Genomic DNA, 70,348 nt, shown 5'->3' with positions numbered 1-70,348 from the left:
TACTTTGGGAGGAATCCAAGATAGCACAATACTTTGTTCTCGAGATACGGAGAGTACTATGAAGCATAAACTAATTACCCATACATCTCGATTTCCCTAGTGAATATAGCATGGACCATGTGAACTTTGCACTAGACTACAAGCTTCAGGAAACTACTCATTACAAGGGTTCCATGCTCATTCACAAAGTTCAAAAAGCAGTCCTCTATCAAGGTAACTTGAGTCCACTCTTTTATAAGAGATGAGATCACAGATGGATAAACATCCTTGGTGGCTATGAGAAACCCAGTAACCAACAGACAACGTCTATGCCGATCGTAACCATTCAATCACTCAGATGCCATTCGATGGAAAACTACATAATGTTCCATATGTGCAGTTCTCTTTCTCTAAGGATAACATTGTATTATCGGAGTCCATGGAGTGAGCGATGAATATAACAGCTGACTCTGTCGGCTCAACGTTCTCGATGATCATTCCTTAGGGAGCCTTTGGATCCAAGTTGCAATAGTGATCTGGGTTGAATCTGATGCAACCTATTGGGTAAAAACACATATAAGGTACCAAAGGCATGTCAGCATTGGAGAACCATTGACACAGAAGGATGTTAACGAGGCTTGGAGGACAACATAAGTTGCAAGTAATCACAAAACTAGGGACTAGTTCACTACCAAGCAGGTTGAGTACAATTTGCCTTCGTGGTGCAGTTGCATAGCAAGTTGGGTTGACTTGTATCATAGCAAAACTAGCCTTCTTAAACTATATTTGATGTCGAGGCTTCCATTCTTAGGCCAATCAATATCTCGAAAACCATAATCCAAAAATCCATGGTTTGACACCTTTCCAATTACTTTCGAATTGCAAGGGCACAATTTGGCTTCTAGAACACCTTGACTGCTCACGCATTGCTGATCTAAGAGGGCAAAAGCAAGGCACATAGGGGTGCAATCAGTCTTCTCAAGGGTATGGAGGGTTGTCTAACAGCAATACACCTACAAGTTGTAATTTCTTGGTAGGAATGACAAACACAACCATCTAATGCAAATGATGATCGCAGTCACAGCGAAATTGCAGATTCTGTACCCTTTTGTTTTCTATTCATATCTCACAAACTACTGCTCCAATATGCACAAATTTTTGTGGGCATGTAGATCCATGGGTCTTCTAACTACTCACCAAAATTCAACTCAACCGGACACCGTTTGACCATCCAAACAATTCATCTACCAAAACTGCTCCATTCTGAAATGACAGCAAACCGAGCCGACAAGATATCTTTCAAATCCGATGTTTTACTCAACCAATACTCCAACAACATGAGGCATCGACCTGTCCTAAGTGAGGAATGAGGTCACCAAAGTTTGGGGTCAATCCAACTCAGTTTGAGTCACTAATTGTCTGGCTTGAAGATAATCGGTTTAGTGCCACAAAATCTGGACAGATTTCTCGTTCTTCCTTTATAACCGCGGTAGCTTTCTTGCTGAGGATGGAGGCTAGGGTTTTCCCCACATGTCTCTTAGGAAACAACTTCAAATGTTGATTTATACACCAACTCGACGATGCACAAACATTGGACTTGTGGGCTATTTTCACAGGGCACAAAGCATTACTCCATAGGAAGGGCATCCCTATATAGATAAGGAACCATTTCTGAATATTCTCTGGCACCTCATCCAATAGAGCCTTGAACAAATCCGTTTGTGGTACCTAGGGGAACAATGAGGCTAATCGAAACTAGGGATATGCTTTCTGTAGTTCTTTACTTAGCTGATACAACATCTTGCACTATATACGTGATTGTCCAAGATGGAATTGACTTGATAGCACATTTGGAGAAGAAGTAGCACTTGCATTGCAGGGCCAGGTTGGTTGTTTCCTTGATCAACATCATTCTGTGAGATCTGGTCTTCATAGTTACCAACTAGTCGTTACCTAACTAAAGACTAACTTTCCTACTGGTAACTAATCAGTTGTCCCTCAACACTAAAAAGGTTCCAAATCTTCACTCTTGATAATAAAAATTATGGTCGAAGCATACATGTGGTCGCCATTGAAGTCAGTAGAAAGGGGTCACACCAAGGAAGGTCGGTTCGTCTATGTGATCCTTATGCACCTAAAGATTGAGAACTTGGATAGGAACTCATATATACTAGGTGACCTATTACAGCACATAATATCCTAGTCCATTTATCATCTGACTGATAACTTGTTCAACCTTAAGTGTTGTGTATCTTTTTTGATCCAACTAGAATGACCTAAGTTGCTCACTAGATGACCAACTTCATTACAGGGATAGCTAAGGAGGGTCACTTGCCTACCATCTCTTGTAGTCTGTTACGTTCATGTTAGTGACCTGTTCTTCAAAGGTTAACCGTTGGAAGACTCCAGAAGGAAATCCCATTGTATCCGGTTCGACGTATAGATCTTTTGACAAGATAAGGAGAGATAACCAAGGAGGAGCTCATGTGAAAATAACACATCGGTGCAGTTCTGCAATGGATCATGACTAGAAACCTCAATATCAGCGTGTGCCGAGCAGCACAGCCTTGTGTGTGCACCCACAGGAGGCTCTCGGTTTCGTCGTGGCACCATAGATCGCTAATCGTGGCACCACTACTAAACAATAACCTACAAGAAATCTCACATGACATAAATTGGGTTGCATAGGAGCAAGCACTATGCGAAGGAGGGATAGCAAACAAAGGTAGTCACAAGGTTAGGAGTCAACGAGTAGGGGATCCGAAGATCAAAACACCACGCAAGAGAACATAGCCTAATTATCGAGGACAACTGAGCAGGGGACTCTTGCATAATTTCCATATACGCCTTGTGTCCACCAAGGTGATTACCAGGTAAAGATGAACATGATATTTGGTCTTCCCGAGCAGCAACATGAGATCAAGACTGATAACATCTAGAGACTTGGAAGAGTTAGAGACAAAACAAACGAGATTCGAGGGACAGAGCCAAGGCACTGACTAAGGATTCAATTGAGAAAGCAACGACATGATCTGCAAGGAAAGGGTTCCAAAGCCAGGGTAGATAGCGATTAGCGTTGCACCAGATCATCAATAGGAGAAGGAGCAATGAGGCTCGACAAGGATTTTTGAGCAAGGTCCTCCCACATAGGAGCGGGACAACCATGACACATGCAAGCATTCAAGGGAACTAAACTTGGGCCTAAGGTCAAGCAAAGGCATGGATAAAAGTCTTTGTAGTGCAACGTTCAATGGCTAGCAACCTCGTGTACAGGCTTAGGCTCCTAAGAGAGAACTTAATTAGAGACGACGACCATGAGATTATCAAAACTTGGACGCTGCTCCAGGATAGCGCTCTTCAACACCTGTATGCTTACCAAGGACAAAAGAGTGATAGCTACGGCACTACCTAGATAATGAGCATCCACATCTACATCATGGTCTTAAGCAAGCATTTTGAAACACTCAATCTAATTAGCTTAAGCGACTATCACTAAGCACAAAGCTCGCACATACAAGCAGTCACCTACAACAACACTACTACACAACTCATGCAAAACATGGTGGTAAGGCACTGTTATCTTTTATTTCCTTTTTACTGAGTGGGTGAACATATCTTCAGAACAAGTTTTACTTATACTTAGTAAATTAGTTTTCAAAGAGGTGAACTTTTTGCTAACTATTAACTTGTCATCTATTTCCTTTGGAAGCAAACATACGAGGCAAAGCTAATCACATACTATATTCAAGCACAGCTATCCAAGTGACATGGTGCAAGGCATTTTGTCTAGCTTCACACAGAGAAGATAGTAACATCACATGGATCACAAGTTACATAGTATTAGAATAAGGTGAGGGAAGCATATTTATGCACAAGCACAATCATGATGCATGCTCATCCTATTCGTCCTCACAAAATTGCTAGCCTAAGGTGGCAATCACGTTCTATGTCGGTGGCATAACACGTACTCTCTTGATATATAGCTAGTCATCAGCTACATTCAATCTACGCATTCATGGTTAGCATACCTGCAGGCAAATTCATTGCAGCCCATCCCCATAAGAGATAAATAAGCACACAATGAAAGCGGTAAACTAAGATACTCCCCATATACACATCCCCAGATATATATACTTCGGTATCCATAGCTACCCGGCAGATATACCCACAATTAAGTACCTTCATATATACATGTGTGTAACATGTAAATATTCCAGTAACCACAGCTAACTCTCCCCTAGACCGATAGTTGGACGGTCATGCTCTCACAACTCACACTTACCTGGGCGTAGAGGCAATTGATCCATATATTACCATTCAAGCGAATGGCATCCATACAATAGCACACTGTATGGACAACAAAAGAAAAATTGCAATAAAGTACATCCCTCAAATTTAGTACTTAGATAGCCACCTAATAGTCCTTAACTGGGCATAAAGGAGGATGTCGCTAGCATAGTTTTACAAATAAGTTTTGACAAATTTGCCTATAGCTAAAGTTTTAGTTAAAATAGGCTTTTTAAAACCAAAACTTGGCTTTTAAAACTATGTACATGACAGTATTATGCTTAACCTCGCTCTGATACTAGCTGTGACAGAACCGCCCAATTTATACAAGATCAAGTACGGTTGTCCCCGCTTAATACATAGACACGCGTATACTCTCACTTATATAAACCCGGTAGTCCGCCTAGTGTCACGTAGGACCTCGGTAAATCAACATCACAACCAAGATTGCGTGATTAAGCAAATACACATCACATACGTAGAGTTGTAGTGGAAATAATATTACAAATGGTTTCATAAATAATAGTATAAGTTTGGGTTTCAAAACCGATTAGTGAAAACAACATTTGCTTTCAAAGGATTACATTAATATGAGTTCCAGATACATTGCTAGCATAAGTGACATCCTCAGACAAAAGCATGTAGATGAGAAGTAAATATAGAATCACCGAGCCAACTGGCGGTTAACCACCATCTTCAGTAGGCCAAAACCTCACCTGCAACATGGTGGGATAAACCCTGAGTACTCGAATGTACTCAGCTAGACTTACCCGTCTTAAACCAAAATAAAGCGACACCAAGGATTATGCAAGGCTTTCTTTAGTGGGCTAGCTGACTTGTTTGCGAAAAGCATAAGCTATCATGAAGGAACCATTTTAAGTACTTTGCATCATCTTTATTATGACCTATCCATCTAGGTAAGCACCTGTACTATAGCAATCACTTAATTAACCAATAATATCTAGTTACCAACTTAGATTTAGCATATCTTATACCATCTAGATAACCATTAGTGTTCCATAATAATTACTACGATGTCGTAGCTCGAGTCAAGTGCTCACTATCCAGGAGCGATGGCGATTCAAATCGATTCCTAACCAGCTGGTGATTTATTCCTCACACAAACCATGCTTCCCCTACCAGGGTAGCTTAGATCACCAAGGACACTATTCAGGTAGCCGCGGGACAATCTAGAGCCGCAGTACCTAGGAACCACCCGACTGCCAGGAATCAGGGCGCACCTGCCCTTGGGCTCACTCTTTGTGTCCCTGTCATACCCCCATCAGCACCAATACGTGCACCCATGTAGATCTTGGCCCGAATAGTGTCACTAGCTTCGCGGTTGAAAGGTACTTTATTCGGCTAGCTAAATGTGAGGCATGCGTTCAACATAACAAGAGGGACGAGCAATGATCGGTCCTTAATCGACACAGATGGAAACTAACAGCACCCCAGAACCCTGTCTGATTGCCTACAACTTTTTCTACCCGGTCTCCAATTATCCATCACACATGGTTAATTCCAAGATATCATTCTTTCCATAGCTAAATTCTTCCAGTAACCACCTATAAATATAGGTGACCGGATATCACCGATCGCTACCGGTCTAAGCAAGGCTAAGCAGTTATTCGATTCTGACCTAACAGGGTAAAAGGTAATAAGGTAGGCAAGGATAGTAATAAATGCATCAACGGTTTCAATCAACTTCTATTACTTAATGCAACAATATATAAACTCATATATATAGAAAGAATTGCTTTTATAAATTAGGAGACTTATAATGCTCCGGGGCTTGCCTGGAATCCAACACAAGTCAGTTCAGTTAGTTTGCACCGACTTGGTGACATCTCCGGTCCTAGCACTTGCTTAGTCCTTCCATCTTCGGGATAGATCCACCAAACCCAATCTTTGAGTTCGGCTCCACATCACATCCTTCACGTGGTTCATCTAGCGTACCTAAATGAGATGCAAGATGCATGCGTATGAATGTGATGAATGGTAACACAAGATTATGCAAAACATAGACACCAATAGCTATTTAACTAACATCACACAACTAACCCTAGAGAGCAAGTACATCAAGCATGACACAAGTTTAACAAGGTCACAAGTATCATAACTTGACCATCAACAAGGGCATAAGCCACACTCTTAGCAACACATGGAGTAAACAACCATAACTAGCATATGTCTATTTCTGGACTGGAAACAACAGCTTCATGTTAGGATCATAACTAGAGTTATACAAATCCAATAGCCATGGAACAAAACATTCTAGAAAGCTTATGAAATTTTGTACAATTCATCTTTAATCATCTTAGCATGATTCTCAAGTTAACTAAGTCATATATGCCCATTTACAGAAACTGATCCACAATTGACAGAGAGCAGCCATTTCTGACATCCAACTTTAAACAGGCATAACTCACAAACTACTTGGCCAAATGACACCGAATTTTAAAAGCAGCTATATAAATGAATTATCTACAACTTTCTTATTATCATCTAGGTGTGATTCAAATCCTAACTAGATCAAACACTAGCATCTTTTAGATCTGCTCAGAATACAATCAAAACCTGACAGAAGACTTAAAAGTCATGTAACTCCTAAACTATCAGGCCTATGGTCTTACAATTTGAACACAAGCAATATTATGAAATTTTCTACAACTTTTGTATTCACTACAACCATAGAAAACATCATTTACACCACGAAAATGATTGCACAAGCAAAACGCAAATGCAGCCCAACAGCAGTGGTACAGAAAACTGATAGAAACTTCAGAGAAGCATAACTGGAGTTCTAGACCTCCAACAAACATGAACCATAACTTTTTGAAAATATTAGGAAGTTACCTACAACTTTCTTATTCTCATATTAAGATTATTCTACAGTTATAAGGGTCAATTAATCAAATAATTGCATCTCTGTCCAAAACATAGACAGAAACTGACATACCACTTTAAACAGCTATAAATAGAGTTATACATGTCCAATAAATGTGGTTCTAGACTTTTTTGAAAGCTTAGCAAATTATAAACAACTTTGTTGTAAACACCTAAAGCTAATTCTACTAGTAAGAAGGCCCCACAGTAAGAACAAGGAAACCCTGTCTGGGTTTAGGCAGAAACAGCCACGGAGATTTAAGCAAGTATAACTCAAGATCTACTTAGCCAAAAATCATGATATTGAACTTTTTGGAAAGATTAAGAAAAGTACCACAACTCATGTATTTTCACCAAGTCATGATTCATAACTTAACTGAGCCAATTAATTCAAAGATGCAGAACTGTTTAGAGTAGAAGCAAAGCAATACAGGGCATTTGTTATTTTTATAACTCTTAAACTATAAATCATAAACTCCTGAAATTTTTACCAGACAACAATAATGACCTTAGTAGCACTCCACAAAAATTTCACATTTATTTGAGCATAAAAACTGCAGTTATGAAAAAGACAAGACATGGCAAGTATCAAGAACCTAGCTGCATAGATCTATTTTTACAGCAAGATATTTAAACTAAAAAATGCATTTAGATACGTCTATACCAGTGTTATCCTAAATGTTGAACGGTCGGTTATCATTTGTTTCGCGCTTAAATGGTTTAGATGATGTTTAAACGGATTAAAACGGTCTAAACGGTTTTACACAGTATTACCAAAATATGCATATTTGTTGATTAAAATCAACTATTCTAGCATTTATACATATTTTTGCAAGTAAAAATCAATTATTTAGTATGTACATATATTTATGCATGTAAAAAGAATCAAATAAACATTCTGCATGTAACAAATCAAGTCTATATATTTATGAATATAATAAACTTAAGTATACGAATTTGTACATGCAAAACTTAACTAGATTTGCTCGGTATTTGCCTAAACAACTGTTTAGCCCATTTAATACCGTTCATCTCTGTTCCGTTTTAGACTACTTAGACCGTTTTTTGTCATTTAGAGGCCAACCGTTAAATTTTTGTTTACCCCTAAACAAAACAGCTCACCACCGTTTACCGTTTTGTGGCCGTTTAAATGTTAATATAGGCGAACACTGGTCTAGATTCAGAGTAAAAACAATGTATCTAGACAAAATTTAAACGTCTTGTAAGTTAGAGTAGAGGAAATAGTAATTAAAATAAAGTGTACTTTTGTGGCTCTTGTGAAGCAACCTGGAGCTCATGGCATTGCAATCGATTGGCGCCACCAGTGAGTCGGCAGTGACATTTTTTCTATTTTTGAAATTTTTGTTCTATTAGTGACCGAGGCAATTAAGCACTCAAGCGGCTTACATTTTTTATTTCAAACTCTTTCAATTAATATTGGAAATTCTCTCTTGATTTTTTAAACTAACTCTTTTGATCGCACCAACATGCACGACGCGGCAAAACTGTTCTACATTGCTAGCCTGGTGGTTGGCTTCAGCTTGGTGTGAGCCATGTCCCACCTAGCCACGCCAAGTCAACCGTGTGGGATAGAGGCATATACATGACTTGCACAATTCCCTTCCTTCCTTTTCTCTTTTTTCCCCTCTTCTAACCCGAGGCTTTTCCAGTTAGATATACATATTTGAAGCAAAATCCACCAGATCCTTTAATAGTTCTCGGTTCCTTCATATTTAAGATTGGTTTCTTCTCTCCATTGATGTGTTAGTCGCAATTCAATTAATTTGGTTCACTAGCGTTGGACTTATGACATCTGTGCCTTTGTTAATCTAGTTGCAAAAGAGGCGGACGGCTTATGAGGTCCATCTCTGTTAAGGCATTAAAAGAGGCGGCCATCTTAATCCGCTCGTCTTTGTTAATACTCTCTTAAAAGAGGCAGTTGCCTCGCCTGCCTCTGATAATGAATTAATAGAGCCAGGATGCTTAAGATGATCACCTCCATTAATCGAGTGTTAACAAAGACAAGCCTTTCACCTAGGCACCCCTCTATATTTCTAGAGGTAGCATGCCTTTTTATTCACCTCTGTTAATCTAGAGGCCTCCTCCTGAAATTGAATAGTAGTGCACGAGGCAGGAGCAGAGAAAAAAAGAGAGAAACACACAACAATATCTTCAATTTAAGGAATTGGTCAACTATAGCTACATGGTAATCATGCCAATGGATGTAGTATTTGCGCATGGAGGGAGGGCATTACAAGTAGCAAAACTATATTTAAAAGATATCTTAAGTAAAAAAATGAAAATACTATATAATGAAAAAGACTAGATATATCATGTTATTTGTGTGGATCATCTTGCTAGTTACTTATTATTCGAGGGAAGATATGAGGGTGACTCTTACTCCCATGAGGTAATATATGAATATTAATATATATCAACCCTTGGTTCTAGACAAAATGGATGGTATGTTTTATGTTGGAATAACCACACAAACACACTTGTTAGTGACAGCGGAAGCGCTCAATTTCACCACAATGCGAAATCAGCCTAGGTCGTCACCTATTCATGGAAGGAAACCACAAATATATATGGAGGAAATGGCAGCGGTCACAATTGCTTCCAATCAGCTGTGTTCATATCAACCGCAGTTGCAACTGATCATAACAGCACCAACAACAAGCACAATTAATTGCGGCAAATCACTTGCAATTGCAGTCGCAACCAGTTGCAGTCAAACTTGCATCAATAATAAGATACTAAATTTAACATGAAAAAACACAAATCAAGGTAAAAACCACGGGACCAAGCCAGGCAAATCTGGTTTTTATCTCGTGTGGACGCCGGCCCTTTTCAGATTCCTTTTGTCGCACTTCCAAAGCTAAATCATGCGCATTCGCGGAATCTCTGGATCGGATCCATTCCATCGATCGTGCATCCGTTTCCCAATCAAGAAGCAATGATGCAGACTGGAGAGAAGAGGATTCGTGTGATTAGTATCATAGTGTGGCACCATATTTTGCATGATTATTACATACTCATGCTAGCCAGCTCGATGGTTAAGTTCTTGGCTTTCTTGCACTGTGCACTTGGGAAAAAGATAGAACGAACAACTTCTCGATTTACCACACATTCGGCTGGGGAATTCATTCCAGATGGGCACTGTTGCGTTTCACCTCTTGGTACTCAAGGATCACACTTGAGAAATCAATTAGCGTCAGTTCGGTTTGCATGGATTAGTGCTGAACTATTTTCGACTTATTAACACTATACAAATTAGTAAATTAGTGAACCATTCCAACTCGTTCCTAGAGAACCGAACGAGACCTAAGAGCCATATCAATCACTACTTCACTAATTAATTTGTTCCAACGTGGTGCACTAGGGGCAACGGCGACTTGACGACTTCCGCTCACTGAATTTGACTGTTTCAAGAGAGGATGTCAGGAAGTAGAGATAGTGTCGAGGTCATGGTTTTTTCTTTTTTCTTTTCTTTCGGTTGTGTGTTCTTCTTTTCGTTAAGGTGAGAGTCTAAATGCTCTTATATTCTTTTGGCTATGAGACCCAATTAATAAAAGTGCATTATAAAAAGGACCTGCCTTTTTTAGATTAAGGAATTTTATTCCGGCCTAAGATCAAGTTTTCCACCCAAAAAAAAAAAAAAGGGACCAGGCTTCGAATGGTACTAGTACTAGGACCCGCTAGCCGAGTTCCAGCATCCAACTTCTAGTCTCCAACTCGATGGCGCTCAAGGCCACGGGCGAGGTGAAAGTGAAACTGAGGTAGTCGCCGTCCGGTGGAGTGGAATATTCCGCCGTAGACATCACTGGAGTCGGTGGTGCACGCAGCACGCCTGCATGCCCCGGCTGTCGGCTCAAAACCCTGTGCTGGCATGCCAAACACCTCTCGGCTCTGCTAGTGCTGCCGCCGTCTTCTACATGGTGCGATCCAAAGTTAGTACCTGCATGCATACAGAGACAAAAGGAAGAAAATGCCTACAGAGTGACGAAAATGGCAGGAATTCTGGACTGGTTGGAGTCAATAAATATCCGTAGTCCTGATCGGATAGAATCGCCACATGGACCAGGGGCAGTGCCTAGCCTACATCTCGGTAGCCATTGTTGCCTCGGGTGTTGTTGCAAGTATATCCTTTGCTGGTCGACGCATGCATATGTATAGCTGGCCCCGTAAGGTGCATACGTATGCTGCATGTATATCCTCATCACCTGACGCATACTTCGCAGTTTGTGTCGATCGAGGTTGACCCCATCCTGATTCCTGATTCCGCTTTCCAGATGATCCCTAAATATCTATCTAATCTACTTTTCATTTCCTAATTTCATTCAAGAGATCATGAGAAAAAGAGTTGGATTTCCACCGAACAATATAATATACTGATGGTTCTATGAAACCAAAATCATCTTTTTTTTGGCTATTGGGCTTCCATTTCCTACAAAACAAAAGAAGATTTAGTTACGATTGGAAACCTTCTGTTATGTTTGCAAGCTTGGTGACAAGATGACATCGATCAGTCATCAGACATTCAGATATGTTTTCGCCGTCGCAGCATTATTGTGCAGCCCATAGTCTGCAGGCAGTGAGATGACGACAGAATTATTTTCGTCTTGACGCTAAGATGCACAAGTACGCATATGTACATGTGCATGCATGTTCTCGAACGAGACAAGATTTGTGCAAAAAGCGAAGAATATATACCGTGCTGGGGGATGGCGGCGTATAAGGTGTCCACGTACATAGACGTGCGTTGAATGGCGGCCGTATAGGAGACCCATAGCAAGTAAAATACTCCTACCTGTGCCAGTTCACGGCCGGCCTTGCCCTGTACTGTACCGTACGTGCGTGCACACGGATCCTCGATGGGTATTTTAGCCTTAAAGACCAGAACTCACCAATTCCTTCAACACAGGCTGCTAAGATCGATTCGGATCAAACGGATCTCTACAAAATTATTGGCGTAGGTGTCACGCTAAGATTGATAAAGGACAAAGAAAAATGTTTGATGGTGTCATGATCTATTTCTGGTGGAGCATATGGAAAGAAAGGAATATAAGAACTTTTCAGTACAAGAGGCTGCAACCAAGGGAAGCGGCCATCTTATGCAAGGAAGAAGTGGAGCAATACCGGTTGACAACAAGATCTTATGGGCAAACCAATCAGTCACAGCAGTAGTAGACTCGTCTCTTTTCTTCTAATTTATTTTCCTTCTGTTTCACTAAGTGGTGTTTGTTCGTCTGTGTTTTTCAATTCGAGTAGTGTACAGACTAGGCTGGCCTGCGGGTCAAAGTGGTGGCGAGCATAGGCTCGTCCTTGTAATCCTATATTTTTGTAAATTTCGTTTTTCCTTTTTTTTCCGTCTAATAAAAATCTGGAAAAAAAACCTTTGCCGCCTTTCGGAAAAAAACAGGCTGCTGCTGATCATTCAGGAGTGTCATGAGAAATCACTTTGATTGAGATTTTAGAGTATCGAGTGCAATCGCCGATTAATTGCGCCCAGAATGATCTGCTGCTCCATCAGGAGTTAGTGCTGGTCGGTATCTTCAGTCTTCAGAAGTTTCGAAGGGTTTCGCACGGATCCAACTCGCAAACGATCAAGCGAACAGGGTGATAAGGAAGCTTTCCTAACGAAAAGGGCTTTGCTTAGACCATTATTATAATTACGTCATTTGCATTCGTAAATAAAACAGGCAACATTTACCACAAACTAAAAGGATATTGTTGACACTAAAATGGGCCATCACACGAGCAGGTCCATATACAGCTCATAGGGTGGTGCACCTTGCAACGCCCCTGCAAAAACCGTTCTAACAGACTATATGTTGTCCGTTCATCCGCCGGCGCTTGTTCGCGAGGGACCTCGTCGAAAACGGTGCACGCCGGTGTGTCCTAGATTCGACAGACCCGGTAATTGGCTTCAAATGAAAATTTTGTATTGACAAATGCAACTGAATTGAATGCCCTCAATAGGGCTGGCCTGTTCGCTGGTTGGTTTCTGAGCTGGTTTGGGCTGGCTGGTGCTGGTTTGTTGTGAGAAGAAAACACTGTTGGCTGGCTGGTTTGGGCTGGCTGAAACCAACAAGCGAACAGGCTGAAGGGTGCAGAGGTCTTGCCACATTAATTAGGAACTGAAACTCTTACAGGTTCCATATCAAAATAACTCTAAGCTCAGTTTAGGCTGTGAACACCCGCCTGCATGCCGGCTTCCACGGGTGTGGATCTTCCAAAACCCGTAATTCTCTCATCCGTACTCAAATTGGGTTTTCTATCTGTATTTCATAATGGTGGAGTCTAATTGCATCTTTTGACAAAGTTATAAAACTGGCCTAGTTGGTTTAGAAAAAACAGCCATGCCGGTTTTTGGGTACACCCGGCCGGGATTGACCAATAGGTGCGAACACATACTGAATCAAGAACACAAAAACACACGAATGCTTGGTCAGTATAAGTTCTATGAGCTAGTGGACCGGCCGGGCGCTGGATCCATCCTGATGCGAAACTCTGTCCTGTGCGGTGAGAAATGAGAACACCGGCATCTTCTCATCATCTGATAGTGCTGGAAGGAAGCCACACTGCTCACTGCCCCGGCGCACCACGTCTGCACTCCGGCCGGGGCACTCGTTTTCAGTGGGTGGTCAAGATAAGAACGCAATCAATGAATCAATATGGGTGCAGGCATCACCCCTGGACTGGATGGACTGACACCAGAGAGATGCCCTCCTCCCTCCAACTCTTCCTATATATACATGCAACCATCCATATGTATCTGTCCATCCACATAAACATACAACACTGTTGTCATTTAGTTGTTCTTGCTAGGCACTAGGCAGTTACTTACATTGAGCACCTGTCTCCTGCGTGCTCTGAAGGCCAGACTTTCAGGTTGTTCAATTTTGCTTTGTTCTAGCTAGTAGTTGAGAAGAAGGAGAAGGTTTCGTAAGTGCTAGCAGACAGGAAAGAGCCAAAGAGTGAGATAAGGTTCGAACAGATGGAGGATGTGGTGAAGTTCATCTTTGGAATTTCTGGTGAGAGTGTTGCAGCTCCTCATGTGTCCTCACTTTGATGATTGCTCATGCTGCTGTGGTTCTTTTACTTACTGTGTTTGTGTTCTGGGTTTCAGGAAATGTCATTGCTCTCTTCCTCTTCCTATCCCCAGTGTAAGTACTCGATGTAGCACAATATCTATTCCTCGGTATTTGTTAGCAACAGGAGTGGGCAAAATCATAGTAAAAACATTCCAATATAGACTGATTATTGCAGTTCATACAGAAAAACTACTAGCACGCACAACTTTACTTTTTCCTATACAAATATAAATAAGATGTACCCAAGAACAAGCTACTCCATGAATAATTGGGGGTGTGTATGCGTATCCTATTTTGCTTCATTTATTTTATTATATTTTAAGCTGGAAACATCCAGCATCTGCGACGTCGATGTCTTTAGCTTTGTCCCTTTGTGATATTCCATTCATGCACTCGAAACACGTTGCAGTTCAGCTGTTAATTCTCCATCTGAGTCATACTGCATGCTTAAAGCTTTAAACTGACGATCTGCTGAAAATTTTGTTTTTGGCTCACAGGCCTACCTTCTGGAGGATCATCAGGAGGAGGTCGACGGAGGATTTCTCAGGAGTGCCGTACAACATGACACTCCTCAACTGCCTCTTGTCAGCTTGGTAAAAACTGCTGCTCGATCTCACTTAGTAATTTACAGAGTAAAAAAGTATACTCGCTTGCTAAAGAACAGCCAAACACACACTACCACTCTGTGCATAACACGGAATTTTCCCACGAAAAATCGCGCCATTTTGTAATATTCAAAACCATAGATTCCATGATGGACGAACTTGCCTAGTCGTCCAGACACATACTAAAAAGTTTGTCGGTAAAGCGCACCAAACTTTAGATGTCAGTCCAGGATCTACTAGACACCACGGGAATGGTGTTGCTGTCTGCCTGTCTGTGTTTGTTGCCTGTCTGGATGGGACAGTGCAAGGTGGTAACGAAACGAGGACAGGGAAGTAGGGAAACATCTCCATCGTCGTATGTGAGCCGTGTCGCTCATCTAGGGCCAGGGTCACAAGTTTAGACGGGCCACGCCAAGAGGTGGTTGATGGACATGAATCCCCGTCGACGTGGCAGTTGACCCATGTCCGGCCACGTGGCTCGCTCTGTACACCCGAACGCGTACGCGCGCTGATGGGCTTCGGATGTGCGTGCGTGCGATGCAGGTACGGGCTGCCGTTCGTGTCCCCGAACAACATCCTGGTGTCGACGATCAACGGCGCGGGCGCGGCGATCGAGGCCGTGTACGTGGTGATCTTCCTGGTGTTCGCGTCCACCCCGCGGACGCGGCTGCGGATGCTGGGCCTGGCGTCGGCGGTGGCGGCGGTGTTCGCCGCCGTGGCGCTGGTGTCGATGCTGGCGCTCCACCACGGGCAGGGGCGGAAGCTCATGTGCGGCCTCGCCGCCACCGTCTGCTCCATCTGCATGTACGCCTCGCCGCTCTCCATCATGGTACGTTGTTCCGATCGGTTAATTAACTACTCCACGGCATGCATGTACATACGGAGTATATATCGTCATCAGGCAACTTTGCTGATCGATCGATCGACTGCGTGCTTGATACAGAGGCTGGTGGTGAAGACTAAGAGCGTGGAGTACATGCCGTTCCTGCTGTCGCTGGGCGTGTTCCTGTGCGGCACGTCCTGGTTCGTCTACGGCCTGCTCGGCCGGGACCCCTTCGTCGCGGTAAGCACGGCACGCCAAGAGTTCGTCGTCACAGTCACCTGATCTCCTCAATTTTGACAGGGACGTATAACTAGACAGGGACGTAGCTGTTCCTTCTACTTCTAGGTGTTTGATGAGTCGGTTAGCGTTTTGTTTGTCTCCGTCTCTGGATGCCCTTGACCTGCCGGTACATACAAACATACTCGTCGATGGGTCTGAGTCGAGCAAGGCCAAGTGCGCAATGGCAATATGGCATGCACGCGCGCAGCCTGCAGCCACATGCACGCTGCTGGTGGCAACGTGCGTGGTCGAGTAATGGGCAGTGCCCAAGAGGCGAGGCAACGCCCATGCGCGCGCGCTGCCGCCGCCTTCAATTGTGCACGCCTTTGTGAAATCTATGTGGTACTCCTATGTGTTTTGGACAGACGGTTATTGAACACCATACTCGTATTGATCGATGCGTGCGTGCAGATCCCCAACGGGTGCGGGAGCTTTCTGGGCGCCGCGCAGCTGGTGCTGTACGCCATCTACAGGAACAGCGGCGGCACGGGCGCCGGCAAGCAGCAGGCCGGCGACGACGTGGAGATGGCCTCCGACGCGAAGAGCAGCAAGAAGGTCGCCGACGACGTCGGCGGCGGCGCCGGCAAGGAGGAACTTATGGTCTAGCTCGGAGCCACTGCGGTCCATGGACGAACCTTCTGCTTACTCCAATATAATAGTAGACCAGTACCAGCACAGCAAGTGCGTTCGCTGCCGTTTCGAAATTTTTATCATCCTTCTCTTTCGGTGCGCGAGTGTAGGTGCTCTCCCCTGCAAATCAACGTTCTCCTCTCCCGTGATAGTGTACCTGCATGTTTCATGTATATACGAGAGTGCGTGCTGTAGCATATGTAATAATGTAACTGGGGTTTTTATCTCTTTTTTTTTTTGAAACTGGGGTTTTTATCTTTTTATTACATGTAAAACAAGTTAATCAAGCACTAGTTTTGCTTCATTTCTCTTCGTCGATTTTCGGAAACTGCTTTTGGTCTCTTGGACCAAATGTCACGTCCACGACCACGACAGGCAATGGCATCCATGACGTTGCAAGGCAAGGTCCCAGGGTAATGGGCTAGAAATTAGCTCGAGGCCCAACAAGTTTTGCGCTGAATGTGCTGGCACATGCTCGCAAGTGGGACTGGTAAACCGCTGCGGGCTATTCTTGGGCTCCTGGTAATTTTCATGGGCCTTCCATTTAGCGTGGCTTTATAAGATTTTCTAGAAGAAATTGTAGCGTCCTAGGAGTAGCATAGTAGTACAATACAAAGCTCATATAAAAGATATCGTGTTTGACGAGTGATCAGCCAGCCGGAGAAGCCTGCAGGGCTGCAGCTGCAGTGCGTTTCGTGGACGCTTCTCTCGTTTGCAAGATCGAAAATCCCAAGTGGACGAACTAGACTATTTTGAAGCTACGTATGCACAGAAGGGATGGGCCAACCACAGCATTCACGACCGCAGATAACAAAAATGTAGACCCACACACTGACACAAGCATTTCTCAAAACACACACACACACACACAATGACACAAGCATTCCGGTTCTCATCTCATGGATAGTCCCTCCTTGAATATATAGCCTTGCCCTGGATTGACGAATCTTTGTTATTTTGGCCCTATTCGTTTCGCTGAAATTTGACTTACGCTGATTTATTATGAGAAAAAAACATTGTTCTTTCGCTGAAAAATACTGCTGAAGTAGTTTATCTCATCTATCTGCTACAAGAGCATCATCATCATCCAGTACTTTATACACGAAACAATGTCGACATATTGCGATTCCACCCCTCCAAAAGACGGGCAAAATTAAATACACCACGGTGACAATACACGTAGGTGTACAATACACAACATACTCCATCTAAGAAACTTAGGGTAGGCCTCAGAAGCCTACAGGCAGCACGCTAAGGTTAGGTACGTACAAGTATATATGATAGGTCAACAATACGGTGACAGAAATCTCTTTACAGCCCTTGCACCAGATGCTCCTAAAGCGCTGGCAGTGCTATACAGGGCTTCTATTGCCACGCCGACGAGAAGACGAGCGTCTTGTCGCCCCAGCCAAAATGGAGGCCATCGTGGACCTTCTCGAACCTGTACTTATCGCAGTACGATTTCAGTAGCGATCTTATGCCATCAATTACGCTGCTGCTAAATGGGGACGGCACAAAGCCAGCCATTGTCATCCTAGCTCTCCATTTCCCAGCCACTTCATACCTGCAGGGTAACAGCAAAGTTTTTTTGAGGTGGTGTATAAACATTGGAGTTTGCAACGTGCATGAGACCAGGACTCATGGAAGAACGCTGTTAAGAATTACCTTTCCACACGGTCAGGACCTTCACAAGCTAAGATATCGACGATTTCTCGTGCGAGGCATTGGCGCTCCACATTCATTCTGTCTGGGCTTTCCCTCGGAAGGGTCGCATCCAGTGAATCAAAAAGTGCAGAATAGTAGTCATAGACCTCACGGAACCTGCAATATCAAAGGGCAACATGAGGAATGACAGAGATATAGCTATACGAGAGTGTGAGGCAGGCACAAAGATCAAAAACTATATTCCTTTCACAAGGCCAGCATTTTGAAGCACACATGATGGATAATTAAATAGCACAATATATCATTGGTTTAGACAACTCTGTGCACTAGATACGGTAAAAATGTTCACAAGAGAACCAACCTGGCAAGGAATGGGGTGGTGTTAGTATTTGCGTCCTGCTCCACCAACGTCACTAGTTTTGGTTGGAGACCCTTCACCATACGGAGAAGTTGATCCCTTTGGTTCACAATTGAGACGCTTTCATCAGGCAGGTGGTGCAGCAGGAATGCAAAGTTAACAATGAGGGCCTCTCCAGGACGGCAATCTAGCATTCCAGGTGTCACATCCTCGGTGTTAGCAGCCACTGCCCTGAACTCAAATGGTACCTCACAGTCCTCTGCAAGCTTCTCTAGTCGCTGCCCGACAACCTTCAGTCCTCCAACAGCTCTGTGCACTGACTCTGGATCATCAACACCAGTAATCCTCAAAAGGCGTGGCTTGTTACTGTGATTCCTTAGGAACTGGATAAGAGTTATGTACTGGCTACCCTGGTTGATGTCAAAGTCAATGATGTGCACAACCTCTTCGCCTTTGCAGGCTTCGAGAATAGCATAGTTAGCAGCCATGAAGCCTAGCCTGAAGCATGGGCAGATTTCAAAGAGGATCTGCATAGCTGAAAGCTGGTACAGAGTAGGGGCCTCCTTGCACCTCAGGGCCCTGTAGATCCCCTTTCCTGAAGACTGTATTGCGGCAGCAAGGCCCTCCACAAGATAGGCCGCAATTCTCTGAGAAGGGTCTCCTTGAATTGCTACCTTCTGTCGTAGTTCTGTTATGATTGATTGTGCTTCAGTCGATGCTACATTCAGATATTGCTTCTGCACAGTCAAAAAGCAACTGTTTTGGGTGCCGCGCTTCTCCATTATTGCTGTCGAGACAGCAGAGGCTTGACTCAGGTGATGACTCTTTTGGAGAGTTCGGACTCATGATATCCTTCATGGTATTGGTCCATTCATTGTTCTTCTTAATGCTATCATTCCACTCATCGATGATGCTCCCTGAAAAGTCAGAAAAGATCTCATCGCCATCATCGAGTAAAGCATGCTCAAGCTCCTGAAGCTTTAGTCTCATCTCATCCTCATCAAACTCTACTTCAAGATCAGAGGTCTGATTGTCTGATAAAGATTGAGAGTTCTGCTGAGATATATTGGAGATTGCTGGAGAATATGTTGCTTCATTAAAGTGAGATTCAGCATAGCTATCAGTACTGTAAAAGTTCTGAAATGCATGAGACGCTGTCCCATTGAAACCAGACTGTTTGTAGCCGTCAGCATTATATGGTTGAGGTCCGTGGTGAAGCAAGTCGGTGCCAGAGACAAATCTTTGCGCTGGGAAAACTGATCCTGGTGGCACATGTTTGTGGATGTAAGTGGTCTCTGCACAGGATGTTGATGGATCTGCTTGCCTAACGAAAGACATTACTTCTCTCACAATTCTCAGTCTCTCAGGTCAATTTATTACTTTGATCTGAGATAAGAAAACAGTCAATGCACAGCTTCCACCGATCAATTCAGCCTGAACAATTCACCTGCAGTTAGAAAACAACAGATAAGAAGTACAAAAAGGAACTTATGGTTGCCCAAAGATTTTTTTTGTTTTGTTTTTGCTGCCACCGTAGGCTTACTAGACGTGAGATGCAATTTCTAATGCCTTTAAGTGAAACAGGTATGAGAACAAAAGACAAAGCATACATTGCCATATTAAGTCTTATATACTTGGACTTTGTATGACAGTGGCAGTGACGACTGTACTTCACAGCAAAGCAAGTCGATTGATCCATATCCATCAGTCCATTATAAGAACAAGATGTCCACAACAGTACAACACGTCATTAAAAAATGAAAAAGGGTAGCCCACCCAGTTTGGAGTTGCTTCTAAGACTTGGTAACCTTATCCCCCAGACCTGCAACGTTGACTAACTTGGTGCTCTTGGAACCAAAACCAAATCGAGTGGGAAGTATACCTAAAGGCTTAAAGTAGGCAGACAACTTAGTCTTACTGAGCATGTTTATTCATACCTAAGACTACATACTAAGGCAACATTGCAGATGGAATCCAGCTGTTAAGTCCCGAGTAATAAATGGATAAATAAATAAAAATATGTGGAAGTTACACCAGTAAGAACCAACATACTTGTATTCTCCACCAATATTATACGTTGTGGTATAAAAATAAGCATTAAACGGCTACAGAAATCGGAGGACTCGGGAGGAGGAGGAAGAAAAATCTCCCACGAACTACGACGAAATTGGCCCTCATCGATTTTGTGAAGCTGGATCTTCTGGAGTTAACTCCGATTAAACCGAACGATTCTCCGCTAACATCAAACCCTGCGATTCTCCCCCAACCCCGACTAGCAAAGACGCGGCGATTTCCTTCCTTCCTCCGTTTCCATCAACACAGCGCTCCTAATTAATTTGCCCCTTATCCGTCGGAGTCGGAGCAGCTGCAAGTCACGCTAGCCCGGAGCATCTCTCCACGAACGGCACAATCGTGCGGTCTACAGCCACCGCTCAACAACGGAACGGGGCTCCGGAAAGGGAAAGGAGCAAAACGATTTCGCGAGCGAGAGACCCTACCCTTACCTGCGAGGATCGGCCGGTGCGGGGGGTCGCCGACGGCCAAGCAGCGGGCCGCAGTCCAATCTGCGGAGGAGTTGGCGGAAGGGTGGTGGAGGCCCAGCGCGCGGCGGCGAGCGTGCAAACTGCCTGCGGAGGGTGAGAGCGCGGAGCAGAGCAGGCGAAGAAGAAGAGGAGACGAGCGAGGAGGGTGGAGAGGACGCGGGCAGAAACGGTGGGCGCCGCGCGTGGGTTGTTGGGGGCGGGTATAACAAAGGCCCCCCACGCCGGGCGTGACGCGGCAAGAAGCCTAGCCTAGCCTGACCTACCTACCTATCCCGACCAAAATTTTGCTCCCCCGTAACGCACCGAATTTTGGCGATTTCGCGGGGGAAACGGTGGGGTTTGTAGACGAAATTCGCGCATTCAAGCGAAGCGACAGCCAACTATTCCGCTGTGAAAGCGCGTGAGAACCTACTCTACTCCACCCCCGTGGACCGAGCAAACGTACTGACAAGGATTAATAAGGCTATGAGCACTAGAATAGTATACGTGTAGCATCACGCGTGTTTTAGAGCAAAAAAAAAAAAAAAGAGGAGGGCTTACTTTCAAAAAAAAAAAGACAGAGAGAGAATAGGGGGATAATGATTTGTTGATTACCGGAACGGGTTGCTGGCGCTGCTTCTGAGCTGAGTGCTGATTGTTGACTTTTGGTTGGCACGCGGCATACTGGTCCGGTGGTCTTATCCGGAATGCTCAATCAGTGCTGGATGGATCCGAGAGACAAGCGTGTTCGGTTGGCTGGTTCGTATCATTACTGGTTCGTAAAGAAGTATTATTGGCTAGTTTGTGTGAGAGAAAAATATTATTTTAATTGAAAATTTACGATCGTGGCCATAGCCAAATAAACAGTAGCTGGTCACTCACAGGGTCGCTTTTTGTGGCAGTAGGTGAGCCACCGCCCCCCTGGTGCCGTCGTGCCGATGCGCATTCCTTGCCAGTTGCCACCAAGCGGCCGCGCGTCAGCGCGATCGAGTAGCGGCGACCGTAGGACGGGTGATCGGGGAGACTGCAAGGAGGAGGAAATGAGAAATGTCTGGTGCGTGCCGCGTGCGAAACTACGAGACGTGATGGGGCGAGGCAGAGTGGCGCACGAGGGCGCGCCGCCGACCTCTCGTCGTGCCGCGAAGCATCGATCGGGCGCTGCTCCCGCGCCATCATCATGGATCAATTCATGGTGGGCAGCTGGGCATGCCAGACCGCACGCACGGCCGCACGGGACGAGACGGCCGGCGCCGAACTCGCACAGCAGAGATCCGAGCGGCTCCGGGCTCCGGGCTCCGGCCGCCGGTGGGACGTGTGCAGCGTGCGGTGTGCCCGTGTGCGATTGCACATGGTTTCGGTACGGCCAGGAGCGCGGTAGAGTGCGACCGCGGACTGCGACGTGTGTGATTGCAAGGCCCGTTCCACGTGCAACCGGGCGATTTTCCTGGCCCACCAGGTGCGCCTGCAGTGCTGGATCATCGAGCCCCGGCGCCGCAATAATCCGGCCCGGCCTCGCTTACGAAGGACGCCTCTGGGCTACGGCGACTACTGCTACTCAGCTATTAAGTTACAGAGACTCTACAACGTACATGTGTTTTAGCACGAAAAAACATATAAATTTTTTTTACAAAGAAACACACGGCGAGCGCACGTGGCAGCGCAGCACCCACAGCGCGCTTTCGCTTTCTGCGCCTTGACTATCGTGTGGGCCGGTGTCCTGAGCGACTTCGGCAGGTGTCCTAAGCGGCAGCACCAAGTGGACTGTCCAGTGGCCCCACAGCGCGACGACCCATTACGTACGGGATGGAACCAACCGCTGTATAATCTGTTTTTTCATAGAAAAAAAATTATTTTCTGTGATATGTGATCTATGATCTGTGAATATGTGATCTTGTGATTGTTTGAAGGTAGAAGAAGGCTAAAGGTAGAAGAAGGATGGAGGCTGTTGGATCTTAATCTTACTGTGCAAAAAAAATCGTTGGAATTTCATAAAACACATGGTTGTGCAGTAGACAGACTCATTAAGTTAACCTCATGTAGATTCATAATTCATACTCCCTCGGTTCCATGACAATAGTTAGGGGGTATTTGGTTTCCCTCCTAAACTTTAGTCGTTGTCCCATCAAATGTTTGACACATGCATGGAGTATTAAATATAGATTAATTATAAAACTAATTGCATAATTTGTGACTAATTTACAAGACGAATCTTTTAAGCCTAATTAGTCGATCATTTAATAATGTGGTGCCACAGTAAACATGTGTTAATGATGGATTAATTAGGCTTAATAAATTCGTCTCGTGGAGTACTGACGGATTCTGTAATTTATTTTTTTATTAGTATCCAAACACCCTATACGACACTCTCATGTGACACCTCCTAAATTTTAGTCACCGAATCCAAACACCCTCTTATTCTAGCTTTTTATAGTTATCTCAATTTTTTTTGTTATTCTCACTTCGATGTATCCTTCTATTTTTTCAATATATCTCTATCTCTATCATTCTCCTTTTCGTTTTGCCTGTATCACAACTTCTTCACTCCTTACTCCCTCCAATCCAGCTTATAAGACATTTCACACACGTCAAGAGTAAAACTTTATAATATTTGACCAACAATTTATAACAAAATTGAGACTATTAGGTCCGTAAACATATACTATCTAATAATCATAAGTCTATAACTATAAACAATACAAACTAAATAAATGGTCAATATACAACCTGTTCATTTCGGCTTATTCGCTCTGACTTATAATCCACGGTTTGAACAGTGTTTTTCTCTCGTATCAAACCAGCTAGCAGTACTTTCAGCCATGGCTTATAAGCCAATTTAGCCGAAACGAACAGGCTGATAGTTTTGAAGACCGGGCTATGTTAGATTGTGACTTATAAAGTGAAGCGGAGGGACTAATTCATGTGCTTAGAGCTAAAATGACAAATAATATGTGACGAAGGAATATAGAATGAGTTAACTTGCATGTTTCATAAATTCCCGTGCCTCCAAGAGTACCCGAAACACTCTCCTAATTCAGGATTTTTGGCAAGATTGCAAAAAAATCATCTCCGACAATTCCCGACCCCATCTTCCAATATTTTGGCACTTGGAAAAACGACCCCCACCTGACGGAAATTTAAACGCGCGTCTCGACGTGCCGTGGAAGGACGTGGAAAAAATAAAGAGTAAAACAAGGTTTTTGATGCAAATATATAAGAGAGAAAATATAAAAGTGGTCAGGGTAATTTAAAAATAGTTCAAGATTTCTAATTCAAAAGTGTCTTCTATATTTTAGAAGTTTTAAAAATTGTTTTAGGAAGACAACAAATATGCTCCCAACTTTTTTTTAGCCACTTTTAAACCCATTGATTTATCAACTAATTTTTTTAACTATTGAAGATGCTCTTCGAGTCAGGAACGGAGGGTGTCGATATCTTGGAAGTATTGTAGATGCTCTTCGAGCCAGGAACGGAGGGCGTCGATAGCTTTGTATGAAAAGATTGAAAGTTAATGGAGGATAACCTACCATTTGGTGAGAATGCCATAAATAGGTTGCACGTGGGATTGAATGCTAAGGAGGGAATGATGTGGGAATGACATGAATAGACGTTGAGATAGAAAACCATCGAAATATGTTTTTTTATAAGATATATAGATAGATATGTTAGATTGATCTCCCAGCCAATAAGCCCAACGGTCTATTGGGCCTTGGTCACGCACCCTGATCGGGGGCGTCCAACCGTACATAGTTGGTGGGCCCCCGTCGCACTGCGCTATATAAAGTCGTGGGGGCCGACGGCTCAAGATACGAGGTTCATCGTGAGCCAATCCATCCCACCAACAAACCCTAAGTCCAATCTAGCAAGGGTGCGCAGCCAGCGACGGGAAGACGCCACCGTCATCGCCGTCGGCTTCACTGCACCGCACCCCATCGCCGGACTTCACCGACCGTCGCTGCCCGTGCGTAGCCTATGACAGCGAACCCGATGGAGGCTTCTAGATCTACCCCTTCAGCGGTGTCAGGTCCTAAGATCTCAACTACCCCTCTCTGTTTTTCCTCTGGTAGTACTAGAACTAGTTCTAGGTCTTTGATCTATCATGCACCCCGGCTAGATCCCTACCTAGACGATCCGAATGGTTTAACAATGGTACCAGAGCATGTTTTCTAGGGGTTTGATCTAGAACGGGTGAATCAATTAGAAAAGGGAAAAGATGATTAGAAATCCAGTGCGGTTTTAGAAAGTAGAAAGGGGCTTTGGCCGACAAAGGGTTCGGTTGAACCCTAACTTCGATCCTTTCGGATCTGAGAAAAGTTTTTGATTCGGATGAATGAAACTCTAACCCTAACCCTAGCTCGGGTTCAGGAAAAGTGAAGAACAGATACAACCAAACCCTAGATCGGGTTTTGGGACAGAGATGATTACATGGTTTCATCCGAAAACCGAACATCATACCCATGAAGAAATCAAATCGGGGAAAAAGAAAAATAGTGGCCATCCCAAACCCTAACCCTAACCCTAATCGGGAAATCGGATGAAATCCGAACAAACGAATCAAAAGAAAGGGGAAGAAAGGGAAGGGGGTGGCCTACCTCGCCGTTGCGCGGCACTGCAGTCACGCCGGCGCGCGGGGAAAAGAAAGGCCGGCCGGGGGCACTGCTCGCTGGGATCCAGCCACAGAGGCGCCGCGGCCAGGCCGCTCGACGGCAACGCGCTCACCCGCTGGGGAGCGCGCACGCCGGCGAGGGGGCCGGCAACGGCGTCGGGGCTCGCTGCTTGCTCTCGCCGTGGATTGCTCGCTCGCTCGGTGCTACGGTAGGAGAGAAGAGAGAGCAGTGAGGCGAAGAGAAAGAGAAAGGAATGAGGGTTAGGGTTCAGGGAGCGACGGCGAATGCTGGTTTTGATCCAGCGAAAATGAAGGCCGACCGTCCGATCGCGTTGGACGATCAAGATTCACCGCGTCGTGGCTCGGGCCTCTTTTGGCCCAGGCGAGCGATGCTGCTCGGCTGGATTCCCGGCCTAGGCCTAGGTTGCGGCCTAGGCGTGGGGGAGGCGCCGCGCGCGTCTGCGCGAACGGGCTTTTGGCGCTGGGCCGCAAGCAATGCTGCTGGACCGGGCCAAATGCACAATATAAATTTTTTTTCCAGAAACTGATTTGATTCATATTTGATAAATTCGAATTGAATTTTGATGTTGAAATCTGTATAATTTTGATCCAACGTCAATTTTGTTCAGAGAATAGTAAAGTGTTGTAACAATTTCTGGAAAATAGAATTAAAAGATTTATTAAAGTTTCCGCTGCGTACTTAAAAATTGTTGCTTTCATTATTAAATTCGAACCAACGGGAGAATTTAATTTTGAAACATAGATAATTTTTATAGTTATTATAGTGTTGTTATTATTCTGACCAACGTTGATTAATAGCAATATTATAATGTTGATGTTATTATGGTTTTTTGTTATGCATTATTTCTATTTCTGCCCAACGGTGATGTAGATTTAATGTATAAAACAATTGTATGTTTTAATTTTGACCAATGTTGAACTAAGGCATGCAATTGTTGTCGTTATTATTTGTGTTCTCACACTATTTGAATTGTATTTTCAGGCGGATACAACTTGATGAGTTGTATCAAAGAGATTCCTACTCTAAAAGGGGATAACTATATTGAATGGAAGAAAAAGATTGACTTGGCCTTCATACTGGTTGAGGTGGACTAGCTAGTCACCACACCGTGTCCCAAAGAACCTATGGCACCGGTGAGGGAGACAGATGAGACTGATGCTGCATGGCAGAACAGAGAGCAGGACTTTACTCTCGTAAAGATGTCTTTTGACCTTGAACATAGAAAGTGGGTCACAACCAATAAGAAATGTTTGACTATGATAAAGAATACAATTGAGCCTACAATAGTGGACTCAATTCCAAACTGTGACACGATCAAAGAGTACCTAGAAAGAATAAAGAGTCAGTTCGCTGGCTCTTCAAAGACATATGCAACCCAGCTGATCAAGCAGCTGGTCACAGAAAGGTACTCTGGTGGCGGCAGTGGCATTAGAGAGCACATACTGAGAATGAGCAATTTGGCATCTAAGCTCAAACCAATGAATTTGGCACTCAAGGATGAGTTTCTTATTCATTTGATTTTTGCTTCTTTGCCCAAAGAATTTGACACCTTTGTTGTTAATTACAACATACAGCCTGAAAAATGGGATTTAGAAAAGCTCATAGCCATGTGTGTGCAGGAGGAGGAAAGAATAAAAGTTTCACAGGGTGGTACTGTCAACTACCTAAAAGATAAGAAAAAGAACTATAATAACAGCTCTTCCTCCAAGTCATCTGGAAAGGGTCCCATGCAACAGTCTCAGAACAAGCAATTCCCAGTGGATAAAGACCAGTGTCTCTACTGTAAGAAGACGGGACATTATAAGAAGAATTGTCCCGATTTCTTAAAGATGATTATGAAAAATAAAGGTGAGAACATTATTACGTTCGTAAATGAATCCTTGTATGTCAAGTTTTCAAAATCTACTTGGTGGATTGATTCAGGTGCAACTATTCATGTTGCTAATTCATTACAGGGATTCCGTTCGATGAGAACTTTGCAAAGAAGCGAAAGTTTCATTAAAGTCGCAAATGGAGTACAAGCAGATGTTGAGGCTGTTGGCGATCTTCCGCTAGAGCTTGCTGATGGCTTCATACTTTTTTTAGAGATGTTCTTTATGTACCTTCTTTGCAAAGAAACTTAATTAGTGTATCAAAGTTGGACCATGATGGTTATGATTGCCATTTTGGAAATGGCAAATGTCAGATATTGTTTAATAATAGATGTATTGGTCTTGCCTTCTGACAAGACGAGCTTTATTTGTTATCACTTCATGAAAATGTGAATTCCATATGTGATATGAATGAGAATGTATCCTCATCGAACAATGCAAACAGAAAACGAAAGAGAGCTCATGATGCGTTGTCGAAATTATGGCACTGTCGTTTAGGCCATATTTCGAGGGAGAGAATAGAAAGACTAGTTAAGAATGATATTCTTCCTCCATTAGAGCTCTCAGATTTAGAACAATGTAGAGATTGCATAAAAAGAAAGTATGTAAAGAAAATTAAGAAAGATGCCAAACGAAGCGCAGGAATTCTACATATTATTCACACAGATATCTGTGGTCTTTTTCCTGTAAAGAGTGTGGATGGTTTTGATTCATTTATAACATTCACAGATGATTACTCCCGTTATGGCTACATTTATCTAATCAAAGAAAGAACAGAAGCATTGGATAAATTTAAGATATTTAAGGCAGAAGTTGAAAACCAACACAATTTGAAGATAAAGATAGTCAGGTCTGACCGTGATGGGGAGTACTACGGTCGGCATACCCCATATGGCCAAGTTCCTGGACCTTTTGCAAGGTTCTTACAGGAGAATAGCATAGTAGCCCAGTATTCCACACCGGACGAACGTCAGCAGAATGGAGTAGCTAAAAGACGCAATCGTACCCTGATGGATATGGTGCGCAGTATGATAAGTTACTCCACTTTACCGATGAGTCTGTGGATGGAGACGTTAAAAACCGTCATTCATATTCTTAATAGAGTACCAAGTAAGTCGGTGCCCAAAACACCGTATGAGATGTGGACAGGAAGAGTACCCTCACTAAACCACTTGCGTGTGTGGGGGAGCCCTGCTGAGGTTAAAGTATTTAACCCAAACATTAGGAAATTAGATCCCAAAACAGTGAGTTGCCATTTCATTGGCTACTCAGAAAAGTCAAAAGGTTTTCGTTTCTACTGTTCAAATAGACATACAAAGTTTGTGTAAACGAGACACGCTGTCTTCCTAGAGGATGAAATGATGAGGGGGAGCATGGTAGCTCGAGAAATTGACCTTGAAGAGAAGCAGGTGTATGCGCCCACTCCGATAATTCATGAGCCATTTTTCTCACTACCTGCGGTTGCTGCACCGATAGTACAAGACACTGTGGTGCCAGCACCTGTTGTTATTTCGCCTGTGGCAACAATGAATGATGATGAGGAACCTGTTCCTCAGGATCCTATAGAACCTATTGCCATACATGAGGGGGAGCAACAACAGCCTCAAACAGAAAATGTGCCAAATGAGGAGGCCCCTAGAAGGTCTCAAAGAGTTAGAAAATCAGCTATTCCTGCTGATTATAAAGTGTACAACACTGAGAAATTTCAAATGGAGGATGATCCCACCTCATTTGAAGAAGCCACGAGAAGTGATCATTCATCAAAGTGGTTTGAGGCCATGGAAGATGAAATGAAATCAATGAATGCCAATAAAGTTTGGGATTTAGAGATAATTCCTAAAGGAGCTAAAACAGTAGGCTGTAAATGGGTCTACAAGACAAAGCTTGACTCTCAAGGGAATATAGAGAGATATAAAGCCCGACTTGTGGCAAAAGCCTTTACGCAAAGAGAAGAGATTGATTACAATGAGACCTTTTCTCCAGTCTCATGTAAGGATTCCTTTAGAATCATAATGGCATTAGTGGCACATTACGATTTAGAATTTCATCAGATGGATGTAAAGACGGCATTTCTCAATGGAGACTTAGAGGAAAATGTTTACATGGCACAACCGAAAGGTTTTGTCATGGAAGGAAAAGAACGATTGGGATGCCGCCTAAAGAAATCCATTTATAGATTAAAACAAGCTTCAAGACAGTGGTACTTGAAGTTTGATCAGACAATAAAGAATTTTGGGTTTAAAGATAATGTTGAGGACAATTATGTCTACGCAAAGTTTAAGAATGGGAAGTTTATCTTCCTTGTCCTGTATGTAGATGATATCTTACTTGCTAGCAGTGATGTCAGTCTACTACTGGAGACAAAGAAGTTTTTGTCCTCAAAATTTGATATGAAAGATCTTGGTGAAGCTTCATTCGTTCTAGGGATCGAGATTCACCAAGATAGAAGAAAATGGGTATTAGGACTGTCACAAAAAGCATACATAGAAAAAGTCTTAAAGAAATTTAGTATGCACAAATGTAGTCCCTCACCTGCTCCTATAGTCAAGGGCGACAGATATGGGGATTTTCAATGCCCCAGGAACCAATATGAGATCGATCAAATGAAAGTGGTTCCATATGCTTCAGCTGTCGGAAGCTTGTAATATGCTCAAGTATGCACTCACCCTGACTTAGCATTTATTACCGGGTTACTTGGCAGATTCCAGAGCAATCCTAGAATAGAACAGGAAATTGGTAAAGAAAGTCTTATGTTATTTGCAAGGAACGAAAGGCCTCATGATGACATATAGAAGATCTGATTCACTCCATATAGTGGGATATTCGGATTCTGATTATGTGGGAGATAATAGAAAATCCACGTCTGGATATGTATTCACTCTCGCAGGGGGAGCTATTTCATGGAAAAGCTCAAAGCAAACCGTCACTACATCGTCCACAATGTATGTCGAGTTTGTAGCGTGTTATGAGGCAACGGGGCAGATGAACTGGCTAAAGAAGTTCATACCCGGTTTGAAGGTGGTTGACGACATCAATAGACCACTGAAGTTATACTGCGATAATAATCCAGCAGTACAATATGCTCACAACAATAGGTCAAGTGGTGCTGCCAAATATATTGACATAAAGTATTATGTTATGAAGGATAAAATCCGGGAACAAATGATAAGTCTTGAGCATATAAGTACCGAAAAGATGCTTGCGGATCTGCTTACAAAAGGCTTACCACCCAATGTGTTCAGAGAACATGTAGCCGGCATGGGTTTAAGGGAAAGCCTATGATTCCTGGACTATAAAGGGCCCAAAAGTTAAAGTAACTATTTCAGATCAGAGACGTGCATTGTAGCTGTTAAATCTATCGGCGATTGACCGTGACGATGAAACATGCTCTATGCATCATCTGTGAAGAAATGAGTAAGGATAAAAGGATTAAAGTTTAAAGATAAAAGTAATAGTGTGAGATCAAGGGGGGAATGTTAAATTGATCTCCCAGCCAATAATCCCAACGGCCTATTGGGCCTTGGTCACGCGCCTTGATTGGGAACGCCCAACCCTACATGGTTGGTGGACCATCGTCGCACTGCGCTATATAAAGTGGTGAAGGCCGACGGCTCAAGGTACGAGGTTCGCCGTGAGCCAATCCGCCCCACCAACAAACCCTAAGTCCGATCTAGCAAGAGTGCGCAGCCAGCGACGGGAAGATGCCACCGTCATCACCGTCGGCTTCACTGCACCGCACCCCATCGCCGGACTTCACCGACTCTTCACCAACCGTCGCTGCTCGTGCGCAGCCTACGACAGCGAACCCGATGGAGGCTTCTGAATCTACCCCTTCAGCTATGTCAGGTCCTAAGATCTCAACTACCCCTCTCTGTTTTTCCTTTAGTAGTACTAGAACTAGATCTATCATGCACCCCGGTTAGATCCCTGCCTAGACAATCCGAATGGTTTAACAAGATAGATATGCTATATTGCCATATTGGTAGTTCCAGATTGATGAAAATGCATTTGCCGTCAAGATTTAGGCAGATCTGACTGCAACCCTACAAAGTCCATGAAATAAATACACATTACACTAGATACCACATTTCTAGTCAATGTCCAGGTAGCACTGGAGTAAACATGCCACGCTCCAGAAATTCGCCACTCCATGATTATCACACACAGTCCTACCACAGCAGTGTCTTATTACACCAAGTCTCGAATTTATGTACACAGGGAGCTTCCTCTACACCTGGAGGACGCCACCACCACCAGGCAATCGCCCCCATTCACGAGAACCATCAGCGCTAAGCCACCAACAAGCTTAGTACGCATGGTTGGCCATCAGCGCTCTCCCGGCACGGTGTGGGTGGAGGGCGCAGGCGCAGTGGACTGACGTGAGGCTGAGGCAGCCACTGATGATGAGGGAGTGTCTCTCGGAGCAGGTGTGCAGTGCCGGGAAGGAGTCGCAGACAGCCTGCACCGCTGGGGGCGTCAGGGCGGTGCACTGGCTGATGTTGAGGTTCGCGAGCCCGTCTTTCACCGCATCCCACCTCCCACGCTTGCTCTTCACACGGCTGTTTGCGAGGGAGTACATGGCACGGTCCGTGATGTTCTGGCAGTAGTAGAGGCCCAATGAGCGCAGGTGCGGACATCCGTTGGCAAGAGCAACCACACTCTCATCTGCAATGAAGAGTTGAAAAGATGAGGACTATGGTGCTCAAAGCTCGCTATAGCTACAAGAACAGACCCTTGTGGTGCTCAGTCTAAGAGTCTGAAATAATGACAGCAAACACTGATATCTAGTGAAGAACAAACAAGTTTACTATTGTATACAGTGATCAACTGCCCCAGAAAACGTTCAGTTACCCCAGAAGCTATAATCAAGCATGTTGTATTGATATGCTCAGTTATCCCCGAGGCTATAAGCAAGCATGCTGATATTGATATGCTCACTCGATTACATTTGCATATGTGCAGGTGTAATGACTGTATGTGCACACCCCACGCACCCCATCAGATTTCTTCAGATAAAACTGCATCTCATTAGCTGGACTGATCTTTCAGAAAGAATGTGCTGGGGATATATGATGGCTTGAATAGTAGTCTAATGGAGCACTGTGTTCAAAACAAAAGGCATACTCTACCTATCAAATGACTGAAGTAACAAAATGGGGGCAAGTTGAAGATAGGATGTGCTAGGTTTCAGCGCCATCTAAACTTAACTGACTGTGGTCCAACAAGCACAAAAGAAAACTAGGTTGCTAAAGAATCAGATCAAATACCTGTTATAAGAACACAACCACACAAGTCTACAGCTCTGAGATCAGGACATCCTGACGCTAAGCTGGTCACTCCCTTATCTGTAACATCATCACACCAGCCTAGGTTCAAAGATTGCAGCTGCCCACAGTTCTGAGCAATAACCTGCATCAAAATTATAGAAACTAAGTAGACGTTCATACTAGAAACATGGTTAGCAAAACTTGATATAACGAAAAGTACCTGCAAAGCTCTGTCAGTAGCAGCCTTCACACATCCACACAAGTTCAGGCACTTCAGGTTTTTACAGCGGCAAGTAAGGTAAATCAAGGCAGTATCACTGAAATTGGAACATCCACTAATGTTCAGTCTTGTAAGCCATGGGCATCCATGGGCCAATGCATACAAGGAGCGGTCACTAAGTCTGAAGCTTCTGCTGAGGTCTAACTCACGTAGATCATGACAGTAGTTGGCAACAGCCTCTACTGCACTGTCTTCAAGCTGAGGTTTGTTTTGACGAAGAGTGAGAACTTGTAACTTTGTAAACTTGTGTGCAAGAGATATCATTAAATTATTCATGCTCTGTTTGCACCTGCAAGTGATACAATTTTCAGCTTAGCCAGTGCATTATTTAAAAGCTATGCATATAACCAACTATAATTCGGCACACAAGCACAGAGGGGATGGCTGTTAGGAAAAAGCAGGAAGAAATAATGTCATCCTGAGACCCAAAAGTAGGATGGAAAGAGTATTAACTACAATATATCATCCAGGGGTAAACTTGATTTCAATCCATTGCGTTGGGCCACCAGGTAAGTAATGGATGCAGCGATTTTGTTTAAAGACAGCTAAAAGTTCTTCGTGTAATTTGGTATAGATGTATCTTCTGTGCAAGCTAAAAAGCTATGATGATAGATGAAGCCATTCATTGACTTAGTTTTCTCCACTCATCACAAATTATAACTTAAATCAAGGAGACCAGCTTTGTGGCTTGGCAACTTAGACAAATCAAGGACCGCAGACCAGAAGGTTTTCTTTTAAGAAAAGCAAATGGAAAGTCAATGAGCAGGTCTAGTTGCGTTTCAAAGTTTCTTATGAGACAAGCATATGGATATCCATAGCGTACACAATGGCAAGTTACATAGACCTAAAGCAATATCAGATGAGCCTATTCTAAACTCATATAATAGAACTGAAAATATTCAGGTTGCTTCGAGAGGTAAAAATAATTTAAAAATAAAGGATAAGGTGGGGAGTTTTCGCTTTAACTGAAAGAGCAATGTTCAACACGACATGGTAACCAAAACAAACGAATTTCCTAACACTTCCCCTGAAACACATTGCTAACTTGGCTAATTGGTCGCAGCACCATGTAGGAAGGATGAGATCACCAGTGCAAAATGGGACAATTTCAGCACACGGGGGTTATAGCCTTATAGGTGATTTTCATTTACAGAAGAAATGATTGAATAATAAGAAAAATGATCTGCAGGGAACTGAGTACAACATATTTGGAAGGATTCAGAAGGAATATTGCAAAATCATCATATTTTTAATGAATCCAACAACTAGTGCAAAAAATTCATAACATTCTGCCAAATTGACTAAAGAGGTGGAGTGAAGGAAAGAAACTTGCTCACCATGTAAGGGAAAGATTAGTGACCCCCCATCCCAGAGCGTCACGCCAGCCGGTGCAAACACCAGATGCCACAATGACCATCCTATCATCTCCAACAGTCGATATTATCCTCACCAGGAGCTCCATCGGAAGGTCCTTCCATCCTGATAATGTTGGCACTGGACCACCACTTCCATCCTGCTCCCTCTCGCTGCTAGAGGTCACCATGAGGCCCTTGAACCATGCATCCAATTCACCATTCCCGGGCCTCCCGCTGACCATTTTCAATGGTTATACTTAGAAGCACCAAGCTATCCCTGCAATGACATGCCAAATTACATTAGATGACAGATTTTGAAGCAGAAAGCCTTGGAGTACACCAACTTTGCCCGAGAACGGTAGATAAATCTAGAAGGTCTAATGCGAATCGGATAGGCATAGTTCTTTTTTAGTGCAGGGCGCATAAAGAAAGCTAAAAGTAGTCCAAATGGCAACAGCAGGAATGCCACAACCGTGTCGACCAGGACTAGGCACTTGACCTGACATGTCTTGTGATGAACCCAAAATACCCGTTCTCAGACCAAAGTTGATCCGAAAACCGTATGAAGGACTCCCAAAATACCCGTGTTCAGACCAAAGTTGATCTGATAACCGTATGAAGGACTCCCAAAATACACTACAGATGGAGATAATTTCCAGGGAAGGAAAAAAACTCAGGGTACTCAAAAGAGGCAACCTGACAAACATAGAATGTGTCGAACACACTAGCGTATCGGTGATTTGCAGCTCAAGAACTGCATCGAACATGTTCGGGGGTGGTACTAACTAGGCAGCCGCAAGCACAAGGCGAGGGGAACATGGGGGAGCTTTCTCAGGGTACAAGCCCCCCCGTTCCCTCGTGTTTCCGGACGGCCGCAAACAACAAAGCAGGTGGGCGGCACTTGCGAGTTCCAACGCCAAATCAGAACTAGAAAAATATGCAGGAATCGAGGGCCCCGGGAACCAACCAACGCAAGGGTCCTCCGGAAAGCCAGAAAATCTGGGGAAACGATCTAGGACGGAGCCGACACCATGGGAGCAACCGGGGGGCGAAGCGCAGCGCCGAGCCGCGCCGCGCCCTAAGAACGAAGAGGACGACCCGGTGGTGGCTTGCGCAGGCTAACACTAGCTACAACTACAACCTTCGTGCTCCCAACGGACGATTGGGCCTCCCGGCGATTCGATCTCGGCGCCAAAACAATGGGAGAATCGAACGGGGAAAAGGATCCCCAAATGGATTGATGGAGAGGAGGAGAGGGAGAGAGCGCTTACCCAGTACAAACTCGAGAGATGTCCAGCCGAGGCTGAACTGAAGGGCAGGGGAGGCCGCTAAGGGCTATTTAAACAGCGACGCTTGTGGCCGCGCCGCCCGGCGCACGCTGACCCGATCGTTCGATCGATCACCCGAGGCGGTGACGATTGGTTGAGGACGGGGACGGAGGAGCCTGGTGCTGGTGCCGCGTGGTGTGGCCGTGGCGTGCTGCGCGCTCGGGCTTCGCGTGTGGGGCTGGCTTTGGGGGTTCGGGGGCTTTCTCCTCGCGGGGGGGCAGGAGCGGGACGCGCACGGCAGTAGTAGGATTTTTTTTTTTAACTGGCAGTAGTAGGATTTGGGATGGGCGGATCAGGATGGCGGGATGGGCGGCGGGCCGCGGGTTTTATCGCGCGGTTCGCGAAGCCTCGCCTGGCCGCGTGGCCCCCAACCCCAGGCAGTGGCGTCTCGCGTGCCAGGAGCGATTAGGGCCACGTTTAGTTCGCTGCCGATTCGGCATTTGCACAGTGTTCGATGTGACGCCGAACACTGTAGCAATTTCGTTTGTATTTGTGAATTATTGTCCAAATATTGACTAATTAGGCTCAAAAGATTCGTCTCATAAAGTTCAACCAAACTGTGCAAATAGTTTTAGATTTCATCTATATTTAGTACTCTATGCATGTACCGCAAGTTTGATGTGACGGGGAATCTTTTTTTTGCATAGTGTCAAATTTTGGATTTCCATGGAACTAAACATGGCCTAGAATAGCGTTATCCGCAGGCCACAGCGCACCGGCCGCGCCGTCAGCCATCCACACGGGTAACGGGAGGAATTCCTTCCTCCCCATCCCGTCGAAAGGATCGTTCGGGAAGCTGCCAGAACGGGCTCGCTTGTTTCCAGCTGCTGGTGATGATTCCCGTGCTCGTTTCTGTCGTCGGCGTGCCCGGCACCGGCAGCGTGAACGCCACGGGTCCCGTCGTCCACTGTTTCGGACTAGTATTTTCGCGTTCTCGTTTCATGAGGAGTGGTAGGCTGCTGCGGATGCGGATCCGGATCCTGCTTTGCTCGTCCTTCAGCTTGTGTGCCGGGGCACACGTAACGTAACGGCAATGCCACAATGGGGGTGGGGGCTGCGTCTCACCCTCTCGACGCGACGCCGATGGCTTCCACTTTCCAGTCAGCCTTGGCGTCACCACACCAGGATTGGGAAAGGAACCGATTAGCTCTGGCTCGTGGGTTACAAATACTACACGTCTGTTCGCCTGTCGCCGCCACACACCACAGATCTTGCGCTAATCCGGACGTTCTCTCTCTCGCGCGCGCGCGCGCGCCGCGCGTCCGCTGTCCACTTCTGTTCACGATAGCAAAGCGTTTCCTCCCTCCCGTCCCGTGTCGCCTTGCTCTTGCCCAGTGGCCCTGCTCGCTCTGGAGTCGGGGCATCGCGCTCGGCACGGCTCCGATCCACCCTGTTGTGTCCCGGGCGGGCGCTGCCAGTCCCATCATCCGGCGCCGGGGAATCAAGGCGGAACAGCGGAGGCTCATGCGCAAACAGACGACTGACGTGACGTGACGCGACGCCGCCTGCTTTTAGTGGTGTCGAGTCGAGGGCAAAAGAAAAGGGACGTGCAATGTACCGTGCGTACAACCCACGGCGGCGGCAAGAGGTAGTAAAATCAGAAGAGCTCTCGGCTCGTATTGCGTCGTCATGAGGCGGCTGGGGCGGGGCCGGACGACGCGGGCGCGCCGCTGTACCGCCGCCGAGACGGGCTCGAAAGCGACACGCCTCACGGGCTTTATCCGGCGAAGGAAGGCAGAGAGGCCCACGAGATGAGAACGGTGATGACGACGACACAATCACACAAAGGGGGGGAAAAGGAAGGAAGGGAAGTCTACGGCTGAAGCCGTATGACTCGCTCGTCGCTGAAGCCGTCGGGGCCCACGTCACGTGCTGATCTGAGCGGCCCCCCCTATTGCCTGAACTTCGAAGAAGAGGAAAATCGTAATCCTTGGAGAAGACAACAAAGAAGCTTCAGTAAATAAATCAATATAAACAAACGAGAAACACGGCGCTTTCACGCGATGACGCGAGTCCCGGCCCACCCGCCCGCGCTCTCCGGTCGTACGACGCATTGCATGATGCTTGGTTTTGACCGGCGCATTTTCAACGATCCCTGCTGCCTGCTTGTCTTGTCTGCAAGAGACGCTCATGCCACAGTACGTACTGTACTCCTACACGGTTACACCGACACCGCAGGGGTGGCCACTGACCCGCGACCGATAAAGCATGGATCACCGGCCTGTTGGCTGGTTAGTATCTGGCTTATAAGTCATGATTTATCAGCCAACGAATAATATTTTTCTCTAACATCAAAATAACCAATAATACTTTCAGTCATGAATTATAAGCCTAATCAGTCAAATGAATAGGGCGCACGTTTCCAACTGTTTTTTTTTCGCGGAATCAGTGCCCCCATCCCCATGCTTCTGTTGCACGGATGCACGATGTCCATGATGGGGCCGGGGCGCGTGGAAGTAACAGGAGGAAACACAGTAGCCGGTAACGAAATGAAACGCACGTGCCTGCTGCTTGAAAAGAATGTGCAAGGGCGAGACACGAGGCCACGGGTCAAGGCATCATCTACTGGAAGCAAGCGGCCCGAAGCAAGCCATTGAACGTCTGTGTTGACAGTAGCTGCTGCTGTCAAACGCCTTCTCTCAGAACTCTACGTGGACGTACGTGCATGAATAAATAAATGCTTTGCGTGGCATCCCTGATTGCCACGCCAAATAAACTAAGGCCCCGTTCACTTTGCAAAAAAAAATGAACCTGATGAATAGTACTATTTTTGTTTTATTTGGTAAATATTGTCTAACCGTGGACCAACTAGACTCAAAAGATTCATCTCGTGATTTCCAACTAAACTATGTAATTAATTATTTTTTTACCTACATTTAATACTCTATGCAAGCGGCTAAAAATTAATGTGATGAAAAGAGAGTGAAAAAACTTAGAATTTGAATGGCATCTAAACCAGGCCTAATCTGGACACGGAATCGACTTGTTGAGTACACAAACTTACGAGCCGTGCCTGCCCGTCCGGTGCCGTTGCTGTCCGAGTGCAGCTGTGGCCTTCCCTGCCGTTCAAGCTTCCTCTCTAGTAGTCTCAAGTCTTGTTGAGTAGGAGTACAGTACGTACACAAGCATAAGCATTTTCCTCGAATGGATTGGCGACTCGACCGGTCAGACAGGGGGTGGGGGCGGCCGGCACCGACGGTTGCGGGCTTGCGGCTACGGTGGGCATATGAATCAGCAGCTCTGGAGCTGTCAAGTCTGACTCCCAATTTTATTAACCTCTTCGTTTGGGCTGGATTGACTTATAATCCATAATTAAAAGTAATGTTAGCTGATTTAGTATGAGAGAAAAATACTATTCATTTACTGATAAGTCATGGCTTATAAGCTAAATACGACCAAACGAACAAGTTGTATACTGACCTAGCTTATGCAGTGATCTCTTTATTTATAATTAATTAACCCAGACCTCATCCTCGAGGAGTCGAGGCCTATACTGTCCAATTCATAATCCTTGCTTTTCGTACAATATGTGATGAACTCAAAGACTGGCTTAACAAAACCAAAGGCAGTCGAGAAAAAAAAGGGTTATTTGGAGTCATGCCATTATAATTTTTGATGTTTGGAGAAATATCATTACTATTCGTTTATTTTAAAGCAAGCCATTACAATTCTTCGTTTCTCACAAAAATAACATTGAATACGTATGGACACAACCTGGGCTCAGCTGCAGGCGTATACGAAGACGTATACTTCATCACCCCTGCCACTGACACGCGGGCCCCACATGTCATCTTTTTCTTCCTCCTCTCTCTCTCCTTCCCGACGCGGCCACAACCACGGCGAGCAGCAGCAGCAGCACCCGGCAGCGCGCGGCCGAACAGCAGCAGCACCACGCCGAGCAACAATGGAGACGCCGCCAAGGAGCTCGGCCTCGCGCAGATGGTGGTCAGCCTTGCCCCCGGACAGCCATGGCGACGGCGAACGCGTGCGCCCGGAGCTCTGCCCCGCCGTGGCTGTGCGGGAGCTCCGCCCACCATGGCCGCGAGAAGGTGAGCACGGCCTCCATGAGCAGCCCCGGAGCATGCCGACGTTGGGCCCAGCGCGTGCACGGGCACGGGCACGCCACTAGCGCCGGTGAGGAAGACGAGTGCGGAGCCAAGCAGTGTGGCGGCCACATAGAGCCCCAGGCCCCTCTGCCATCACTGGCATGCGCACGGACGCGTGCACGACGCCATGGACCCCAGCCTCCTCTGCTTCACCGGTCGTCTTCGTCGGTGCGCTGGATGGTGATGGATGACGGCCCCCCTCCTGGGCCCGCGAGGTGCCCCAAGATCCAGCCAGCACGCGGCTAGCACAAGCGTGAAGCCGCGTGCGCAGCCTGACCGGCGAGCACGGGCAACCGCGCGCGGCGAGCTGGCGAGGCTGTTGAGGAAAGAAAATGTGCTCGTCGACGATGAATAGCGTCGGGGACTAGTTCTGGGCGGCGACGGCTGCGACGAGTGCTCCAATCGATGTCGAGCAGCAGCACGTCGGTCAGGCCGCGAGCTCCGCGCCGGCCGCGTCCTCGACGCGCCGCCGGGGCGGTGAGCTCCGCACCGGCCGCGTCCTACCGCTCGGCTGTGGCGCTCCCGTCGCCGGCTGCTCGCCCGCGGCGCGCGGGGTCACGACAGCGGCTCGTCGGCTCGCCCGCAAGCCCGCAGCCGTCGCCGCCAGCAGCGCTCGCCGTGGCGTCGGGATGGAGAGAGAGAGAGGAGGAGAGGAAAAAGAAGATGACATGTGGGGCCCGCGTGTCGGTGACGGAGGAGATGAAGTATACGTCTTCATATACGCGTGCAGCTGGGTTCAGGCTATGTCCATATGTATTCGGTGACATATTTATAGAAAACGAAGAATTGTAATGGCATGCTTCAAAATAGGTAAATAGTAATAGCGTTTCTCCAAACATCAAAAATTATAATGGCATAAAAAAAATAGGCAAGGGATAAGCTCCGTGCTTGCGTACGTGCGGGACCAGTTTGGCACCGCTCCTGCGTGCTCCGGCTCCGGTACTGTTCATGCACTGTAGCCGGAGCCGCAGGAGCTGGAAAACGAGCTCCGCCGGCTTCGTGAACAGTGCCCAGTGAACAGTGAGACAAAAAAATAGGAGAGAGAAAAACAGCTTCGATGAACAGTGTTGCTACAGTATAGGAGAGAGAAAAACGGTTTCATGAACAGTACCGGTGTCGATGGAAGCCGGAGCCATCGGAGCCGAAACAAACGAGTCCGTGCTCCGATAGGCATTGGCGCGTTGCGGATGGTGTTAATCTTTTTCTGGCCGTGGATCAGTGAAGCGCACGCTTGGCTCCAAAGCTTGGACGCAAGCAACCGGGCCCTTCTTCATCGAGATCGAAAACGACCTGTTGCCGTTGCCCCTCGCCATCGCCATCTCAGGCATCAGCGTCAAATCCATGGGCAGATGATATGCTTGGGTGCCTTCCTCGTTGCACTTCCAACCTCAAGTAGCCCTCGACGACCTGCAAATCAAATCCATGGACAGATGATATGCGCATGTCACACAAATACGTCGATATCTGACTATCTGTAATCGACATGCAAATTAAAGACTAGCAAAGGTTGTAACTGTAATCTACACACTTACATTGTGCAGGCGACGCAGAGAGCACAAGGAACAAGAACACGGCCGCCAGGGCGATGGGCGCTGAAGCTGCGATCCTGGCCGCCATATTGGATCCGATCCTTTGGGAAGCGACGTATTAGAAATACAGTATAGTGTAGCAAAGCTAAGCACTGGTTTTATAGGGCACATGCATGAGGTACCCTGATCATGATGTACAAGGCAGGTAGCCGTGCTATGCTGCTGGCCCAATACAGTTCTGTTAGCTATCAGTATGCGCAAAAAATGATGGCACGTTGAGTCTAAACATACCTTTGCAAGGAAGAAAAGAAAGAAACTTTCGCCGATAGTATATATCTTTACAACTAAAAAGTTTAGGAAAAAAACGAAAGATCTACGCATCCTTCTCTCCAAACTTCCAACGCTGCTTGGGTTGTAAATTGCAACGGGTTCATGATGGCAGCACATAATTTATTCATCAGTTACAAATTGAGCACATTGTTTCAAGTCGCACACACTTCATCACAAAAATAGGCTACCAAGTGCCAAGTCTCATACTGAAACGAAACAACATAAGAAGGTTAACTGAATCTCAAATCAAACAGATCAGTCATGTGCTGACATTGCTTTGAGAACACTGAAAACTCTACTTCGACAAAATGGCTAAGTAAAACACAACATAAACATGCTCGAACTACTTGAAATGAGATTGACTCTGACACTGACTGTAGAGAACAAAACTCGGTTGTTTTTACTGAACTACAGCCTAAACAACAAATGCATTAAGCAGTATTAATTTATTAAATATACAGGTCAAACTAAACCATAAGCCACCAGATAAACTAAGGGAAAACATATCCATGTATAGTTGAAGAGAGACCAATCGTTAAGTACTTAATGAAAAGGCAAAGCACTGTGCATTTGTGGTTAACTATTTTATCAATACAATAGACTACTGCAGTTTAGTAAAATCAATCATATAGTTGATATGGAAAAGGATTACCATAATCAACCACTACTCAGAAGTACTCCTAGTTCACAAAAAAATGGAACTAAAACGCAGGAATACCAGTTGAGGCTGCACAAATGAGATGCTAAAGTGAGGGATTCGATTTCATTCAGCAAGACGGAGTAAAAGCTTCGCCAAGAAATCACCGCTGCTCGTCTCCAAGAAAATGAAAGAAGAGAAGAGAAATCACCTGGCAGAGAAAATGAAAGAAGTGAGGTAGCTAGTCTCCAGGAACCCCAGCCCATCGACATAGCCAGGGACACTGAAAACGTATCAGTCATATGGCTAAGATCTATAGCATTACTGAACATTGACAAAACCGGATATCTATCTCGTCACTTTATGCACCAAATCTAATATGCATTATTCATCGATCCTGCCGACATGCCACGTGAAAAAAAAGGAACTATCCCCAGTATACACAACGAGTACTCTGTGCAGAAGATCAATGCCAAACAATGTTCAACCCCACATAGAATGCAGATCCAAAGTTGGGCACCTGACGATCACGTTATTGTTAGTACTTGCAGGTTTTAACCCCTCCCTCTACAAAATACTTCTAAAATTATTAGCTGGAATCCCTACAGATTAGGCTCTGTATGTACGCCACATCGATCAATTAGGGCTTAAAAAGGGATGATTAAAGAGTCTTTTACATGTGTGTCATTATAAAAGATGACAGTTGACTACAAGCCACTAAAAAGTTTGAGCAGTCACATGTGCCACTGGTCGAACTTTTGTTTGCCCTCCGTCTGGTTTTCGCCATTTGCAAGCCCTAACATGTGGGCCCAGTCAGAAAAAACGTCTGTCGGGGACCAATATTAACGTACCCGAAGAGGAGGAGCTAATGGTCATCAACATTGATTCATCCGAGCAGTCAAGAGCGCGACTACAGCTCCAACCGACCCCTAGGTGCACGGGCTCCGCCTCGCCCGACATCTGGGTCGGGGCCCCCGCCTCGCCCGACCTCTGGGTCGGGGGCCCCACCTCGCCCGACCTCTGGGTCGGGGGCTTCGCCTCGCCTGACCCCTCAGACGCAACTCCTGACAGAAGCTCGTACCGTCGCCAACCACTACGGGTCAGAAAAGTACAACCCAAGGTCAAACTTCTGGCATCGTGTAGGGAGCGGGCACATCTTCACATGACCCGTGCCCGCGATATGTCACTCCAGGAAACTCACATCACCAACAGTGACGGACGCGTGGTCACTATGCTGTCTACTCCCTGTACGGCCGCTGACCAGCGCGCTGGTTCGCTGCGTCGCCCGCCGGGACGGAATGGGATGTCACGACCCGCTGACAACGCCGGGGCATGGCATCAGCGACGAACGGGCGCCCCGCGTGGAGCCATCCCTGTCACCATCTGCAGTGTCAACGGGACTCGCATAAAGGAGAAGAAAGGCCTGGCGGTCCTGGAAGCCTTCCTCTCCTTGGCTCTTCTCCTTCTTTCTCTCTGTGTAACCTGCTCTTCCCCTTCGTCTATAAAAGGAAAAGCAGGACATCCCAGGAGTGGGGACGGCGGTTCACCACTCTACACGCCTGTAAACATCAAAACGCACGCTCTAACACGCCTTAGGAGCACACGCACATTAGAGATTTGGGACTTGTCCCTCTCTCGCTTGTTTGTAACCCCTACTACAAACTTTCAGTGCTAGTAACACGAGCAACAACGACGAACTGGACATGGGGACTTCCTACCCGAACCAGTATAAACCTCGTGTCCTCTAAGCACACCATCCGAGCCAGACGCGCAATACTAAAAATTTACTAGTTGATAACTCGAAACACCGACAACGTCCAAAATGCCCTGGTCTCAGTTTCTCTCGTGGCTCTTTCTACCCCCCTCTAGTCTCTCCCGTGGCTGGCAAGGAGGCGCAAGGCGGCAGCGAACGTGCGCCGCGCGACATGGGTCCTGGTCGTGGCGAGATCAACGATCTCCCGCTCGAGGCTCTCGATCTCTTTGTTGCAGCTTGCTAGGTCCTGGTGTGTCTCCCGCAACTCCTCGATCTCGTCCTATTGCAGAAGCAGATGCATCCGGCTCCTGGAGGTCGGCAGCGCGCCACCTCAGGGCCGCCCGAGAGCTGCGATGCACCTGGAGGCCGGCTGCGTGCTGCCTCAAGGCCGGTTGCGAGACACGCCGCGCCCTAGAGGACGGCTGCACGCCCGTGCGCGATGCGCCCCGTTCTGCATTTTAAAAACCTTACCAAGTATTTAAAAAGAACCAAGCTATGTTTAAAACCACTCTAAAGCAGATGGGGGGGTGCTTTGAGTAGTTTTGAGTTTAAGGAATATAAGATGTCTTAGTTTTAGAGTTTGATGAGAAATTGAGAGGGTCGGAACATGCAGTGGGCGTGGTTGTTTTCTGTGTTACCTTGTGCGTAAGAGAGTTGCCGTGGGTTAGTCGTCAGAGCTTTTTGTGCTCTTGGAGGGCGTTTGTAGTGTTTTTAGGTCTGTTTTTTCCTTAAAAACTAAACCAATTCTATTCTACTTAATTAAAAAGCAGAGGTCATACCATTACCTTAAAACAAAAAAAAATTGAGAGGGTCGAACAGACGTGGCGGCCCAGGCATCTGTGTGGACGTATGGGCTGCACATGGTCCAATCCTGTTCACTAGTTAGGTATGGATGTTGCAAGTTGGGCCGCGGTGTGGCACATCATGGACAATATTGTTGTCACTTTTACATAGAAGACGCCTATGCGTATGTTGGTTTGTAGTTGTAGTACTGGGTTCATAGTTTCTCACGTTCTGACTCCTTGTTGTTCGTAGCGCGGCGGGGTTAGGACATGGCCGTCCTTGTTCCTCCTCGTTCAAAATGGACATTACACCTCCCTGTTAGATGCCATTATTGCTGCAAAATTAGATGATGGTGGCACAAAGGGCACGGAGAAAACGAAACTATGGCACGATAGACATGATAACCTTTTCTGATAGATGAGCAGTTTAGAGTTCTTCAGTGTCCCGGAGGCAATAACAGTCTCCCTCTGCGACGTCTGATCTTGATGCAATGGTCACGAATTTGACTTTTTGATGTATTGATTGAAATATTGCCAAACAGGTAGCATCACTCTCAAAACACACATTCTCAGACGCCGTGCTGTGCGTCTGTGCTACCGTCCCAAGAATTTACCATGGACACGACACCGGACCGTTGGCACTCGCGGACTCTCCGCACGGACTACTGGTGCAACTGTACGAGTAGAACGCTGCACTCACTGTCATCCCCGATGGGACTGTTCAGCAGGAAAAACACGCACCGTCGCGGCGTCGCGTACACTGTCCACAGCGGGCATCGCTGCCGCGGGCGCCCATACCGCCGGACGCCTGTCGTGACCCTGACCGTAGCCTCTGCGTGCCGTGCGGCCAAGCAAAAGCAAAAGAGGCATCCTGCCGCATAGCTGCCGGCCTGCTTCTGACGTCTGCCACTCTGCCCTGCCCTCGTGGGTCGTGGGTGCGCCATCGGCGATCCGACTGCGGCCCCTGCGCTCTTAGGCTATCCGCACTCGTCGTAGTCTATTTTCATCTTAAAAAAAAATATTCTATTCTAGTCATTAAGATTCTGTACTCTATACTCATTTCTTTCACACCCATATTATCTCTATCCCATACTCTATATCTATTATTCCATATTTTATTCTCCTCCCTCTTCCTTTCTCTCTCTCCCTAACACTCTCCTTTTGCTACAGTGTTGCTACCGTGTTTAGCGTGGTTCACTCGCGCACGCGGTCTGTGGCGCGTTCCTGTAGCGCCGGTACGCTGCCGGGGCCTTTGCAGGCGCGCGGTGCGAGCGCGCGGTACGCTACCCTAGCGTACCGGCCGCTTTAGCGCTCTGCGCTGCGGTCAGCCTTAGCCGTCAGAAAGAAAGCGGCCATTTGCTGCTGCCGCATCCGGCAAGAGGCCACCCTAGTCCGCGGCCCCGCCCCAGTGCCCCACCGGCCCTCCGGCGAGCGAGGCTCTGCCGCGCCTGCGGGTCGGACCACCAAGGACGTACAGTACTCGTAGTCCTGCACGAACGAGGCGTCAAGAAACAATGCACGGCGCGCGTCGTCGAGTGGTGCTTTTGCTGTCGCCGTCGTCGGCGTGTCGCGACGAGCACGAGAGCACGCACGATCGGGCGGACGAGGCCAGCAACGGGACGACAGCAGCCCAAGTGACGTGTAGGTACGAAAATAGTAGACGGAAACGGATGATATCGAGAACAGAAGGGGCCAATAAAACATTTTTTTTGTGGAAGGGGCCGGAAATTACCTCGTCCGTTTTCAACGCTTGCGGCGTGGTTTACTGACGAGGCGGCCCGCCTCCGAGAGATGCTTTGCTTTGCTGTCCTGTTCCTGTACGTGATGGACGTGGAGTGGGGGTGAATCGGTGATGGACTGACAAACTGACAGTGGGAGGAGTACAATCAACGGAGAGCCTTGGCCCCACGTGTCACCGGTCCGATCCGTCAATGCCTCCCGCTTTGCTATTGCTTTGACCTGCCCCCGTCCTTACCGTTAAAAAAAAAACTTTGGCGATCCCGCCAGTCGTCTCGCTGCGCTGCCTGCTTTGTGCTTTCACCTTCACCGCAGCTTTTCATTTCAGCCTCGGGAAGCGCGGTAACTCTACTCGTACACGGGCAGTACCATCGCTGGACAAGTTAAAACGCTAATTGCAGGGTCCTTTGTCTTTGGAGGGACTAAACAACGTGCTCGGACGACGGGCCGGCTGGCTGGCGCCGTCGTGGTGACAAAAAGCCCTCGCCCTCTCCTCGCCGCACATGCCCCTCGTGGTTTTCGAAGCACCCACCCGGGCCACTCGCCACTCCCTTCTGCTGCGTCTGCGTGCACGGGCCTCGGGCTCCCTAATCTACTCTGAAACCCCGTAGCCCTGTGCCATAACAGCAGTGTCGTGGCAAACTGGCAGCGCTCCTCCACACGAGGCTTCTTGGCAGCGCAATCCGCACTTCTCATCAGATCTGAAATCTGCTTCCTGCTGCTGCTGCTGCAGCGGCTTGCTTGCTTGGTACATTTGCAACGGCAGATTCTAGATCGGCAGCGCGGCGCGGCGCGATCAGATCGTTCGTGAGCCGGCCGATCCGTCCATTTGGAAAGGTTATCTCATCGGCGTCCGGACACGGCGCATGAGTGATTAGCGTGACGCGCGCATGTGCTTTGATGAGCTTTTTTGGTTCGGGGAAAGAGGGCAGGGCACAAAAGCCTGCGACCGCATGGCCCATTTGGACGTACTACTAGTACCCGTCTCGTCAGAATCTAGAACAGTGCCTCTGGATTTGCCGCGGGCCCTGTCCCCGTGTGACTGTGTGGATCGCCAATTCGCCAGCACCAGCCGCTCTCTCTCGGCATCCATGTGTTGTGATCCTCCGCTTTACTGTTACCGTGACGAACTGGAATTCGAGGCGCACGGCCCTGTTTGTTTCCCTGAAAAAATAAGTTGAAATATTGTTTCGGTTGATTTGTTGTGAGAGAAAATACGATCCAGACTAAAAAAATAAGCTAAAAAAAACGAATTATAAGAGAAACGAATAGAACCGGGCGCAGCAGCTTCGGGGCGAGCGCTCGGCGATGTTGATAGACGAGGGGTGATCTGGTTCAGAACTTGAGATCATGTCCGCGATCCGTCGTAGTCTCACGCACACACACAGCCAGAGCTGGTGCTTTGATCTGCTCGCCGTCAGCCCGTCAGGGCTTACCTATCGTCCAGAAAAAGAATACAACTATCGTCCAGAAAAAAAATACAACTATCAGTTACGTACGGAGTAGTTCACATTTAAACAAACTTTTAGTAAATATTATTCATATTTATGATTTTAAAATAATTTATTATAAAAATATTTTTTATTTAATATTATAAATATTGATACTTTTTATCTATAATCGATCAAATTTGTGATACTAAATTACGACACCTTGCTAGAATTATACTTTGAGGGAGGGAGGGATAGAAAATTGGAGGCCCGCCCACGGCCAGTATTCCTCGGTCAACGCTGCCGCAAGCTCAACCCCATAGGTCTTACTGTACGATACTACAGTCAGTGGCCGCAGTTAACTGTGTTTGACAGTGGTTGGTCCCCGGATACAGGATACTGATTGAAACTGTGGCCGCTGAGACGTGCGTGCAGCATGGCTACTTGCTAGTTTCTCTCCTAAAATTTAAAATTTAGTTCCTATCATTTTAGATATTTAAACACATGCATTAAGTATTAAATATAAACTAAAAAAATAACTAATTACACAGATTGCGACTAATTTACGAGACAAATTTTTTAAGTCTAATTAATCCGTGATTTGATAATGTGGTGCTACAGTAATATGTGCTAATGACGGATTAATTAGGCTTAATAAATTCGTTTCACGGATTACTGAGGACTTGTATATTTTGTTTAATTATTACTATCTGAATACTCCCATATGACACCCGATGTGACACCCCTAAGAGTTTGTTTGATTCCCCTGCTATTTTTTAGTTGCTAAACTTTAGTCACCTTAGTAGCTAAACTTTCAAACAAACGGACTAAAAAGGAGCTAAAATAGTAGCTAAACTTTAGGCACCTAAGACTATCTCCAACAACAACACCCAAATATAAAAGACCCATTCAACGTTTGGGTAGCGCTGCAGTCAAAGGGTTCAATACCCATTCGACATCATCTCCAACAACATGATCCAAAAGAGAATCCTTTCTGCAAATGGGTTTTTAGGAGAGAGGATACTCATATTTAGGTTGTGCCTCATAGACAACCCAAAATGGGTCTTCCGTATAGGTACTCTGTTGAAGGCTAATTTTTGGTCTCTTGCTACCTATTTTGGGTTTAGGTACCCATATGGGTTACCTATTGGAGACAGTCTAAGAGTAGTTAAAAGTGGGCTAAAACGTCCAGTGGGCAAGGGTTGCCTCTCATTATTGTTGGTCCTCACCATACTTTGGGCATTCATTAGGAGTAGTGTCGGGTTCATAAACCCGGGTCCTTCATGGACCTACTTCCTAGCAGAAGCTCGGCCCAATAGACGATGTTGCGAATGACGCACAACTCCTGGGCCGGCTCAAAAACCTAACGACGGGCCAGAGGGACGATCTAGTCTCCGACCGGAAGGTCTGGCCAAGGAGGAACGGCGTCCGCTTCCGACTCTAGCCCGCCTCTCCGATCGGAAGGCCTTGCTTCTGACTCTGGCATGTCTCTCCAACCGGAAGGCCTGACCAACAACGTTTCCGACTCCGACCCGCGTCAGAAGATGGGCTTACAACTCTTTTTCGACTGGCACAGTCGGAGAAGACTGGGACCAACCTACTAGGGACGCCCGCTCAGTGAGGACTAGGAAATGGACAGAGCAAGAAAAGCAGGACGCTCAAGTCCACCACAAAACTAAGGACCATACCCTGTGCACCTGTAGGACAGTACCGACAGGACATATCAGAAGGGTGCCCTGCAACCTTTCAGGCATGCCAGAACCTAAGCAGTGTTGTGGGCGCCGATGATTTGCCCTACAGTGTTGTGGCCGCCCACAAATCTCTATACCAGGCAAACACGGTAAAAATCGCCCACATGTCTCTGGGCATCAACCGTGTTGTGGGCACCGTCATTTGTCATACATGGTGAATACGGTAAAACCTCCCACATGCGTCTGACACAAACAATGTTATGGACGCCTACCATCATCTTGTACCCGACGGCGTGGACAACAAGACTTAGTAGCATACATACTCTCTATCTCACTTGTAAAGGCTATCTCATTCATCTATAAAAGGGGATACGCTCTCTCCCAAACAAGAGAGATCAACCGGACGACAACGGAAACATGCTCCAACGATCCGAACGACCAAGGATTCCAACGAACAACAGACGTTCGAATACTTAGCACACAGCGGAGCTCTAGTCGCTCTCGGCCCTTCAGACCAGAGTCCAACCGGACCTTTTGCACCCCACATCTTACCCCCTTCCGTTTGTAACCCCACAGCAAATTTCAAGCACTTGGACTCAGGAATAAAGTCACCGACCGACTCAAACTGGACGTAGGGCACGTTGCCTGAACCAGTATAAGCCCTGTGTGGCATTGAGTGCTAGGCCACATCCGATCACAACGTACGACAAAACTACAAATATTTACGTGTTGGTCATTTTCTGCACCGATAAGTGGTTTGATCTTTGTTGAACTGCTTTAATGGTCTTTAGTTACTTTTAGTCAAGGAACCAAACATGGGTGACTATAGTTTAGTCACTAGTTTTTTTGTAGCCAAATTTTAATCAAGAGGAACCAAATAGACCTTAAACTTTAGCCCCTGAATTTAAACACAGACCGATTTTACTACCATTCAGATCCAATCATTATTCTGTTCGTTTGATCGTTTTTGTGGCTTATAAGCCGACTGATGCTATTTTATTATGAGAGAAAAATATCGTATCATTACCGATAAAGATGGCTGATAACTGGATTTGCCACGGGACACCGGATTAAAAGCATGGACTGTTGCTGCAAGCGGCGTGTTAAGTCTTGTCAAAGCAGTGGGCTCTGGACAGTACTGCAACTACAACCATGCAATGATTATGCATCTTGTGCCCCTGCTGAAATGATCATTTCTTTTCTGGTTCCTCTTCGCCTCTCCCCTTTCCTTAAATAGAGCAACATTTGTTTCACCTGCTATTATCGATATTCCGTTGTTCAATCTACTACTAACCCCGGGAGTGCTAGTGATCTACTTCTGGCAGTACACTACTTCCTCGGCTCCTTCAGCCTCTCGCTCTCACGGGAGACGGGGAGAGAAGCCCGATCCAGACCATGAACGCGTGGCCCCTCTCCCTCTACACCTCTGAAAAACTGCACTCGGATCCGATGAATGATGTGAGCGTGCACTGCTGCGTTGCACTTGTTTCGTGCTCGGAATGCGCTGAAGGCTGAAAGCCAAGGAGCGAACGAGAGAATGCTACAGTACTTCCACTGCCTGCTCAGTGCTCCCTGCTCAATAATAAACGCGTCCCTCCCACAGCGGCTCCACATGCCTAGGTCACGGTGCCGCGCGCGCGCGCGCACGCCGCTCCCTCCCTCCCTCCTTGGCTTCCTCTTCGTGGTCGCCTAGGGCGTGTTTGCGACCCTGACCCGGAGGCCCGGCTGCGCCCGTGGGCTACAAGTTGCCATGTTTGTCGTCGATGGCCTACAAGGGAGCCTGGCTTCGAAGAGCAACACTCGACCTCTCCGCCTGGCTCTCTGGAAACGACCGAAACCCTTGTTTCTTCTAAGCCGCGCTCGTCTGCGACGCACGCGGGCGATTTTGGGCGGCGGCGGGGTGGCTCGTGCGGGCTCTGGCAGGAAGGGGAAACGTCTTCGCGCGCGTCCCCGCTCTCCGCTCCCGCTCTGGCCGCCGCGCGCGAAGCGAAATGGCGGCGATTTCGCCGGCCTTTATATACGGGTTCCCACTCTCCACTCTCTCCTTCTTCCACTCGGTGCTTGCTCTTCCACCGCCCTCGTGAGAGACCGGCGGTGAGTTGTGGTGCGTGGCGGCGGCGGTGACGACCTTCGGCTGGTTGTGGGTTAGGTCACCGGCGCCGAGTTTCTTCGCCGCTTCCCCGCTCCGGCTGCTGCTGGGACTCCGTGGCAGCGGTGTTCCTCTTCTTCTCCGTCCACATCTGCTTCGTCTTTTTCCCGATCTGCATCCTCTACTTCCAGATCTACCTCCTCTCCGTTGTTTGGACCCCGAGCCAAGGTGAAATCGACCCCTAATCTTCTTTTTTGTGGTGCTTCTCGAACCTATTAGGGTTTCTTGTTCGTTGATGTTCATGATCTGTTAGGGTTTCATATTTGTTATAACTGCTTCATGCTCCTATTAGGGTTACTTGTACCTTGCTGTTCTTGATCTGTTGGGCTCGTGATCTGTTAGGGTTGTTGATCTATTTCAAATTTGTATTGTACCTTGCTGTTCATAACTGTTTGATGCAGTTGTTAGTGTTACTTGTATCTTGCTGTTCTTGATCTGAGTTTTTTGTTCCATTATTGGTCGATGATGTTGTCCACATAGTACTGGGAGGCATCACATAAAGATGCAGCCGTGCTTTTGTTGGCATGCATTCATTTCACAGTCATGTTGATGCCTAGCAGGGCTCATTAACTAAAATCATGTTACATTTTTACATGCTTGTAGATGGATCTGTCTTTGAGCCGTGACATGCTGTGTAGGAAGGCAGCTGCCTTGACTGTTGTTATGGTTACCTTTGTATCCACTAGGCTGAAAAGGAAAACCCCTGAACCTGAAACCCCACTGCCTGATCCTATAGCACTGGCCCTGATTAGGGATGAAAATGAACAGCATAGACAGAGAACACTGAGAATGATATACAATTCCACTGATTCAGAGTGTATTTCTATGATTAGGATGAAGAGAGTTGCTTTTTTTAAGTTAGTGAGAACTTTTAGAGAGAGGAGTCTTGTCACTGATAGGGAGGGGTGTCAGTAGAAGAGCAGGTTGCCATGTTTTTACATGTTGTAGGGCACAACCAAAGATTTAGGGTTGTCCATTAGTCCTTTAGGAGGTCCATCCAAACTGTCCACAAGCACTTTCATCAGGTGTTGTATACGGTGGGTGAGCTTAGGAATGAAATAATAAAGCCAGCTAGCACTACCACTCACCCAAAGATTCTTGAAAGCCATACATGGAATCTATATTTTAAGGTAATTGTATACCCTGGGTTCATTAGTTATATTAGACCTATTGCAATGACTGACCCATGCTTTTTAGGATGTCATTGGCTTTATAGATGGCACTCATTTCCTAGCAAGGGTTCCTAGGCGTATGCAACAAGCTTTTAGGGGTAGGAAAAAGGATCCCACCCAAAATGTGATGGTAGTTGTGAATTGTGATCTAAAATTCACTTATGTCCTGGCTGGCTAGGAGGGCTCTGCCCATGATGCAACTATTTTGGCAGATGCTGTAGCCAGGGAAGATGACTTAAGTTTGCCAGAAGGTAATTGCACACCAACACTAATTACATATTCCATGGCCTATTAACACATACTCTCACAATAGATGTCTTGTGTAGGTAAAATGTTCTTGGTAGATGCTGGGTATGCATGCAAAAATGGTTTCCTACCTCCCTACAGGGGGGTTAGGTACCATTTGTCTGAGTATGGCCCAAGGAACAGGCCCACCAATGCAAGGGAGCTCTACAACCTTAGGCACTCATCACTTAGAGTGACTGTGGAGAGGGCTATAGGTGCACTGAAGGGCAGGTTTAGGATCTTGGACAACAAACCCTTCCACAAGTATAGGACACAAGTGAAGCTTGTAGTTGCCTGTGCCATTTTGCATAACTGGATCCTAGGTTTTGGCATTAATGAAGTAGTTCCTGATGAGGAAGGTTTCACTACTTCTACTGATCCAACCAACCTGCCCTCAGCCCATCTAGACCAAGACTCTGTTGACATGGCTGAAATAAGGGATGCCATTTGCAATGCTATGTGGGAAGGGAGGGGAACAAACACTAGTTGATGTAATATGTTCTTGATTTTAGTTTCTGTATCCTGCTATGGAACTCATGTGTGTCATGCTGATGTAATAATTTGGTGGACAAAGCTGAGACCAATTTTATGCCTCATTCATTCTGTTCTTGAAACATTTTGTTCTTCATGATCTGTTAGTCTGTGGTTAGTTCATACAACTGTTAATATTGTTGTCAGCCTATTCTTAACTAATTCTGTTGTTGATTTCATTACATGCCAGTCCTAGGATGGATTCAGGTGCATTTGAGGGTGGGTTTGTTGCTGGTACTTCAGTGATGGAGCAGCTCATCAATGGTGGTTCTACCCCTGTTGTAGCTGGTGCTAGTGCTGCTGCCCCTGTTGTAGCTGGTGCTGGTGCTGGTGCTGCTCCAGGTGCAGCAAACCCTATTGATGTTGCTGTTCCTGTAGCTGGAAATGGGGCTGTGAGGGCAATGAGGTGGACCAACACCACCTCTGGCTTTGTGCTAAGGAGGATGGCTGCCCTTGTTAGTGATGATAGTAGGCCTGAGAAGGTTTTTAAGGACAAAGATGTGAATTCTGTGGCCAAAGCCCTCAAGCAGTTCTGTGGAGAGGTTGTTAGCCCAACTCATGCTTGAGCAAGAGCACTACCTTGGCCACTGCAAGGTAGCAGTTTGATCTCGTCTTTGCCTTGACTACCTACATTTGCCTTTCTTAAACTACATTTGCCCAACTCTGCAGGACCATCCTAAAGATGCAGAGTTTCTTAACTGCCCTATTAGGTTCTACACTGAGATGGAGGCTATCTTTGCTAATGCCATGGCCATAGACAAGTTTGCACTTGGGTCTGGTGAAGCCTTAGGGCAGAACCAGGCTGATAGTGTTGGTGCCAAGGCTGATGATCCTCCTTTGACCCACACCATAGTTCCTAGTGAACATGGAGGGGATAGCAAGGCCACTGAACTGCTTCCTACCTCCTTAGTCGCTGGCCCAAAGAGGAAGAGAGGGAACTTCTCTGAGGAGGAGATGCTCATGTTGACTAACATGTTAGATGCTATGAACAATGTGGCCAATGCTCTTAGGGAGACTGGACCTGCCCATGTTGATGCCAATCTGTACCTTGCTGTGATGGAGATGCCTGGCTTCAGTGAGGAGGCACTTATTGTTGCCTACACCTTCCTCCTGGACAACAAGGCCCAAGACAGGGGCTTTGTGAACATGAGTGATGCCCATAGGGCCCTTTGGCTTAGGACATTCCTAGCCAAAAACTACTATGTGTAGTTTCACTATACATGAAGGGCTAGAAGGCCAGGAGGGGGTTGACTGTAGAGATGTATAGTTCCTCCACCCCCTCACCCACTCTCTCTTCTTTTGACAACAGGACCTTTTGTGCAGTCTGCTTGTTCTTTTGACACTTGACTTTGATGGTGTAGTTTGCCTAGGAGGATGGCTAATAATAGGCAAGGATTTGGGAACATTTGAGCCCTTGGCTGTTGGGCTGAACTTGGTATTGTAAGAAACTTATTTGTAGCCTCTGTTGGCTATTTTTTATTTGATAACTAGTTACCTTTTTTTTTGTTTATGCCTCTGGTGTTAACTATGGGATTTAAAGGCCTATGATGTATAAAATAAACTTGAGGTGGCTACCTTATTCTTGTTTTGATGGTTTACAGTGTTGTGCTTTCTTCTTTATTTGCTCAGTTGTACTCTACAGCAACAACATCCTCTTGTGATGGCTGATGGCAGTGAGTGCAACTGTTGTTTATTTGCCTCTTTATTTGGTTCTTACAATTCTTGGTAGCCACCAATGACTAAACAAGGAAAATAACAGCTGAGGCTAATTTTTTTATCAAGTTGCTGATGATGTTCATCATCATTCAAACTGAATGGTCGACTGAGGCATGTCATTCAGACCACTTACATATTCTACATTTGGTTGGTTTCAGAGAATGCCTCCTTGCTATGTGGTCTTTGAAGGGAAGAAACCTGGGATTTATTTTACATGGTATGAGTGTGCTAAGCAAGTGCTTAGGAAAGAAGGGGCTATCTATCAGAAGTACAACAACTATGATGATGCTCTTAGAGATTTTAATGCAAGGGTACCTCAAGAACCCTTACTGTTACCAATTCATGCCCCTCATGGGGATGCATCAGTATCCCATGAACTGGTGACAGGTCAAGGTTCTGAAATCTATTCTCATTCACCTGGGTTGCAAGGCTGTTGCAAAAATACTGTCATCTTGATCTTGTTTATGGTTGTAGTTGGTCTGTCACTCAAGCTGTTTATGTGCCACAACTGTTGTTTTAATTAGGCCGATAATGACACAATAGGATGACTGCATTAGCTGGCTACATGCTTTCTGTTAACTTGTTGCCCTTCTCGGCTTGCCAAGGCTGATGGTTGTTGTATTTTGGCCAATGATGACACAATGGATCGATGCATTAGTTGGCTACATATCATTTTGCTGTCTCTTATCTGTTTCTGTGAACTTTTTCGTTTGTTGCCTTCAAAACTTGACTGACCTATGCTTCTGTTCTTCTTTACTGACTTTGATTATCCCATGTAGCCAGTAATGTCATGAATTGTTAAATTAGCATGTCTGGGGTCAACTATTTCATGCTGAAACTTTGATTTGTTGTTGTAACGGTTATGGAAGAGCAACCTCATTCTCCTTTCATTCATGTCCATTTCTGTTTGTTGTTATGGGCCTGGCCGACCACAGCCAAATAACAAACACCATCTCGGTGTGGTAGTTGGTGGTGGTTAGCCTCTCAGCGCGGCTACCTCTTCGATGACAAACACAGCCTCGCCTAAACCGGGCTCACTAGATACATAGACGCAAACACGAGCTGGTGTACCACTTAGAGCATGCCTGCCTCAGCCTGGGCCAGTTGGGCTGGCCAGGCCGGCCAGATACAGGGTCGCAAACACGCCCCTAGTCGCCTCGCCTCGCCGCGCCGCGCTCGCCCACCATTTTTTACGTCGCCACGCTACGCTACTTTGCTTCCGGCCCCTGCTCACTCTGCTGTCTGCTCTACCTCGTCGACTCCCGCCCGTTGTTTATTTCATTCAGTCCCCTCCGTTTTCTGCGGGAGCTAGCGAGCGCTCGCGGCGTCGCGCGGGTGGCGAGGGCAATGCCAATGCCAATGCCAATGCCGGCGCCGGCGAGCTTGTAGGGCCGCCGCCGCCCAGGGACGGAGGAGAGGGGATGGGGTGCCGGAGCTCGCGGCTGGACGCGACGGACGTGTCCCCGGCGGCCGCGCTGTGCCGGGAGCGCCGGGACCTGCTGCGGGCCGCCGCGGACCACCGCGCGCGCCTCGCGGCCGCGCACGCCGCCTACTTCCGCGCGCTCCCGCGCGTCGCCGACGCGCTCGCGCGGTTCGCGAGCCACCACCACGCCGCCACGCCGCCGCCGGGGTCGCCCGTGCTCACGCTGCCGCCGCCCTCCGACCACGACCACGCCGACGCTGACGCCGACGAGCCCAAGAAACAGCGGAGCGGGAGCGGCTCCGCGACACCGCACACCGACTCCGGCCACTCCCACATCCACTTCCACTCCGACGACGCCTCGGAATCCGATCCCGACTCCTCGGCCAACGACCCCTGCGCCGGCTCCGGAGGCTGTGGCGGTGCCCACGGCGAGATCCCGCCGCAGCCGGCGCCTGTCCTTCATCCTGGCGTCGTTCCCTTGCCCCCCGACCGCGGCCACGGCGAGCCCCAAGAAGGCCAAATCCAGGACCCAGGATTTGCCAGGCCGGAGATGCCGTGGGAGTACGCCTCCTACGATCCCTATCCTTCCTTCCCAAACACCGCATTCCAAAATGCCACATTTCCCAGCTACTACTACATGAAGGCCAGCACGACGCCGGCGAACACGGTGTACCAAGAACCGTACGGCTACGGCAACTTCGCCACCAGTTCGTCCTACATGGGGTACACCTACGGGTACAGCAACCCAATGTACGGCGTCCCGTTGCCACCAGAGGGGGATCGGCCGGTGGAGGATCGCGGCCGGGAACCGGCGGCGCCGCCGCCGCCAATGCCAATGCCTGAGACGACACCGTGGGACTTCTTTAACCCCTTCGATTCATATGAGCAGGACCTTCCTCAGTATAAGATCAAAGGGTACGACTCCAATGGGTCGTTCACCAGCAGTCCCAACTCAAGTGAGGTGAGGGCAAGGGAGGGGATCCCAGAGCTCGAGGAGGAGACGGAGCTGGAGTCTATGAGGGAGTCTGTCAAGGCAAGGAAGGCTGTAGAGAGCACGGCATCGAACCGGATTGGCAATGTGGATGTCAGCGCCAAGGTAAAAGTGTCCATGGAGCATAAGGAAGTTGAGATTGAGAGTGTGTATAGTGCTTCGGTATTTGAGTCAGGGGACGAGAGTGTGTGCAGTTGTGATTGTGACCATGCCAATGCTCGAACAGAGGGGCCAGTGCAGGTGCCGGCAGGAGATGATCAAGGGAAGGTGAGCTCAGAGGATCACTCATCCATAGTAGTCGGAGAGGATGAACCGCTGCCAGAGTTCACTGTGACAAGAGATGTCGCCGAGGTTGTTGAGGAAATAAAGGAGCAGTTCAAATCAGTGGCTGCCTGTGGAGATGACGTCGCAAGGATCCTTGAGGTGGGGAGGATGCCGTATCGATCACGGAATAGAATCTTAAGATGTAAGTATGCTTTGTTTTACATTTAACCATTACAAATCCTGGTTCCATCAGACTGAAGCCAACATTGTTTGCATTAGTAAACCCATTGCTATATTGAAATTTGACCAATTGAGAGGTAGCATTTACCTGGTTTCTTATTGTTATACTGATCTCTGGGCTGGAGTTCTTCTCCGTCCTTCCATAGACATTTGTAACCCAGTTAAATAATTTGATCCTTACTCTCCATGCAGTGGTATTCTCACGGATGATGGGGACCTTCACTTTGTTGTTTTCTTCCATATCTGAGCCACCGGTGAAGAGCTTGGAACAATCAGCTATAAATTCATCCAAAGGAAGTCAGAATTCCAGTAAAAGATTCGATCTTCCCTGTGATGTTGAACTTAATACTCTTTCCGCAACAATGGACAGGCTGTACGTGTGGGAGAAAAGACTTCATAAGGAAATTATGGTATGCTATTTCCTTTATATGAAATGTGGTGATTAGTTCCTCTTGCAATTTGGTTTCGGGTACCTTTGGTAAAAAAAAAGGAAAGACGACTATAGTTCACTAGTCCCTCCGTCTTGAAATACAATACAAGGTATCCTAGGAATTCTAGGACAAATTATGGGATAAAGCAAATAACGCTTGTAACCTAACCCTCCCTTAAGTGTAGAGATAGAGAGATATTGTGATTACCATATTTGGGTTGGTTATAAACAATAATGGTAGGTATGCATGTAAATGCTGTCTTTTGAAACTAAGTTGGAGGGTTACTTCACCAAGAATCTCTTAGAATTTGGGGAAATCTTGATGCCTGGATACCTTTCATTTTAGGACGGAGGGAGTATTAAGTTCGATTTGGTCATGAGCCTGATAATGTCTCAAAACTGGAAATAATTTTCAAGAAGTCAAAATTTTGTCCTTTGGGAATGTTGATTGGCTGAAAATGGTTAAGAAGGGCCCTTACTCCGTAATTTCTTTGTGAACTATAAAGTATTACTTTGAGCCTTTCTTTTCATGAACATGTTTTAACATTTTCTTAAACTATGTTAGGAGGAAGAAAAATTGAGGATTACATATGACAAAGAATGGAAGCGCTTGAAAGAGCTTGATGCTAATGGTGAAGAGCCATATAAGATCAATACAACATGGGCCTCAATTAGGACACTGCTCACAAGAATCAACATTTCCATCAGATCAGCTAAAGTTATTTGTAGGAGGATCCACACACTACGAGATGATGAGTTACACCCACACCTTGTTACGCTTATCCAAGGGTATGACAGATGTAATCCTACTACTCTTTTTCACTTTTGTAGATCTCGAAAGGTTCGAATCTATATGCCATTCGGCCCATTTTATTGAACTTGTTTTCTAAGATGTCTAAATACTCCATGTAAACTAGAGTAGCACGTTTTATGTTGCGGTATTACTACAGCATGCTGATTGTTTTTTAAAAAATATATATATTGTTGCACGAGTTGTTGCCACATTTGCTAAGATCAGCTAGTTTTAGTAGTAGCGATGTTCTTTTTTTTTGAATAATAATAAAATATAGTTGTGATTTTTGTGCAGGCTTGTTAGAATGTGGAAATTCATTCTTGAATGCCATCGGAAGCAATTGCATACCATACTTCAAACTAAATCTCATATTCTCATCCCTAAGAATGGACCTGAAAGAAGCTCCTCCAAGGTTACACTGGAACTAGAAATGGAACTTTTGAACTGGTGTTCTTGTTTCAGGAATTGGATCCTATCCCAAAAAGCTTATATCGAAACCCTCAATGGCTGGCTAGTCAAATGGCTTCCTCAGGAAAAGGAGGAGACTCCGGATGGCATTGCACCCTTCTCTCCTGGTAGGCTTGGAGCTCCTGCTGTGTTCATTACAGCTAATGATTGGTGTCAAGCCATGAAAAGGATACCAGAAGGCAGCGTCGTAGATACAATGGAGGCTTTTGCTGTGAACGTGCATATGTTATGGGATCGGCAGGACGAAGAGCTGCAGCAGAAGTTGAAAGCTGACTACCTCTCTAGAGATTTTGCAAAGCGGCTCAAATCTCTTCAGATGGAACATGGCTTGCAAGGGCATTTTGAAGCTGATAAGCCAGTGTTGCCCATTGCCGACAATGGCAGGGCAGTTGATAACCGCATGGTTGCATTGGATACACTGCACAAGAGATTGGATGAACAAAGAGCTCGGCACGAGGAAACTGTGAAACAGATTCGAGAGGCCAGTGCAGCTGATCTGAAAGCAGGTCTGGCTCCGATATTTGAAGCACTGGAATCTTTTAGTGTGGAGACGCTGAAAGGTTATGAAAATGTCAGGATTCCAGTCGAAAGTGTTGGCGGTTGATACCTTTAACTCCACAAATTTTCTGTTGGCAGCTCTTGATACCTGAAGTCCACAATGATCGCTGGGGCAGTGGACAATGTTGAATTCATCCAAGGAGTTATTAACAATCTGAAACAGTCTTCAATTTACCAGCCATGCGCAAGCACAACACCATTGTACTTGGAATAATGTTGAATTCATCCAATGTACAAGTAAGGACGGCCCAGAAGTTCCGGCATGATTGTGCACGAAGCAATGTTACCACAGATTCTTTGAGATGATTCTGATTTCTGCGGTAACAAATTCATGTGGAGCTTCGACACTAGTCAGTAGCTAGAGCTACTTGTCCACAGAGAGCTGCTAGGAGCCTGAACTCTGTCTAGTTGGAGCACCTCAAAGGAGGGGAAGGACAATTTTGTAGCCATTTTCAGCTCCTGTACATATTAGTTTCAGTTAGTGAATTCGCAGGTTAGCTCGTCATCTGTGTACAATTTGATCTGTGCATCGTAAAAGTTGTATTTATGCCCTATGTTCACGGCATGTAGATGGTCTGGCCTTCGCCTGCTGAAGACTGAAGAGCATACATAGATGTTGGGCGAATATGGCCGTAGTAGTTCCTTGCGCTGTCTGTCTGCCTTCTAACTCGATAACCAACAAAGGTTTGCCAGTTTGGTCTTCATTTTGTTCTAAAACCGGCACTGGCAGAATGCAACTACTCACCTGTAATATGGCTGCATCCAGCTAACGTACAAAAGCAAAAATACCAATATCAATTAATGAGCAGCTTAGCTTGATCGGTTGCTTCGCAGATGATCAATCGTGTACACACAGTACACATGGACACGTTTGTTTCGAGGGTGCCAGATCGGATCTGTTCCGAAGGGGATGGCATCCAACGGAGGTTTTCCAAATACCACGTTAAGTATATCGGTGACAAAAGACTGAAAGAGCTTCTCCATGTGTAGGTTTGCAGCTTGGATCCCAGCAGAACGTCAAAAGCTGCATCAGGCACCAAGCAGCTAGGTGATGCCAATCTCAAAGGCCATGGAAATTACTGGCTCACGTGCTCTAGGTCGCGTGGACCGTGCTGAGAAGTGTCACTTTTTTTTTTCTGCTCCAACTGGCTCGGACCTTGGTGATCGTTGGATGGATCTGCATCATTAAAGTCATATATTTAGGTGCTCCTTTTCTTCTTGTTATTGAGGAGCAGGAAGTTCTCAGGCTTGAGATCCCGGTGGAAGACCCCCATGGAGTGACAGCTGTGGACGGCGGCGACGATCTCGCGGAAGAGCGCGGCAGCGGCGCTCTCCCGGCGCACGTCCTCGATGTCGTCGCGCTGGACGAGCTTCCACGTGACGATGGACTTGCAGGCGAAGCGCTGCCCGATTTCCCGGTGCGTGTCGAGGTACGAAGGCCCGAACTGGCCCTGCCCCAGCTCATGGCCGAAGGTGTAGGTCGCGCGCAGGTCCTCCATGGGCCGCCTGAGCATGCGCCCCGCCGCCCCTGCGTCAGACGCCGGTTTCGGCTTCTACTGCGGCAGGGCCTGCTGGTACTGCGGCGGCGGCGGCGGCTGCGTCTGGGGCTTGGGCAGGATCGGCGAGGCCGGCTGCTGCTCGGCGGTCCCCTTAAAGTGCAGTGAAAAAAAAAGAACTGCACGCTGGGCCGGCACGATATAGGCCTTGGCCCGTTAAGGGCTCGCTACAAAGAAACTCCAGCTATATCTCGGCTTCTCGCCCCCGTCTCCTCCACCCGTCGTTTCCTCTCTCGAGTCCCACGAGTCCCGACCCTCCGAATCTCGGATGCCATCGCCTTTATGTGGTGCTCGCCGGCCGGTTGCTGACTCGCTGTGCATCAACCAATCACCGGCCCCCTCCCTCGCCACCCGGGGCAAAGATATAGTTAGGCCCCCGGGGGCTCATCCGCAAGCCTGTGGACTCCAGGGAGTGAACACCAGCCGTCTTGCCCCGACCCCGACCGATCCTCACCTGCTGCAGCCATGGCGACCTCCGCGGCGCTCTCCACCGCCGCCAACCCCACCCAGGTGAGCCAGCAACTTCCTCATCTTCTTTCTTCTTCTGCCGTGGGGCGCCTCTCTCCCTAGCCTTGACCCTTGTCTCATGAGTTTTGGCCGAGGAGATACGGAGTCTATGTCCACGGCGTTATTAGTCGATCTTCACCAGCGCGTTCAATCTTGCCCACCAAAGTTGCATCTGAATCGCACGATATGGTTTCTTTGCATATACATATGATGTCCGTGCCTGCAATGGCAGCTCTGCCGGTCCCGCGCTACGCTGGGCAAGCCAGTGAAGGGGCTTGGCCTGGGGATGGGCCGGGAGCGCGCCCAGAGCATCACGTGCCAGGCGGTGAGCAGCATCCCCGCCGACCGCGTCCCCGACATGGAGAAGCGGAAGCTGATGAACCTCCTCCTCCTGGGCGCCATCTCGCTGCCCACCGTCGGCATGGTCGTCCCCTACGGCGCCTTCTTCGTCCCCGCCGGGTGAGTCGTCGATCGTCTCGCGTTGCCATGGCCATGCATATGCATCAACAGCTAGCTAGCGGCTCACTGTATATACGAGGTGTTACCGGCCGGCTAGCCGGCCAGCAACTAATGAATAGTACCCCGGCGGCCCATTGATTTTGCACGCAGCTCCGGCGGCGCTGGCAGCGGGACCAACGCCAAGGACAAGCTGGGCAACGACATCACGTTGAATGAGTGGCTCAAGACGCACGGTCCCAACGACCGCACGCTCGCGCAGGGGCTCAAGGTCAGTCATCCATCGCCATCGTCATCACCTGCAGCTACAGGCAGGCATGCCTGTTGTGTTGTGTTGTGTTGATGCTCACGGCCGCCGGCGTGTTTGTGTGCGCCGCCGCGCGTGCAGGGTGACCCCACGTACCTGGTAGTGGAGCAGGACAAGACGCTGGCCAGCTACGGGATCAACGCCGTGTGCACTCACCTCGGCTGCGTCGTGCCGTGGAATGGCGCCGAGAACAAGTTCATCTGCCCCTGCCACGGATCCCAGTACAACAACCAGGGCAAGGTGGTCCGTGGACCGGCGCCTCTGGTAAAAACAAACGCACCCATTTCTTCGAACTGCAAGTCTGCAACTGATTTTGTTGCGCTTTCAACTGATCTGCTTCTTCGCACTGCTCTTCTGTAAACAGTCGCTGGCCCTGGTTCACGTCGACGTCGACGACGGCAAGGTCCTCTTCGTCCCCTGGGTGGAGACCGACTTCAGGACCGGCGAGGACCCGTGGTGGAAGGCATGAGGAGGATCCAACACCAGCGGTGCTCAGTGCTCACATATGACCTATGTATGCCTCCTGTCCCTGTGATGAGGTCATAGACTTGCGTTCGTTCTCCGAGGGCGTTGTTGCTACAAATTCACTTGCTTCTTGCCTCCAAATTATCTATATGTACACACACTGTATGAAACAATAACAGCTGTTCCTCATCTCTTCATATACTATCTCTGCTGTAGTAAAATATCAGATTTAAATATAGGAAAGACCATTGAAGGTGGCCTTTTAATAGTTATAACACTAGAAACGGGGGCACGGCGTTGCCGCGCCTACATTAGATTTGGCCAGCGTAGCATTTGATATCAACTATGGTTGACCGTTTCAAAAAAAAAAATTATACATGATCTTATCGAATTAGCTGGAACACTCCTAAGCAGTGTAGGAATATAAGAGCATCTCCAAGAGTTCCGTAAATCTACTCCTAATCTTTGGTTTTTAACGAGATAAGAAAAAAATCCTTCAACAATTCCTAATACATTCTCCTAGTCTTTTAGCACTTCCGAAAAACTACTCAAACCGCGTAAAGTTATGCGCCCTAGACATCGCATGTATCATTGCCTCCCGCGCGGTCTCCCGTCTTGGCGCGGTCTTTTGGCGCGGACGTTCCCCTTCGCTCCTCCCCACCATCGTCGTCGTGGCCGTCGCCGTCGTCATGGAACAGGTATCTGTTGCCGCAGATGGCCTCCTGGGAGCTGGAGTTGATGGATATGGCAAAACCTCCTAAATTATATGGCCCACATGCACCTGTCACTGTCCAATGACCTCTGACGACTATGCATATATTCCCGATAACTTAAGAAGTCTGTCGGGTGTCCTCGGGGAACCCCGAATCATCCACGATTTCCGAGCAGGATCCCATTACAGAGTCATTGCAGTATTACAACATTTATTTAAATATCTACATCAGAGTAAAATAGCGGAAGTCTTACAATAAATTAATTTATAAAACAGTTGTTTCACAAACTAAGTACGATTATTATTACAAACTATAGTAGTGGAGTGGCATAATTAACATAAACATAACACACAAAGAAAGTGCCCTGCCCAAGGGCCACACATTTACTTGTTGTCATCGACCTGAACAACAGTCATGCAGCATGGTCCAAAACAGACCTGCTCATGAGGCTCACCTGCAACAAGGGTCAACGAACCCTGAGTACAAAAGTACTCAACAAGACTTAACCGAAATAAAACTGAGAAGACTCAGGGATTCAAGGTATGGCTTTAGCAATAAACAAAGTTCTTTTGCGTAAAAGCTCTCTAACAAGATTATGTAAATCAATATTTTTATCATTTAAAAAGATCATATACAAAGCTGACATGATCCGTGATGAGATCATGAAACTTCATATCCAACACTTTCTCAAACCTTACTCAAGTTCCAGTAATTAAACTACGATGATGAACAGTGAGTTGAGTCTCCATAATCGAGGAGCAACGACGATTCGAACCGATTATAAACTCAACTGGAGATTCCAGACCACACGACATATGCAGGTCCCTGACCTATATATACCAACCTACCCTCAGATCCTCTAAAACAAGAACGGGTCCGCGCCACCCGAGAATACAGGACTCCACCAATCCAGCCCATTGCCACGTGGGTACACGCTATTTCCGCCATCTCTCCACTCCCAGTGCGCGAGTAGCCATTCTCGTAATAGAATCGCCAAGTTAAGGCTTACCGGAGTATGTGGTTAGTACTACAAAGTCTCATCTCAAGCAGTTCAATAATGGACGGGCCTCAATCGACACAGGCGGAAAGAACCCGCTCACAAGACATCCATGTCTTGTGGCTCTCATACACCGAGTTCGCCCGGTCTAGATTTATTATTCCACATGCTCATATCTCATGATAACATAAGTAACCGAACGTAACCAAAGATCCATTTAAAACTCGCAGGTGACAGATAATCACCTGACTTTTATCTATCTAAGCATGGCTAAGCATAACTAGGCATTTACGAAGTAAAACTGGTAACAAGGTAGATATGGAAAAACAAGGTTGGTAATGCACCAATTAGGTTTTCACTCACTCCTAATCACTTAATGCAGTATTGAAAAGCAAAAGCGATATAAATTTTTAAAACACAAGGTAGGTTTAAATGCATCCGGGGCTTGTCTTGGTTGGCGGAAAAGTCAGGTTCCGGAGTCGTTCCACAGATATCATATCCGACCTCAACAGACGGATTAACCTCCTCCTCAACTTGATTAACTACCACGTGCTCACTTTCGTTCATTACATGTAGTAACAATGCCATGTTTAACATGATGCGAGATACAAAACGTGATGCTTGATAAATGATGCGAAAGTTAAAAACTTGAATACAACTTTCCTTCGCGGTACAGTTACAAGTCAAAACTAACTAAACCTTTTTCATAACACTTATTTCAATTACCAAGGATCATTACTAACTAATGACCCAAGGTCACCACTCAATCCAAAATTTCAAACAAAACCTAAATCATTAAAGGTTACTATTTGCTTTTATGAATTAATTCTTTAATTAAAAATTATGAAATAAATCAACTTGTTCCAATTGAGCTCAAAATTTTTGTAAATGTTCATCACATGATAAATAAGTGGCAAAACAATTTTCATAATTTTTGGATAATTATTTAAGCCTAGAAAAATCATGGAAAACTCATTTATTAATTAATTGAGCAATTTTTATCACATTCAAAATGTACTGAAAATCAACAGTTCATATTTTTCTTAAATAGTATACATCACAGAGAGGTCACACAAAAATTTTCATAATTTTTGGAGCTCTAAATAATTCTACACAAAAATAACAAAAACTAATACTATTCATTCATCACTGAAAAAGAAAAATTTCCATTTTCAAATAACCCGCTCACTGACAAGGTGACCCCACCTGTCATCCCCGACCTCCCGCACTGACCACGGCGACAGCGGCTTTGACCAATGATTTCTCGCCGCCTGTGAGATCACCGTCGACGGCCAAGGTACCACCACGTCCCCTACATCTCTACGCGTCGATTGGTGGCACAAGCGAGACCTAAAATGGCCTAGACCGAGCATGACACCAGCCATGGCTGCCACGACGGCGCGGCTATGCTACGCTGGCGACGTGAGACCGGTAGAGCTAAAACAAATCGCAATGGAAGGTTCAGCAGCTCACCCCGAACACGATTGAGCAAAGAGCAGGACCGGAAGAGCAACGGAGAGGTGGGTCGACGTGCACAGCAGCCACGCGCGGAGCAACGGTCGTCGATGGCGGTGTTCCGGCGACTGTAGTGGACAAAATGGTCAATCAACCGGGCACAAAGCACCACGGCATCGTGGCGAAGCTGAAACAAGACTTCGCAAGGTCAGAGGCTCACCATAGAGCTACGACCACGGTGAAGCGCATGCGATGGCGACGCTGCCGGCCGCGAGGAAGAAAAGCGATGAACGGCGGTTCCCGGCGAAGTCAAGCTACAAGGGCTAGTTTGCTGGGTGCGCAAGGGACAAGCGGAGCTATGGCAAGCTTAGCCGAGGATGGGAACGCGCGACGGCGACGGCACAGCTCAACGGAGCAGTGGCGACGGTGACGGGAAAAGCAGAGGAAGGAGAAAGAACGGCGACGACGGCGTTCCGGCCTTTATAGGGCGGCAAAGACGCAAGGAGACGACACACAGCAGCCTGCTCGTGCCAGCATGAAGCCGGAGAAGGCCATGGGCGTGCCTGGAAGCCCGAGGAAGCTCGCCGACGGTGACAGCTGCCCGATGGCACTGCTTGCCATAATTACAGAATTGCCACTCGTTTTAAATTCTCAAATTACTCCCAAATTTGTATGGCAACTCAAAAATCTCCAAAAATAAAAGTTGTTCCAAATTAAAAGTTCTACAACTTTGCTTTAATAACCATACTCAAATTCAGTCTACATTTTGAAATGCAAGTTTAAATTCAAAAAGGGGACGTTTCAAGAATTTACGCCTTTTCAAATTACTTCAAATTTTACATAACAACTTTGAAAACTCCAAAAACAAACTTTGTATAACTTGACAAGCTCTACACTTTTTCTTTTAGGCTCAACCCCAAAATGTGCTTAGATTTTGAAATGGGTTTTCCAGGGTAAAATTAAATGTTGAAATCAGGGTTTTCGGAAATTCAAATCAATACAAAGATTTTTAACTCAATTCAAGCCATACAAGTCAACACATGTAACATAAAGGTAAACTTGTTTTAGTGTATACATATCAAAATTTTCACTAACACATGAATGATGTGCTATGCATATAATGACATGGCATGTTTTAGTATTTAAACACCCGAGGTGTTACAATGGAGAGCACGACCATGCGGTCTGGAGGCTTACTGACAGCGGTGACGCGGCGGCCGGCCCGGCGTTTGAACCGACGGGGCAGGCGTCGGCCGGGTTTTGGGTGGGGGTGGGGGTTCTCTGCGAACTAGTCCAGGAGCATCTTGAGCGCCCTGGCGCTACGGCGGGACTTGGTGGCAGCGGGGAGATCGACGGCGTCGTCCTCGGTGTCGGCGTCGGCGTCGGGGTCGGCCGCCACCCTGGATGACTCGACGGAGCGGCGCGTGGATGGGTCCCGGAGCGATCGCGAGCGCTACAGCGCGAGAAGGTCGCGCACCACGGACGCCAGGCTCCGCCTCCGGCCCGACGACGACGCGCCTCCCGCTCCCGCTCCTCCGTGACCGTGCGCATGCCCGTGGTGGTGTCGGAGGTGGATGCAGTTGGTGAGGTGCGCGTGGCCACGGAGGTGGCCCCCGGCACCGCTTGCCGCCGCGGCACGGTCGGGCGCAGGCATTGCGGTGCGGCACGACGCGTGTCTGTCTTCCCTAGTACTCACTGCCTTGCCCTTACCGACGCGCGAGGGGGGTGAAAAAAAGGACGGCCGCGTCCGCTAGGCCGCCGGTTGGCATGTCTTTAGGCGCGGACGTTCCCCTTCGCCCCTGCAGCTGGCTCTTTTGGCAGCGCCGGCAGCTGCCATCGCGGTGCGTCCGGCAGCCGAGATTGTGGACGGCGGCGTTGGCGGCCCTGCGGTTGCTGAATGTACCTGTGTTCTGTGAATTTGGCTTGTTCGTCTGATGCTAGCTTGTCTTGGTGGCCGGCAGCCAGCAGCTTTATTTGCATTGAACTAGTTGCCTGCTGCTTGATACTGTGCTACTGATTGCCTGCATGCAACTGTGCTCTGCTGATGAGTACATGGCCGGCAAATACTGCTGCTCTGCTGGTCATACTAGATGACCGGCGGCCTGTGGCTGGGAAGTGCTGCCGGCCTGCTGGGAGTTGACCACAGCCGCCTCCGATGTGGCCACGGCCTGCTGGGAGGAGGCCAACTCCGGCTGGAGGTGCAGGGCTACGGCAACACGAAACAAGGAGGCGATGGCGGCAGATGTATGCGCTATCACGAACAATTCCCCACAGAAAAAAAGTAACGCAAAAAAAAAAAAAACTCAAGTGGGACCAAAATTTTATTTTTTAGAAGTGAAATATTAGGAACTATTGGAGATGGTCTTTTTTTTCTCCTAATAACTTTTTAGGAGTTGAAAAACATGAAATTTTTAGGAGAAATATTTAAGGAACTCTTGTAGATGCTCTAAGTAAAAAAAAAACTACATCAGTTTATGGGTAAAATATTTCTCGAGGTAATACTAACTTTGTGCTTGCAGAAGAAATATATGGAGCATCGTTGCTTCACAGACAATTTTAAAACTGATATGTAATGCAGGCCTAGGTACCGGTGCCCTTCTCAACAGCTTCAACATTCAGAAGTCAGAGCCGTGACCTTAAACAATATTTTCAGGTCAATGGCATAGTTGGATGCATACCATCAGTCTCAATTCCAGCTCCTAACATAAACCATCGCTCACTGCTATAAATTTTTACTCAAGGTTTAGATCTTGGAAGATAGAACTGAGATGTAAAATAGTAGATATTCGGGAGTCATGTTAAACTAAGATCTTGGAATAAAGCTAATCTCAGAAGATAAATCAACTTTTTTCCTAGAAGAAAAGAAAAAAAATGCTACCCTTTGATCCTGGCAGGCTGGTGTGCCGGAGACGCTCAGTGGCCCAGGTCCAGTTTGCCTGGCAGCCAAAATGAACAAAGCATGTTTGTAGATAATACAAAATAGCACTGAAGCAATAGTGACGTAGAGTTAGTATGTCAGT

At 46.8% G+C, this 70,348-nt stretch overlaps 4 protein-coding genes, 1 long non-coding RNA gene and 1 pseudogene across 8 annotated transcripts; 3 read left to right on the top strand and 3 right to left on the bottom strand.

Annotated features, from left to right (window-relative positions):
• Positions 1-13,923: 13,923 nt before the first annotated feature.
• Positions 13,924-16,890, top strand: LOC136518908 (bidirectional sugar transporter SWEET1b-like). Of its 2 annotated transcripts, XM_066512596.1 has the most exons (6): positions 13,924-14,189; positions 14,285-14,321; positions 14,747-14,842; positions 15,398-15,683; positions 15,798-15,917; positions 16,368-16,890. In XM_066512596.1, exons 1-6 carry the CDS (start codon positions 14,153-14,155, stop codon positions 16,560-16,562), a joined length of 771 nt encoding a protein of 256 aa, XP_066368693.1. In that variant the 5' UTR covers positions 13,924-14,152; the 3' UTR covers positions 16,563-16,890. The 2 variants fall into 2 exon arrangements, with proteins under 2 accessions (XP_066368693.1, XP_066368694.1); XM_066512597.1 differs by lacking the exon at positions 15,798-15,917.
• Positions 16,891-17,666: 776 nt separating this feature from the next.
• On the bottom strand, positions 17,667-21,432 carry LOC136518907 (scarecrow-like protein 1; annotated as a pseudogene).
• A 10,140-nt stretch (positions 21,433-31,572) lies between these two features.
• LOC136516927 (F-box protein SKP2A-like) lies at positions 31,573-36,063 on the bottom strand. 2 transcript variants are annotated; one of them, XM_066510431.1, is made up of 5 exons: positions 35,801-36,054; positions 34,512-34,806; positions 33,115-33,463; positions 32,895-33,036; positions 31,573-32,292 (listed from the first exon to the last, which is right to left on the bottom strand). In XM_066510431.1, exons 2-5 carry the CDS (start codon positions 34,769-34,771, stop codon positions 31,934-31,936), a joined length of 1,110 nt encoding a protein of 369 aa, XP_066366528.1. In that variant the 5' UTR covers positions 34,772-34,806; positions 35,801-36,054; the 3' UTR covers positions 31,573-31,933. The 2 variants fall into 2 exon arrangements, with proteins under 2 accessions (XP_066366528.1, XP_066366527.1); XM_066510430.1 differs by having other exon boundaries at positions 32,895-33,463; positions 35,801-36,063.
• Positions 36,064-41,013: 4,950 nt separating this feature from the next.
• Positions 41,014-42,719, bottom strand: LOC136514951 (uncharacterized). Its single transcript, XR_010773907.1, has 3 exons — positions 42,671-42,719; positions 41,496-41,593; positions 41,014-41,370 (listed from the first exon to the last, which is right to left on the bottom strand). It is a non-coding gene; the product is annotated as an uncharacterized lncRNA (long non-coding RNA).
• A 14,149-nt stretch (positions 42,720-56,868) lies between these two features.
• On the top strand, positions 56,869-61,648 carry LOC136518005 (protein ALTERED PHOSPHATE STARVATION RESPONSE 1-like). 2 transcript variants are annotated; one of them, XR_010774416.1, is made up of 5 exons: positions 56,869-58,585; positions 58,816-59,033; positions 59,619-59,842; positions 60,141-61,365; positions 61,443-61,648. XR_010774416.1 is itself a non-coding variant. In XM_066511660.1 (4 exons), the coding sequence occupies exons 1-4, from the start codon at positions 57,127-57,129 to the stop codon at positions 60,916-60,918; spliced, it is 2,679 nt and encodes an 892-aa protein (XP_066367757.1). In that variant the 5' UTR covers positions 56,869-57,126; the 3' UTR covers positions 60,919-61,648. The 2 variants fall into 2 exon arrangements, 1 of the variants encoding a protein (XP_066367757.1); XM_066511660.1 differs by having other exon boundaries at positions 60,141-61,648.
• Positions 61,649-62,756: 1,108 nt separating this feature from the next.
• On the top strand, positions 62,757-64,360 carry LOC136518077 (cytochrome b6-f complex iron-sulfur subunit, chloroplastic-like). The gene is made up of 5 exons (XM_066511737.1): positions 62,757-62,938; positions 63,168-63,394; positions 63,545-63,662; positions 63,780-63,962; positions 64,063-64,360. The coding sequence occupies exons 1-5, from the start codon at positions 62,894-62,896 to the stop codon at positions 64,165-64,167; spliced, it is 678 nt and encodes a 225-aa protein (XP_066367834.1). The 5' UTR covers positions 62,757-62,893; the 3' UTR covers positions 64,168-64,360.
• Positions 64,361-70,348: the final 5,988 nt, after the last annotated feature.

Source organism: Miscanthus floridulus, chromosome 17, assembly GCF_019320115.1.
Source record: "Miscanthus floridulus cultivar M001 chromosome 17, ASM1932011v1, whole genome shotgun sequence".
NCBI lineage: Eukaryota > Viridiplantae > Streptophyta > Magnoliopsida > Poales > Poaceae > Miscanthus > Miscanthus floridulus.
Note: the sequence above shows the minus strand (reverse complement) of the source record. Positions and strands in the feature narration are given on the sequence as shown.

Bases quoted from the DNA above. Each gene is read 5' to 3' on its own strand.
- LOC136518077 (XM_066511737.1), top strand. From the start codon at position 62,894: ATGGCGACCTCCGCGGCGCTCTCCACCGCCGCCAACCCCACCCAG. The intron at 63,395-63,544 runs GTGAGTCGTCGA...TTTTGCACGCAG, and splicing joins GCCTTCTTCGTCCCCGCCGG to CTCCGGCGGCGCTGGCAGCG. The intron at 63,663-63,779 runs GTCAGTCATCCA...CCGCGCGTGCAG, and splicing joins CGCTCGCGCAGGGGCTCAAG to GGTGACCCCACGTACCTGGT.
- LOC136518908 (XM_066512596.1), top strand. From the start codon at position 14,153: ATGGAGGATGTGGTGAAGTTCATCTTTGGAATTTCTG. The intron at 14,322-14,746 runs GTAAGTACTCGA...TTTGGCTCACAG, and splicing joins TTCCTCTTCCTATCCCCAGT to GCCTACCTTCTGGAGGATCA. The intron at 15,918-16,367 runs GTAAGCACGGCA...GCGTGCGTGCAG, and splicing joins GCCGGGACCCCTTCGTCGCG to ATCCCCAACGGGTGCGGGAG.
- LOC136516927 (XM_066510430.1), bottom strand. From the start codon at position 34,771: ATGGTCAGCGGGAGGCCCGGGAATGGTGAATTGGATGCATGGTTCAAG. The intron at 33,464-34,511 runs GTGAGCAAGTTT...TATCACTTGCAG, and splicing joins ACTAATCTTTCCCTTACATG to GTGCAAACAGAGCATGAATA. The intron at 32,293-32,894 runs GTATTTGATCTG...TCTTCATTGCAG, and splicing joins TGGTTGTGTTCTTATAACAG to ATGAGAGTGTGGTTGCTCTT.
- LOC136518005 (XM_066511660.1), top strand. From the start codon at position 57,127: ATGGGGTGCCGGAGCTCGCGGCTGGACGCGACGGACGTGTCCCCGGCG. The intron at 58,586-58,815 runs GTAAGTATGCTT...CTCTCCATGCAG, and splicing joins ACGGAATAGAATCTTAAGAT to TGGTATTCTCACGGATGATG. The intron at 59,034-59,618 runs GTATGCTATTTC...AAACTATGTTAG, and splicing joins GACTTCATAAGGAAATTATG to GAGGAAGAAAAATTGAGGAT.